Genomic DNA, 72,089 nt, shown 5'->3' with positions numbered 1-72,089 from the left:
GCTTCTCTTCACTAGCTTCCTGTGAAATCAAGAATATAATTTAAAATTCTCTTGATGACTTACAAAGCTCTACATGACCAGGCTCCATCATATCTTAGAGATCTTATAGAACCATATAATCCTATCAGAGCACTTCGCTCTCAGTACGCTGGTCTGCTTGTGGTTCCTAGAGTTTACACAAGTAGAATGGGAGGCAGAGCTTCAGTTTTCAGGCTCCTCTCCTGTGGAACCAACCAGCTCCCAGTTTGTGTTTGAGGGGCAGAAACCCTCTCTAGCTTTAAGATTAAACTCAAAACGTTCCTTTTTGATAAAGCCTATAGTTAGGGCTGGCTCGGGTAGACCTGAACCAACCCTTAGTTATGCTGTTATAGGCCGATGCTGCTGGGGGACCTCATTACATGCTGATCTTCTTTTCTTTCCTCCTACTCTTTAACTGACTCATACCTCACCATCTTTTTCTCTCCCATAGTTTTTCCTTATTATCTGTTGTCTCGCCATTCAGTTCCCTCGCTCGCGTAGTTTCTCTTCTTTCTTTTGCAGATGTCCCGCCATGGAGCTGCATGTCTCTGCCCTGCGCTTGTCGTCTCCACCAACATGCTGTCCTTTTCTCTCTCTGCTCTCCTCTCACCCCAAGCGGTCAAGCCTGAGCCTGGTTCTGTCAGAGGTTTCTTCCTGTTAAAAGGGAGTTTTTCCTTCCCTCTGTTGGAGGTTTTTCTCCCTTAAAGAAGAGTTTTTTTCCCTCCTAGCTTATGTGGGAATTGTTGGGTTTCTCTGTATAATATTGTAAAGTCTTGCTGTAAGGACTTTAATGTGTTAAGTGCCATGAAATAACCTGTGTTGTGATTTGGCACTATATAAATAAAATTGAATTGAATTGAAAATAGATGTCTCCGGCCACAGAGTTGCATGTCTCTGCTCTGATTGCCGGCCCTACCAACAGTTCATGTTTTGGATCTCTATGCTGTCCTTTTCTCTCTCTGATCTCCCCTCACCCCAACCGGTCGAGGCAGATGCCCGCCCACCTCTGAGCCTGGTTCTGTCGGAGGTTTCTTCCTATTAAAAGGGAGTTTTTCCCTTCCCTCTATTAGAGGTTTTTCTCCCTTAAAGAGGAGTTTTCCCCTCCTGGCTTATGTGGGAATTGTTGAATTGTTGGGTTTCTCTGTATAATCTCTAAGTAATAATTTCTGCTGTAAGGACTTTAACGTGTTAAGTGCCGTGAAATAACCTGTGTTGTGATTTGGTGCTATTTCAATAAAATTGAATTGAATTGAACTTCATTAAATGCACATAGTCTTGGCTATTTTTATACGTGAAACAAAGAGACCAAACTGGGAACAAAGTGTTTTGTTTAAAATCTTAAAATCCCCTATTGAAAACCTTATTCAGAAAAAAAGCATTAGATTAGACTTGGTTGCGTGTGTGTTAACTGTGACTGTGACTGGCTGTGAGGATTGCCATGCACCAAGTTGTCATCGTTCAAACTTTGTTTGGCAGTTTAATATGATAAGATCCTCTTCTAATGTGTCCCAGATGGAGGAAATAATCATTTGCATCCATTATCAGGATGACAAGAAGAGGCTGGGTCAGCTTGAGAAAATTCAATCTCTTTCTCTCTCCTCACCCTCTTCTCTTGTTTCTATTTGACTGGTGTCATTTCTTGACCACAAAACGTGTTCATAACTTGAACTTTTAAAACCATTAATTAAGACTTATCTGTCACATTTAGAGTTGATTTCTCAAGGAAAAAAAACATCCATATATTCATATTTCAAAGAGGAGAAGGTCAGGAAGCACAACGTCAAGAGACCAGTCACCTTTGGAAGTCTAGACTTTGCATCACCGCATACATTTTTTATTAATTTATTCATCTATTCATGAATCAGCTTAGCTTAGCTTGTCTCCAAAGTACAAATGACTATCTAAAGTACACACCGGGCCCCTGATGTATAATTGCATTTCCTTGTTGTACCAATAGTTAGCTGGCTGTCACTCATCATCATGGCTGCTAATGGTTCCAGATTGTTTGCAGATCAGAGAAGCTGACAGGGAACTTTTGCCCTTAATGAAGTCACTTCTAAGAAGATTGTTGAAATTAGAATAAACAGCCAAGTACCCATGACAAAATAGAGGAAATAATTGCTTTAATCAGGCATGGGGAGAATATTGAGGCATCGATGGGTCTGCTGGGCACTGAAGACTGTTGTCTGTTTGAGTGGACAAAGCATTGACAGTTGCTAAAGGCTCCTGACATAATCAGCACAGTAACTTACTGCATTTTTCTGAAATGTTAGTTTTTAGTGCTGAGCACCACTGGTTCAATAAAAGTCATTATTTTACTTAGCCAAAAATGTACTTTGTCTGAGAGATTTCAGATTCAGATTCAGAAAAGCATGCTACAAAATTAAGGCTTATGTGATGTCCACTTTTGATTGGCAGAAAATTTAATTATATTTTGAGGAGAAATAATATTAGTTTTTATTCCTCTGACAGCTTTACTTTTCAGAAAATCATACACTGTACAACACAACACATTTGAAGCTGCTTCCCTACTTGTTTGGCTTGCGATCTTAAAGTGCTATGTAGTTTGAGCCCCTTGTCTGTTATTTCAGATGTCTGAGTTGTCAGAAGTTGTTCCACCTAAAACTCTTTAGCACTTAAAACTGAGATTTTTTTGTTAAAAACACATGTATGCAGCAGAACTTTGTTTTTTAAACCTTCCTGTGCCATTCAGCATCTCACAAACCATAAGATTTATCTTTTGATCCTTTGAAAGGTTAAAAAACACTGTACACTACCAACATGTATACAGTAGAGTAGTTTAAACTAGTCTAATATAACCAGCTAGAACAGCCAGATGCTAATTACAAACACATCTGTCTTAACAATCTAATTACATTAACAATAAGAGAGTGAAAGGGGCCAATTTTATGGTCCCTACTCTTTTAAGTGAGATATGAAAGGCAGGGCGTTTTTTATGTTGTTGTATTGGTTGAGTAGTACTCTGAATAGTTCTTTCACCACATAGCATTCACTCAAAACCTTGTGCAATCAATGATTAATACTGGACCTTGAGGTGTGCAATGAGAGCAATGATTGTGCAGCTTTAAAAAAATCAATACTTTTCCTCATCGCCTCCATACATCACGATATTTCCAAACACTGTGGAGTGTAAAGGATCATAGCAGCAATGCTTAGACTTTTTTTTTAATCTTCAGCAGCTGGCAGCACTTTACATTACTCCTACAGCCAAACCTGAGCTCGATCCACTAGCTTGTTGGAAACTTTGAATTGGAATGGATTCCCTTCCCTTCATCTGTCTCGATTATTTATTGTTCTGACAATGGTGTCAGTGCTTTTGCATTGGGTGATTGGTTTTCTTTTTGGGTGCAGATTTAGAATTTAATTCAAGGCAGGAGTTGCCCCTGGACAAAGATCTGTCTCGATGACGTCTGTGAACAGCCGCCGGGACAAAGTCAGTTAACATGCATTTACTACAGCAATTCACTATATCTGGCTTGCATTTCCACCAAAAATGATTCACAATTTTCACAGTGTCATTAGATTTGTAGTCATTTGTCATCATTGTATCTGTTCCAGCTAACAAAACAACACGTGTGTCAACTAAGCATGCTTTTGAGGCACAATTTCCTGGCATTTCTTTAAGTGTGTGACAGGTAACTGATAGAGAAAGAGAATATAATGCAGCGCTGATTATGAAAGCACTCACTGAAAAGAAAAGAAAAGAAAAGAAAAGAAAAGAAAACAAAGTCCAACCGAACCGAAGCAACAGCTTTATGTGTATTATGACTAATTATGTCACTCAGGGGGAGCATGAGTGGTAGCAAATGGTTGCTGCGGAATAGAAGATATGCAGTAATATGGCAAGAAGAAAAAACTGTGTTGGAATCCAATTGAATGGCACAAAAGTACTGTAAATAGTGACACCGTGTCATGCAGGTGGGATAGATGACAATTTTAGCAGCTCTACAGAGAGAAGGAAATTATCGAGAGACAATATAACAGCAGATATCCCCCCTGCCACCTGAGAATTGAGGTTATTCTTGGTAGTGACAGCCAATCACGTCACCGTCTACTACCAGAAATTTACCAAGATTTGTGTGCGCTGGCCAATCGGCGCTCATATCGCAACCAAGAATTACACCAGCAACTACCAAGAATTGAACAATTAGTGTCACCAAATGAGTTTGAGGGCGTGCCTGGTGAAATTGTGGTTCCTTGCAGCGACACTTGACATCATAAAGACCGAGTATTATTCCTTCACTTCTTACATTTCAAAAGTAAGTAAATCCAATATTACTAATGCCAGTACAAATAAATCGGCATATATATATACATCAACTTTTTTTTTTCATGAAAAGCCGGGATCTTGTGTGGTAACAATTAACTAGCTACCTGTCCTGTCACGTTATAACTACAGGGTTACGACATTATAGCTAGTGATTTAGAAGGACTTTCTTCTAATTTTATGTTGATATAAATTGAAATTAACGTTAATTTATTGGACAAACTAACCTGCAGATTAATGACATTACCAATTTAACTCATTAAATGGACTATACAGGTCCAGTGCAGTACGGTAAAAGTAATGGTAATTAAAACTGCAAGCAGTGATATGCGGGCCCTCGCATGCTGCACGTCGGGGAACCAGCGGGTCGGGGATACCAGCTCCCCGAGGTGTAGCATGCGAGGGTCTGCATATTCCCGCTTGCAGTTTAAAAAAAATTCTTGATCTCATTCCTTATTCTTCTTCTTTTTTTTTGTTTTTTATTGCTTTTTTGGCAGCTTTAACATCTTCAAAAACTTATGAAAGTTGGTGCCTGACGCATGTGCAAAGTTCCGTGAGGTTTGGACCATCGTTTGACCTTAAACATCAACTTCTTGTTTCACGGCGAAACATCAAACTTAGCCGCATTGCCCTGGCTATACTATATACAATATACAGTATACTATATACTATATACAAAAATTAACCCAATTACTTCTCAATGAGGCAACTGCTCTAACCACTGTCATGTCGTCCGAAATCTGAATTTTTTTTTTTTAAAGCATTAAAATCTATTGATAGGATTTTTATTTTGTATTAGAGTTTTTGTATTGTTGTTGATCTTCAGTTTGGTGTCAGGTGGCAAGTACAACACAAACCTGAACCCTGAAACAATGAGCATACTGAACTGTGTGGCTTACCCTTAGATTTGCCTGAGAGGGACTCAGCTTAGGGGGAGACTAAGCCCCTGTCAACCATGTGGCTTACCCTTAAAGGGATTTGCCTTAGAGGGCCTTGCCCTCCATGAACCATGTGTAATACCTGAGGAGGGCTCAAACCCATGTCTTCATGAGGTCGTTTCCAGCTCGGGTATTCACCCAGCGCCAAGTTCACTCAGAGCTTTCCAGAGACTCAACCGACAGTTTGGTTAACTCAACAGGTAAAAGGTAAAAGATTCTACTTCACCAAGGTTGCTATTAATGGTTCAAATTCCGCCTTGGCCTGTTGATGGTGATTCAACTTTTAGTGAAGTTGAAACGTTTGGAGAAATTTAAAAAGTTTTACGTACACTACACATTACAGGAAGATATTTAATATCATTGCAGACCCCCTTGAAGACACAAATATCTACTATCCAAAGAATGTCTGCAGCAATTTTGGTCGCATTTGAATGAATATTTGTGGATGGTGGAGTTATAGGTTGTAGTAAGCCAAAGATTTGTCATAATGCAGACCATTACCTGGGAAGATTGGTGGTGTAGTGGTTAGTGCTGTTGCCTCTCAGCTAGAAAGTCTGGAGTTCAAATCTACCTTTTGTCATAACTTTAAACAAAAAGTGACCTAAAAGTCATTTTTGGGTCACTTTTTGGCCGCCACGGGCACACCAATCGATGAAAACTAATTATTTTGATAACTTGTAATTGTTAAAAGTGCACAGACTAAATTTCAAGTCCGTCTGATTAAATCTGTAGGAGTTTGTTAAAGTAGAACATTGTGTGAATCGCTAAAAATGGCGACTAAATTCAAAATGGCCACCACGCCACAGGCACACCAATCAACAAAAACAAATTCTTTTAACAATTTTTCATCTTCCAGGTGTTAAAAATAGGACAGAGAAAATTTCAGGTCGGTGCATCAAAATCTGTCGGAGGAGTTCGTTAAAATACAACACGTGCAAATAGCCAAAAAAGGTGACTAAATTAAAAATGGCAGACTTCCTGTTTAGTTGAGGTCATGCTGCCAAGAGACTTTTTTGTACATCTCGGTGTTATAAACATCCAAACATTTTGGTGCATATAGTGAAACTAGGTACCAGGGCTGCAGTTTAGTGAGCCGTTTGGCCACATCCACTCGCAAAACACATCAGATGTATCATCTCACCGCACCGGATGTATGTGCCACGTTTCATGAGGTTTCAAGCATCCTATGACCTCAAACATCTACTTCCTGTGTCACGGCGAGACATAAAACTTTGCCGCATCGCCATGGCGACGACTTTTGACAAAGTCGAACGAAATTCTCAATATATAAACCACGTTTAGGCTATTCTGACCCGACTTTAGGTTCATGTGATCAACCAGCTCGACGTAGCATGTATGAAAAGTGTCATTTCCAGTTGCCACCAGGGGGCGCTATGACTATGAGCGAATATCACCATACAGGTGTCTTCAGGGCATCATACATGTAATGTTTTGAGACGGTCAATCAAAGTACATAAGATTTACAGTCATTTGTAGTTTTATGGCGAGACGCTCAAAATGGCCACCACATCATGGGCACTCCCATCGATGAACATTAATTCTTTTAACAGCTTTTAATCCCAAACATGTTAAGAGTGCACAGAACAAATTTCAAGTCGGTCTGACAAAATTCCTAGGAGGAGTTTTTTAAAGTACAACATGTGCGAATCGCCAAAAATGCCAACTAAATTCAAAATGGCAGGCTTCCTGTTGAATTGATGCAATGGTGCAAGGTAACTTTTTTGTACGTTTAGGTGTGATACACAGGTCCACCGAATTTCGTGCATGTACATAAATGTAGCCACCGGGGCATCTGTGTAGGGGGCGCAGGCGCGAGCCATTTGCCCACACCCACTCGCGACTCCACTAAAATACAAAATGTTTCGCCGGGAAAGACGTGATTGCCAACTTTCATGAGTTTTTGAGTATGATAAAGCCTCCAAATGGTCAATTTATTTTTGAGGAGAAAAATAATTAAAACTGCAAGCAGTGGTATGCGGGCCCTCGCACGCTGCACGCCGGGGAGCCGGCAGCCCCGAACCATTGCACAGCGTGCAAGGGACCGCATATCCCCACTTAAAGTTGCAATTTTTGTCTCTTTTCCTGTCTCCAGCAGGGGACGTTACAACTATGCGCGAATATTACCATACAGGTGTCATCAAGGCGGGACTGTTATCAAATATGTAATGTTTGAGGAAGATCGGAATATGTACATAAGATTTACAGCAACTTGTAGTTTAATGGCGAGACGCTCAAAATGGCCGCCATGTCACAGGCCCAATGATCAATGAAAACAAATTCCTTTGATAACTTTTGATCTCCCAGGTGTTAAGATAGGACAGAGAAAACTTCAGGTCTATACGTCAAAATCTGTAGGAGTTTGTTAAAATACAACAGGTGCGATTCACCAAAAATGGCAAATAAATTCAAAATGAAGGACTTCCTGTTGAGTTGAGGTCATGCTGCCAAGAGACTTTTTTGTACATCTTGGATGTGATACACATATCCAACAAATGTTGTACATATAGGTGAAACTAGTTGCCAGGGCATCATTTTAGGGGGCGCTAGTGAGCCATTTAGCCACGCCCACTCGCAAAACACATCAGATGTATTGTCTCACCACACTGGATGTATGTGCCATGAGGTTTCAAGCATCCTTTGGCCTTAAACACCAACTTCCTGTGTCATGGCGAAACATCAGACTTTGCCGCATCGCCACAGCAACGCCCTTTGACAAAGTTGAAAGATTTTCTAAATATATCATCAACCACATGTTAAGGCTATTCTGCCCCGAACTGAGGTTCATGTGATCAACCAGCTCGACATAGCATGTATGAAAAGTGTCATTTCCAGTTGCCACCAGGGGGCGCTATGACTATGAGCAAATATGACTGTTATCAAAGATGTAATGTTTGAGGAAGACTGGAATATGTATGTAAAAGTTACAGTCACTTGTTGTTTCAATACGAGACGCTGAAAATGGCTGCCACCCCACGAGCAGACCCATCGAAGAAAACAAATTATTTTGATAACTTTTCATCCCAAACATGTTAAGAGTGAACTGACTCAATTTCAAGATGATCCGACAAAATCTCTAGGAGGAGTTCAATAAAGTACATGTGCGAATTGCCAAAAATGGCAACTAAATTCAAAATGGCAGACTTCCTGTTGAGTTGACATAATGGTGCAATGTAACTTTTATAGAGCCTCCAAAAAGGTAATTCATTTGCAAGAACAAGGACCGAAAAGAAAAATAATACCTTGGATAACAATAGGGCTTTTGCACCATCCATGCTCTGGCCCTAAAAAGTCATTTTATTTGACTTTATCCCATCATGCTTACATTTATTGTCAAATAATGAATAAATTAATTAATAGCTCTGTGTAAACTAAAAATACTCTGTAAAAGAACGTGAAGATCTGCTGCAGTCCAGGTACCCCTGCCACTATCCTTTACTTGAATTACGAATCCCATTCATTACCATTATGATATGGTAGTGTTTTAATGGACCCAGACACGGTAGGATAGATGTTTTTACGAACCAGGGAGTCTTTATTATCTCCCAACAACTGACACAGAGTAGGCAGAGATAAACAATGTTCAAGTCCATATGGGGCCGGAGCCCAATGTTCAGCAGGGAGACTAGTCTCCCCTCCTCACTTCTCTCCTCCTGAGCCAGAAACAGGCTTTGTCGCAGATGCTGCTGGCAGGCAGGCAGGCAGGCAGGCAGGCAGGCAGGCAGACAGGCACTTAGCGGGGCGTGGCTTCGCTGGGGAATCCCGAGGCTTCTCCACAGCAAGCGGAAGGCTGACGTAGCTGGGTAGGCGTAGCTTTGCTGGGGAATGAGTCTTCTCCACAGTGAGCGGCAGGCTGACGTGGCTTGGTGGGAATCCCGAGGTTCTCCACCAGTGCAGCAGATTGGCAGGATTGACTGTGTGACGTCCGCAACTCCACAGGATGGCCAAACCTTGGTCTCCGAGGAACGAACTGGAAGGTTTCTTCCTGCAGGTGATACCTGTAGCTCGACACTGGACGGAAAGGCAGGGTCGACTGTGTGACGCTCGAAGCTCGACACAGGATTGCCAAGATTGCATCAGATAATCTCCGAGGAACGATCTGTAATCTTCTTTGTTCTGGTGAACGGCAGGTAGGCAGGAAACAAAAACGGGAGTCAGAACTGGAAACTCTCAATGATGAGACAGACGGACATACTACCATGCAGGTGGACGGACGGACTGATGACGAGCAGACGGGAGACCGGGGTATTTGTATCCAGCTGGAGGTGATTAGGGACATGAGGCACAGCTGTGCTGACGGAGAATGGTGAGTCAGAGGGCGGAGCTCAGAGGAGGGTACTGCCAGGAACACAAAACAAAACACCAGCACGTGGCAAACAATAACAAACAGACAGGTAAATGACACACACATGAGCAGAGGTGATTTGGGACAAAAATAGAGGGAAACACACTACGATCAGACAGGAATCCTCACAATTACTAGCCCTTACTATCTTGATCTACTGACACCATATACTTCCCCTTACTAACTTGTTTGATTTTAAAGATCATCTTTGTCCTGCGTTTGAACATAAAATATATAATATTGATTGACATGTATTTACAGTACATATGTACTGTATATGTAATGGTTATGCTTGTGATGGCCCATATCATTCTTTTTTAAAACTTTACCTCTGACTCATTATGACTCTGGGATGTAATCTGTAAGACCCAGGTCATCTTAACTTTAGTAGTACTTTGACTTTTTTTGGTTGATAGTTTGGTTGAACTGTTTGATTATTGAACATGTTTTGCTGTTGGTTGCTGATATGTAGTTCTCTAAAGGTTTATTACACCAGACCAACTAAATACACAACCATGTTGCTCAAACTGAAATGATAAAAAACTGCCATTACAATCTGACATTTTGAGCCTTCTGGAAAAATATAAATAGACACAGCACAATATAAAATTAACATTTCAAGGTGATCATAATTAAACATAACTAATAATAATATTATGATATAATTTTCATCTTCCTCAGCTGTCTTACTTTATCTGTTTCTCAACTTTTTTTAAACATTTTCATTAATTTTTTTCATCCAGATGGAACCTCGCTTATGAGACGTGCTTATGGCAGTCTTAACATCACTGACACCATTGAAGCGACAAAAGTGAGGAGTATTAACAAAGGGAAGCCGTGGATGCCACTGCTGTCCCTGGAGGGATTGCTAGACAAGGCTAGAAAAGCTTTGATTCAGCAGAATGGAGATCCAACAAACAGGAAACACCTTCTGGGTTTCTCTGAAATCCAGGTTGGTATGTTTTGGGGGCAAACATTCAAGTGGGTGGCTGAAAATGCCCTGGGATATGCGACCATGCCCACAACAAACAGTGCTTCAAGGAGTATATTGAGCTCTTTCCTTCTGGAAGAATTGCTGTGGCCATGAAGGAAGAGCAAAACTCCTCAGCATTGCTGTCACCTGTCAGCACAGTACTACCACCGTTCAGGCCGCCACCTCTCAGCACACTGCTACCACCAAGCACACTGCTCCCACTCAGCAGAGTTCCACCGCCTCTTTTTGCTCCTTATTGGTTGGGAAGTTGCCAAACCAGAAAAGCCTGACCAAGACTAAAAAGGCTTGTTTCCCCCCTGAAAGTCAAACCTTGTAAGCAAATATTTATTTGTACAATACCATTTTTATCAAGATCATGCCACAGACATAGTTATGTTGGTGTTTGTAATAGTGTTACAAGTTTTAATTTTTTACTTCCGTTTTATTTCTCGTGTGGTAGCACCTTGGGTCTGTGAGAAATGACATTTCATGCAGCTGTGTACTCTGTGTATGAAAGTCAATAAACAAACTTAAATTTAAACTTGAGATTGCATTGCCTATTTCTTTTTTCTTGTTTTTGTTTTTTGTTTTAGCATGAGTTTGTCTTCCAGCAGGCTGGATACATACTTTGCCTGAAGTGGATCAGACGTGGATATCGAAGGCCCTGTTCAAGTGAACAGCACAGGGGCACCATGAGATGGAATTCACCAGGGTGGACAAATTGTTGTGATATTCTCCACAGGGGCCACTCAAAACAACTGGTCCACCTTGTTTTGAGCAGTACTTTGGCCATCCCCTGCTGCTCTGGATTCCAAGAAAATTGTTCCTCCAATGACGACAACAGTAACAGACTATACTATTCATATGTCATAGATCCCCTATGACATCTGAATAGTATAGTCTGTTGCTGTTGTAGTCATTTTTGTTTCGATTTTGAGTTTGGTTCATTTTAAGAGGACCATATGCACCCTTAGAGATTTCTATATGTTGATACTTAAGTGAAATAAACATTTGCTATGGTTGCTGTGGCATTTCAGAGAACCTATTGCAGAATATAGTTACATATTTACACACAGTTTTAATGTTTAATTATAGATAAGGAAAACTACACTTCCGAAAAGCTTGAAATTAAGCAATCTTCTGCCAAAGAAGCTGTTCTGAAGTGTTGATTTTTATATATATCAGCTATATATATATATATATATATATGGTTATGCGTATATGCATATATATATATATATATATATGCATATACGCATAACCAGATTTTCTAACAACATGAACATCATTTTAATAACTCCACTTTGATTAAAATGTCAAACACAGCCACATAATTTCAAGCTCCCAAGTGTTTCAATGTTATTTTTAGCTCAGGTAATGGATAATAGTTCAATCAGTTACAATGCTCCCCTCTCTAAACTGCCAATTACCATACTGCATTTTCGAACTGCCTGCACTATAATTACATCCTTGAAAGGCGGGAAATGTGTTAAAGGTGAATGCAGTTAAACGAGCGAAACAACAAGCAAAATAATGTCACCCAGCAGCTGTCGGTGCTCCTGTCGAATTTCTGCTCTGTCCCAACTGAGGCAAGGTCTGAATATTTCATAACCGATCATTTGAGGGGTTGCAGGAGCTCCCAGTCTAACTACATATTCAGTGAACTGCGACTCACATTTTAATCCCAGTGAAACGGGATGAAAGGCAGCACCGTGGATGAGATGTGAACCGCTTCTATTCACCTGGAGGACTAGCCAGAAATACCACTGCTGTTTTTGAGGGTCAGATATTCTGAAACAAGATACATTGTTCAGTAATGGATTCAAGACATCACTACAAAAATATATTTAATTGTATAGTGGCCAACATTATTCCAGAGAATCTAAAACTTAAGCTGGGACCAAAGTTGCATTTGCAGAAAGGTTTACAGTGGAACAGAAGTAACATTTTTACAGAATGAAAGATGAATCAATTACTTAATAATATATAGTATTGGACATAATTCTTTATGTGTATTTTAATGTTGTAACTGTTGAAGGTGGAGCTAATTCTAATTACTCCAAATTAGGGGTGGGCGATATATATCCAGTATACTCTATGTATTGCGGCTTATTCTACGTGGGATGTAATAAATGACTATATCGCGAACATCGAGTACAAATTAGGCTGCCGCTGGCATGAGATGCGCCTTGCCTTTACACTTTTCTTACTCCATCCGGCTTGTGTGCCTCTGTCCCTCTCACACACACATCAGTGTTTCCTACACACACAGCCAACTAAATACTAACGAGGACTGACAATTAAAAGTAACCATTAACGAGCTGATAGTTATGGGTTAGTTCATGAATTCAATCTGAAACGATCAGAGCGTCATCTGAACTGTCATTCAGAAATTCAGTTTCAGTGTCATATAACTCAGAGCAGTGGCAGATCAATCATATAATTACGGGGCTGCTGGTAAACTGCTGCACAGTAAAAACTGTCAAAGAAAAAGTCCTGTTTGAAATAATGCTGCTGCAGTTTGCGACTGTTACTTTATATACAGTACATGTTGTGGTGTTTTTTCTCTTGTCATTGACATTAAGTATTGAATCAATAGGCAGAATTTACAAAGGATGGATTAAAAAAATAGTTGAATCTTGTCTCATCTTTATGTTATGCCTTTATTTTTTGTACCAAATTCTGTAGAGTAGTATGGACAAGAATATTAATACGTTTCTATACCAATAAGTAGTATTGCTAACAGTGGCTGTTTGTTAATACTGGGCGCTGCACCCACCAACGTCGAGAGCAAAAAAAATTCTACTTTAACACGTAAAACATAAATTAATTATATAATAATAGTTCACTCGTAAAATGCACTCAGCAGTCTGTTAGAGCCTGTGAGCACTGAATAAAAACTGTTTACAAATTGTATTTAGTTCATTTCTGTTTAAACACATCTACTTCCTGGTGCATGGCGGCAGTCAAATGAAAGTGAATGCAAGTCCTTTAACTTTTGGCAACCACAGGGCCTGAAGCTGCTCTTCAATTGATTGTTTCAGATTTTCCACAGGGCGTGCATCTCTGGCGGACCTGTGGTCTATTTTCTTTGACACCTAACTGACCTGGTCCTTTCACACCAGTCGTAGTATTCCAAATCAAACAGAGAGTCTTTGGAGTCTGATGCAAAGTAGGTTTATTAAAAATCAAGGGTCTCAACAAACCGAGTGAGAGCAACTTAATTGAAACTATTGAGCACTGCCTTATACCTTGTCAGCCTTTGTTCCAGTATGGTTTTCCCAGAAAGTCACCTCACATATCATTCCTAGTCCGAGTCACTGTCATTAAAATGCATGCTAACCCCCTCATTTGCTGCTGCCTTTGTGCTGACAGTGGGTCTCATCAGGTGAGAACACCTCCTGACATGCCATTGCAGAGTCCTGACTGACACATGACTCGCACTTTGTGCTGTGAACCACCTGAAACCAATATTTCTTCCAACTAAGCATTAAAAGTAAATACAATTAAAGTTATTACTCCAACTGACTAAGCATTACTATTGCATGCAATCAAACTTAAGTAAAAAGATATAGGTAAGCAAAAAAATCTTCCACACCCTCCCTCTGTAATTTGGCAGCGAATCGGTATTGTTTTATTTTATTTTTTTAATCTAATGTGATTGGACAACTCTTGATGCCGTCTTTCAGGTTCAACTGACCACCACCATTATGAAATTACACGGTTACTCCTGCTTCTTTGCTATCTGACCGGCAGTGGAATGGTAACTTCAGGTGGAACTGCGGCAAATTGGGTTATTTCTAGGGATGAGATGAGTATTCGGCTGAAACAACTATCCGGTACCGATAATGTACTTTCGACGAGTACGAGTATCATCCCAATTAATGTTTTAATATCCATGTTGATGAAGGCTTCTAACAGACACAAGCACACATCGGGGCATCTACACACAGAGTCCCGCCTCCTTGCTTACGGACTGCTGCAGCTTAAGACACACTGGCCATGCTGTCAATGGAAAAGTAGCTCGTGACTGAGATGACTGACTTCAACCGGCAACTCAATGAGAAATGTGCAGGCCAGAAGGAGAGGAGGGCAAAATTTATGTTCAAGTTGTGCCACTGGCCAGTGTTTAGGCAACATTAGTGTGTTGTGTTGTTTTGGGATTTTATGTTTTAAATTAACTTCAGTTTGTTTGACCAATTGATGACATATTTAGAGTCACTAAAAAGGCTAATACAGATACTATACTGTGTATAAATACAGTGAGTTAGTAAACAATTGCTATTATCATAGCATAAGAAGTTTACTTGCGGCATTGATATTATGGAAAAAGACGTTGGGGTGTTTTCTGACTATGATCTATCTTTGGATAGTCTGAAATGACAGTGTATTTATGCACTGAGGAAAATTAGCCAATAGTTTTTTACAATCCAGCTGCACATGCCGTTTAATACCGATCATATCCGTATCTGTCATCGATTAGTCAGCCTTGTTGTGATGGCTACACTGACAACAACTAAACTAAGGACAGCTGTAATACAAGGGATGCAAAGGATTATTGTTAGTAAAAGGCATAACAATGATATCGACAGTTGTGCTGTCTCTATATATAAACTTCTTCTTGTGCGTATAAATAAATTAAAACGTGTGAACGAATTAATTAAAATGTGGGAATGAAATGCTAATTCGTGTGCATGATTTAGTAATTCGTGACCACAATTTAGTATTTCATGGCCTCGATTTAGTATTTCGTGGGCACGATTTAATTTTTTTTTCTCTCTATGGCCACTCCTGGGCTGTTAGAATTTTTTTTTTGTTAAATTTAACTTCACCCTTTTTGCATGCAAGTTTAAAATTGATCCAATAGAAACCACCAATGAGTATAAAAACAAGAATGTTTGAATGCAGACATATTGCAGGTACTACCAGAATCATCATACCGGTATGGTTTTAATGCATTAAAGGGTTAAATTAAGCATTTACAAGTATTTTAGAGAATATTTCAAAATATTGTGATATATATATATATATATATATATATATATATATATATATATATATATATATATATTATGTATGTATGTATGTATGTATGTATGTATTTATATATATATTGCAGTATTATTTTTAGGCCATATCACCCAGTCCTACTCCAAATACTGAAAGTCCACACTGAAGTTTAATCTACATCAAGTTCAGATAACATCGCCACCTTAACATGGTAGAGGGGTTTGAGTGGCTCAGTGATCCTGGGAGCTATGTTGTCCGGGGCATCAGCCCCTGGTAGGGTCTCCCAAGGCAAACTGGTCTCAGGTGAGAGCCAAGACTAAGGCCGGTTCAAAAAGAACCCATATCTCAATTCAATTCAATTCAATTCAATTCAATTCAATTCAATTCAATTCAATTTTATTTATATAGCGCCAAATCACAACATAGGTTATTTCATGGCACTTAACACATTAACATCCTTACAGCAAGACGTTACAATATTATACAGAGAAACCCAACAATTCCCACATAAGCTAGGAGGGAAAAAATTCTTCTTTAAGGGAGAAAAACCTCCAACAGAGAGAAGGAAAAACTCCCTCTTAACAAGAAAAAACCTCCGACAGAACCAGGCTCAGAGGTGGGCGGCCATCTGCCTCAACCAGTTGGGGTGAGAGGAGAGCATAGAGAGAAAAGGACAGCATAGAGATAGAAGAGAAGAACTGTTGGTGGAGACGACAAGCGCAGGGCCAAGACATGCAGCTCCATGACGGGACATCTGCAAAAGAAAGAAGAGAAACTACGCGAGCGAGGGAACTGAATGGAGACAACAGACAATAAGAAGAAACTATGGAAGAGGAAAAAGATGGTGAGGTATGAGTCCGTTAAAGAGTAGGAGGAAAGAAAAGAAGCTCAGCATGTAACGAGGTCCCCCAGCAGCCTCGGCCTATAAGAGCATAACTAAGGGTTGGTTCAGGTCTACCCGAGCCAGCCCTAACTATGAACTTTATCAAAAGGAACATTTTGAGTCTAATCTTAAAACTAGAGAGTGTTTCTGCCCCTCGAACACACATGTCGCATGGGGGTTGGGAACAGTGTCCATGGACTGGCAGCAGTACAACAGGTGCTGCACCGGACCGTGTTGGTGAAAAAGGAGCTGAGCCAGAAGGCGAAACTTTCAGTTTACCAGGCGATCTACGTTCCGACCTTCACCTATGGTCACGAGCTCTGGGTCGTGACCGAAAGAACGAGGTCGCAGCTACAAGCAGCCGAAATAAGTTTCCTCTGTCGGGTGGCCGGGCTCAGCCTTAGGGATAGGGTAAGGAGCTCGGACATCAGGAGGGAACTTGGAGTTGAGTTGCTACTCCTTCGCGTCGAAAGGAGTCAGCTGAGGTGGTTCGGGCATCTGATTAGGATGCCTGCTGGGCACCTCCCTCTGGAGGTTTTCCGGGCACACCCAACTGGCAGGAGACCCCGGGAACGTACTGGAGGGATTATATCTCCCGGATGGCCTGGGAACGCCTCGGGATCCCCCAGGATGAGCTGGAAGATGTTGCGGGGGAGAGGGAAGTCTAGGTCAGCTTGCTTGGCCTGCTGCCACCGCGACCCGACCCCGGATAAGCGGAAGATTATGGATGGATGGATGAATAACATTATCTTAACCGAAGGCTTAACATACAACTTATTTGTTTAGCATATTTTATAATTATTCATCTGAATCTGCTAAGTAATTCGTAACTAAAGTTATTAAAGCAAATTAAAGTGAAACAGTGCTTTTCAGCCTGGCTTTAATTCACTCTTTAAGTGTCTGTAACCTCTTACAAGCTACCTAATAAGTAGGTTTCTTTTTTTGCTTAGAGATATTAATTACAATCGTTGGTCATGTGATTCTCTCATCAGATTTGCCCATGCATTGCGGGTCAGCCTGTGAACATGAGAAGGAACAGTAATAAGTCACTGTTAATGCTGCATTATTGTTGAAAATGCTTGAGGAGCATCCATTCTGGTGCACGTCCAGAGATCTTACACCCACTTGATTCCAAAGTGTAATAACCCTCATCAAACAGAAAACTTTTTTTAATACTAGCTCTCTCTTTGTTTTTGAGTCTTTTATTTGAGGGTGTCCCAGAAAATGAAAAGGTGACAAACTCAAACACGCAGCTTAATAAGTTCTGTATACTGCCACATCACAGTTTGCATCTAAGCTTTTTTATACGAGACATTGTTCAGGTTTTAGCCTAGTATGTTTTAGCCCTTTAATTACTAATTATGTACTAAACAAAGCAAAGCCTTGAAAGGCTGACTTTAAATTAAAACGAAGCAATTGCATTTTATTTGATGGTGTTATCCAGATGTAACTTACTTGACTCGAAGATTTCACACCATGTTTAAATTGCTCTTCAATGTTCCCACTTGACATTGTGCCTCCCAGGTTACTTCAAGAAGACATTACCGTTCTTGGACCATCTCTGCTGGCTATCATGTACAACAGACTATCTTCTTGAATCCTTCAAAAGAAACCACTTCTACAATGAGCATGCCAACAATCTATACGTCTATTTTAGAAAAATTGTTCTGCCATCCGTAATCCTCTGACTTGTGGGGTGCTTCAGGTCAATTCTTCAACCCATTTTGTTTTGTTTCTTGTCATTGCTATACAATTGGCAGACTTAGAGTACTAACTGGATGTCTCAAAATGTTGTTCAATTAAATCACAATATAACTGAAGTTAACGGTTGAAGAAGAAACAGTAGGGCACCAGTTTTTAGCAAATGTTACTCAGCCTGAGGTAAATAGTGCATTTTTCGTGGAGTATTTACAGCGGTGATTTTAACACATCACAATTTCAAAAGATATTGTATGTGGGACAGACTAAAACATACTACAGTGTGTGTTTATGGTAATGTAGCAACATGTCACTGAATGTGACAGTGTAGATCACTGTTGAATTTGTAATATTATGGACAACAGTGGATGTCTGTGGCATAGAGGGATAAGAAGCGGAATGTTCATTGTTGGTTGTTTTTTTTCATGGGATTTGTTCACGACAAGTAAAATATATATCAGAATATCAGCACGTGTGTTTTTAGCACAGTTTGTATTAAATAAGCTACATTGTGAAAAACAAATATTTAAAAAACACATACATTCTCTTGGGCCCACTTCCAAAAGAAGGTAGCAGAAATGAACATAAACAGCTGCAGATAATGTTGTGCTTCGGAGAAAGTGTTTTTTAACTGATTTGGGTATTTGTCCACATTTAGGAAACAGCCAAACACAGAGGACATTTCACTTCAGGCTAGCACGTTCACCGAGCTCTTCTCAGATCAAACCTTGAGGGTCCTCCACAGCCTTTTCACCGACATACACCAACCCACCTGGTTACAGTATGTTTCTGGAACAAAGCATTTGGCTCAACCTCTTATCTTCTAATCAATGTGAAGAGACCACTCAACATAATTGATATAGGACGTGATGTTTTGTGTGATTTTTTTCCAAACTCAAGCACACACACAAACACATACACCAACTGGAGCACATAGCTAGGTGGAAACTGAAGTGTAGGGAGTACTTGTAGAGGATAAGTTTCCATTTGCATATGAATAACAGCGAATAATGAATTTGTCCTACTTGTTATTGTTCAAAGTGAGGCAGCACGTGTTTACTCTTGACTGAAGTTACACTGAACAGTGTGGTGCTCCCTGGCATTGTTTGAGATCTATGACCATTGTACTATTACTTTACTGGACCATGCTTTATTATTCCTGATTAAATTCATTGTAAATCATTTGGGCCTTCTGCTAAGAACCATAACCTTAATATGTCAGGAGTTCAGTTTTGTCCTCCGTTTTGCCCCCGATCACCTCTCCTCCTGTGTCCCCTGTCTTTGTCTGTGGCCACGCCACTCACCTCCCGTGGCCACGCCCCTCACCAGTCCCAGCAGATGCAGCCACTCACCCCTGATCACCACCTGCAGGTGTACTGCATCTCCCTGATCACCTCCCCGGACTATAAGTAACCTGCCCCTGCACAACTCTGGTTGTCGGTGCATTTTTGTTTAGCCACCCGTCCGTCCTCTGTCTGCTCTCCGTCCGTCTTCCGTCTGCTCCCCGTCAGCTCTCCGTCAGCTCTCCGTCGTTCCTGTTCCTGTTCCCGTTCCTCCGGCCTCTGTGTCTCCTGCGGATATCCCCGTCAAAATCATCAGTCGGTGGAGTTGCCCTCCCAGCTTGGAAGATTGTTGACGCCGTCCCTTCCGCTGGTCTGCCGGCTGCCCTGTTACCCGTGTCCCCCTGGAGCTGTCGGTCGAGTTGCCCTCCCGACTGGACGTAAGTGGACACGCTCGGTGCCACATTTTGGTTTGTAGTTTTTTGTTTGTTTTTTCGCTGGACAATAAAGACTGTATTTTTGGAACTTGAAAACCTTGAGTCTGTGAGCTTGCATTTGGGTCCTGGAAAAACACCCCACCACATAACATAATATATAACATTTCAAACAACTTTGGTGACTCGACTGGTTTTACTCACAGTAGGATGACTGTGTTTTCTACCTTTGTATAGACCTTGTGATAATAATTTTGTATGTCATTTAGAGCAGCCATTAAGATGAGAAATAGGAAAGAAACAAGCTGTAAACATAAAGCCACATTTGTAACCAACAGTTGTTCACTGGAAAGCAAAACATCAGTGCTTTGGGACCGGAGTGAAAATGTCCTACAGTAAATGAAACTGCTTTTACACAGAAAAAGAGCAGAACTCCCCACCGGAGCTTATTTTATTCGCTCATCTGAGTGAGTCAAATATAAATTTCTCCTCTCCTCTACAAAATTATGGGTGACATGTTTAGTCTTTATAAAAATGGTCATTGGGAAAAGAATTTTCATTGCTCACAACCAAGTGCTTTCTTTTTAGCCACATTACGTTCAGTCAAGACCTCAGTGTGGCTCAGTGACTGTTATGCACATCCATTTTCATTCTGTTGAGGGTTTTGTGGATATTCAGTAACAGTAAATGGTAAGTTTCTGATGGAAACTTGAGTGATGCCCAAAACCACAATACCAATGTGATTACGCTCACAACAATGTAACAAAACATGAAATTGTCGGTTATGTCGATGTTTTGCAGGGACCTTAGTCTGCCTACAAGAACAAGTAGGCAGACTAGTGTTGCAATGGCATTTGTTTTTCATAGGATGACAACTATCTCTGAAGATATCACAGTATATGGTATTTCACAATTACTATTATTTTCAGTTACAATGACCCTAAAAGAAATTAAACCAGAGATTGAACACTTTGTTATAGTTAATAATCTGAAAAATATTTTAAATTCAAGTGTAAAAACTTTTTTTTTTTTACATAAATAAAATGCCTTAATGCCAGAATTTACTTCTTTAAGTTGGTGGAGGTGGAGTTCTTTTGAACAATTTTGTATCCAACTGAAACTAATAATTATTTTCTTCACGGATTAATCTGTAGATTTTTTTTCTTCATTAATTGACTGATTATTTGATTCACTATAGTGCCCTAAACACTTATCAAAATAGTTGCCAATTTACTGTTGGTGTGTGACAGCTTAGTCTATGGATCCTGTCTGTAACTCCCTCACAAACACACTTATCAGCCCCTTGAGTGTGAGAATGATCGGACCGGAAGCAAAGATGTAGAAAATAATTTTAGGGATACCCAAAGTAATCCATCACTGCTGGTTTTGATTACTTTTTGGAGATAGAGACTGGTTATATGATATGTCTCGCAGCATTTTCTTTGCTGCATATACTGCAGGGGAGAATCTCTGTTAGTTACATTCTTTAAAATACTGGTAATAGGCTGTTGAACATGGTAGGAAAATTGATAGCAGCTCTAACCCTACTTTGAAATTCTCCTTCAAGATCTCACACAAGCTTTCATCCTTTTATGTGTGTGCAACTAAATGCACCAGTGAATGCATTGAAAATAAGACTGTCAAAGTGTGTGCTATCCCTGTTTGTACACTTCACCGCATCTCACATCTCTCTGTGTTGGCAGTCTTCACCCTGTCTGCGCCGTGAACAACTTAAGCATATGACACCTTAAATTCTGAGGAAAATTCTGTGTCTAAATGGCAACTACTAACACATGAACTTTCTGAAATATTTTTTTAGTGCAGATTTCAAAAAAGTGTCCTTGAGCAAGTGCTGATTGAAATGTAAAAGTATGCTGTTTGGCGTTGAAGCAGAAAGGGGGGGAAAGAAAGAATAAGTACAGAAGGAAGGACTGAAGTTGAATTTAGTTTCTAGACATATTTGCTCTACAAAAAAGGAGAAAGGATATATGTACAAGTAGACAAAGCATTAGTTTACCCAAGAACCAGACGGATTTCTTAAATCTCTTCTGGATAACAAGGAGCTCTATTGATCCCTGGAGCAGGTGGACTGATTTGAATCTTGTTCAACTACATCTTGGACCTGTTTGGATGCTACTGTGGACCTCCCTGCCTATGTTTGGTCATTAAGATAAGTGTCCTTTAAAGACACTCCCCAGTCTTCTCCCTGTTCTTCATTTTCATGTTCTGACATTACCCCTTCATCCCCAATGTACTGTACATCCTTCATCTTCCTGGACATGAGAGCCTACACACACAGTAATACAACTAAGCTGATTGGGAAAAATTATATGTAAATTAGTCCCTGAACAATAAGTTAATTCGGTGGTCAACAGAAATTGAAATCATGAAGATTTTTAATGACTGCTTTAATATTTAGTCATATATAAAATTTTTAAAAAGCCAAACATAAGTTTGTTCATTGTAAACTAAATATCTTGGACATGGATGTCACCTTTGGTCATGGTAAAATACAATACATATTTTTCATATTTTCTAATTTATAAAAAAACAAAATGTTTTAATGGACGAAGCACTTTGGAAAAAATAAAATGAATTGATGAGCATAATAAGCCAGTAAAAATGTTATCATAGCAGCTTAAAAACAGCATTTAAGGTCAGTAAATTTGGTGACCTGGCTTTGCCCTCTACAACAGTGAAAATGGTTGGAGGGTTGGATGATATTGAAATATTTTATAACTTAAATTGTGAAGGACTCTCATTAGCAAATGGAGAACAGTTACACAGAGCTGCACTACTTTGATTTCAAGCAACTACTTTGTTTCCATCACTGGTTGGTAAACTGTGACCTCTGGCCTGGAATTGTTTGTGTTGTGTGTTGATCACATTTTGAAACAAATTGACTGCATGGCTAAAGTTTCTCACCAGACTGACTTCTGAGACACAAAAGCCAGTGCATCCAAAGATCAAGTACCTTTGGTTCGACATTGAGACATAAAGTAAAATTAACCGATATATGCCACTACTCTGCTCCTCCCTCCACTAACACACACACACACAATGAGCAAATGTTACCTCTGTCGCATTCAGTTCAGGCAATCCAAACTGATGCTGTAATGAACCGCTGTTTGTTTGGCTACAGGCAGTCTCAGATAAGACATAATGCTGTCACCTGGATTTCACAGACGCAGCCCCGTTGGGCAGTGAATAACCATTTGAATTTCACACCATCCCACGTTTGATTAAAGGCAAGTTTAAAACAATTTCACTTTCATCCCTGTTGTAAAATTTCATTATCCAGGGTTTATTCCATCTTTTATTATTGTAGTAAAACTTTTATTTACCCAGACAAGCCGCTGAACATTATATTTTTTCTGTGGGGTACTTTACTATTGTCCACATCTAAAACTATTTCAGTCTAGTATCACGACAATGCATGTAATACACCTGAGGAGGCACTAAAGGATATCGCGTCAGTGTCACATTTTGTCTCACCTAGGCAAGTACACGCATGTATGACCAAGGTTGGATGAGGAGGTCAGGATTGAAGTTCAAAAAGTGATAAATAATGCATAGGGAGGAGGAAGACAGGACTTATACTCAGGAGACTAGTGTTGGAGTCCGAGAGAAAAATGTAGCATGTTTAACTTGTGTAACGTATATGAACTTGCATAATGTGCGTAATGTTACTGAGGTAACATGACTTATTTCAGCCCAAACCATGATCTTTTCCTCAACCTAACTACATGAATTTTGGTGACTAAACCTAAGGCACCTTACTCTTCTTGCCTGACACAGCATCCTCTAGTGAACTGACAAGTGCATTACACACTTTGAAGTGATAATGGGTTGATTATTTTGTGCTGTTTCTGCTTTGGTGGAGAAGTATGGGCAAAGTGCTCTACCTAAAAGCATATAAATTACAATTTGTTCAGTTAAAAGCTGTTTAAAAGTTGTTTAACTTGTTTAACATTCAGTCTTTCAGCAGCACATAGTATTTTGCATGAAATTCTATACAATGTTTCTAATTTCCTGCAAAATAGAGCATTAAAAAAAACAAACCATGAAAAGTGTTTTTTATTGTCTCTCATAACAACAACTGACCGTGAATTTATTAATTTCAGATGTTCTGACGGAGCCGACACACAACTAGAGCAGTGGGGTTTCAGCAGAAAGACACGTCACTCCTGGTCTCATGTAACAGTTTAGTGTCCTTCAGAGCACAATGATGTGCAATGAAGCAACAAAGTGCTTTATTAGATGTGCCCCTGACAGATCTGGTCTGATGTAGACTTCCAGTACAAGAGGTGTTTGGCTGCAACTCAAGAGGGAGGGTCCATATACCCTGATGGTGAAATAAAACAGCAGTGCTGAGTAATTTTACAGAATGAAAGACAATACAGTCAATGCTGGCAATCACCTAAATGACCCTTCTCGCCTTTCCTCCAAATACTCACTGGTACTGTATTTAAAACAATCAAAATGGTTTTAACCAGCTCAGATTTGGCAGTTCCAGTGGGAATGTCATGTCACAGAAAAAAAAAAAAACCATCTAGTCAACTTGAAAGACGAGTTTGAAGTTTTTTTATCTACTCGTGCAGGAAAACAGTAAAGTTATTTTGTATTTAATTGAAAAGGATATTAATAAACTGAATATAAAAACTCATTAAAACAGATATTTGGAAGAAAAAATAAGTCATTTGTTACAGGGCCGCATGTTCTTGATGAACCCAGGAAAGGGAGGCTGGATAGCAACATTTCAACTTGGGAGTCCCCAAAGCTCCTTGATCTAAACCAGTCTAAAAAGGACATTTCTTTGATAAACTTTTATTTCCTGGGTGCAGCCATGTATTACTGAGCCAGCAGAAGAAACCAATTTTTGTATTTTATATATTTACAATTGTTTGTTTTATACTGGAGCCTTATATTCTATATGTCGGCACTACTGTAATGCTACCTGTCATTACTTCCATTGCATTACTGCATTTAGGATATCAGATTAATTGTTATGCTTTGAAAAGGTCAACTCGTGTGTTACACACTGTAAAAAGCTGTATTTAATGAGATTGAAAGTTATTAGTATTCTGTTGTTTATCGACAGAGCCAGCATTTGGGTAAATTTGAATCAGGCATATCTTCTTGATTAATTAATGGAGAGTCTGGACCTTGTAATTTAAAAAATTAGAAAACAGTCAAAAGTTCTCACAATTACACCACTGAATGTGACTTCAAATTGCTTTTGTCTGAACAAAAGTCCAAAATCCAAAGATATTTAGCATACTATCACATATAAGGCTACAACTACTGACTATTTTCATTATCAATTAATCATCTGATATTTAACTGATTAATTATTTATTATTTAGAAAATATGTTTAAAAAAAAAACCTGTAAAATCTCCATGACAGTTTTCTGGGGAATTGTTGCAGTTTTCTGTCTTATTTTGTACAACCAACATTTCAAATGCTGAATTCAGTTTATTATCACAAAAAAACAATGAAATTCTCTCTTTGAAGATATGAAAATGAGTCTTTTTTTTTTTAACTTAGTGCTGGTTTATCTGTTCATACATGCAACCAATCATTTCAACTCTGATGACATAAGATACAGAAGTCCTCACAAATAAAATACACCTATATTTAAATGAAAAGAGACCAAAGACAACACAAAAATATATACCTCTTTTAAATTTAATACCAGCAACATGTTTCAAAAAAGTTGGGACAGGGTCATGTTTACCACTGCTATGGAGCCATGCTGTTATAATACGTGCATAATGTGGTTTGGCACTGTCTCAATGTCAGCATATTTTGCTTCAAAACTGGTACATATATATCGTTCAGCATTAATGGTTCCTTCCTAGATGTAGAAGCGTAGACAGAGCATCCATGATTTCCAAAAAATAATGAAAAATTTTAACCACAGGAAAGTTTTCCACTTTGCCTCCGTCCATCTTAAATAAGTTGGGGCCCAAAGAATGTCGTGGCGCTTCTGGATCATGTTTATATTAGGTTTCTTCTTTGCATGGTAGAGTTTTAATCAAGCAATATTACACAAGATATTACAGATCATTATTGGCGGTCAGCAAGTAAGCATCGGTCGTGACTACAGCAGCACACCCTCGAGTGTGATATTGCGATTATACAACAAGTTACCAATTAAATAAATTAAGTAATCAAAATGTATTCATATTGTAATTATAATTAATAGGTTCATTGTTTCAGCTATGGATCGGAGCAATAAAATTCACAATATGAATTATTCTCAATGACGAGCTCAGTCAAGATAAATAAGAAATACTAATTAAGTGTTTTAATAGTCTAACTAAAAAGTAATAAGACTAAATCCTTCATATTCCGATAATTCTACTCTTATCACAGATGAATTAACCAGTGCTGGTTTGTATTTCAACCTAAAATATGACAGGGATAAGAAGCCTCGCCTTATTTTCATGTTTCTAATTTTGAGTGGGCAAAACAGGCAGGAAAAAGGCAGCAAACCAGCCTTTGATTTGTATTCAAATGAGAAGTATACAGGGGAAATTGGATTTCTCTTTCATTTCAGAGAATGAATTTCCTGGTGGCAGATCGTATTGTATCATCTTGAGGCGTTAATATCCAGCTCTGAGCACCACAAACTACTATTCATTACAAAGACTCGGAGGAACTTTTACACCTCCTCCTTGCCACAGAATGCAGCGAAAATTTCCATTTTTGTTCCAATGTTCAAACAATACCCCCAAGGCCATTTAAGACATTTTTACCCATTTTAATTTACACATGAAAGGCGATAACATATCAAAGGACTTCTACTTTAAATTCAAAAGAAAACTTGTCTCTGCCTTATGTCAACTAACCGGGCTAATTCTGTACCTCAAAGTAAGCCAGCAGGAGGAGGATCCTTTTGTAGGTGTAATTGAGTTCAGTATGTTTATACACTGATTAAAAATTCAACAACATACACAACAATTCTAATCAGACTATACTAGCTAAGGGGAAAAAAAAAACAAAAAAACATCCACAGCTGAATCCAGAGAGGAGCCACTCCGACAGCAGCAAGCTTTTTCTAAGCAAAAGCCTTTAATACCTAATTCCGATTTAGTCTTTAAGGTCAGTACATACATGTCGCAAACCTCCAGGGAACCACAAGGCATCCATGCTTCTACTATGTTGCTTACCCAAGTTCATACACAATAAACAGAATTTGATTAAACCGCAATTCTCAAAATTGATACCACAGCGTCCTGTGCAGCCACAACATTTTTTCACTTTCATTTTGTGTGTTCTGATAACATTTTACAAAGTAAAAAAAAGCATTTACTAACAGCTCTTTTTATATACAGCGGGTAAAATAGGTATTGAACACCTCACCATTTTTCTCAGTAAATATATTTCCAAAGGTGCTATTGGCATGACATTTTCACCAGATGTTGGTAACAATCCAAGTAATCCATACATACAAAGAAACCAAAACAAATAAATTCAGAAATTAAGTTATGTGTAATAAAGTGAAATGACACAGGGAAAAAGTATTGAACACATGAAGAAAGGGAGGTGCAAAAAGGCATGAAAAGCCTTACTGATATTTATTCAATTCAATTCAATTCAACTTTATTTATATAGCGCCAAATCACAACATAGGTTATTTCATGGCACTTAACGCATTAAAATCTTTACAGCAAGACGTTACAATATTATACAGAGAAACCCAACAATTCAACAATTCCGACATAAGCTGGGAGGGAAAAAAAACTCCTCTTTAAGGGAGAAAAACCTCCAACAGAGAGAAGGAAAAACTCCCTCTTAACAAGAAGAAACCTCCGACAGAACCAGGCTCAGAGGTGGGCGGCCATCTGCCTCAACCAGTTGGGGTGAGAGGAGAGCATAGAGAGAAAAGGACAGCATAGAGATAGAAGAGAAGAACTGTTGGTGGAGATGACAAGCGCAGGGCCGAGACATGCAGCTCCATGACGGGACATCTGAAAAAGAAAAAAAAGAAACTACGCGAGCGAGAGAACTGAATGGAGACAACAGACAATAAGAAAAAGCTATGGGAGAGAAAAAGATGGTGAGGTATGAGTCAGTTAAAGAGTAGGAGGAAAGAAAAGAAGCCCAGCATGTAACGAGGTCCCTCAGCAGCCTCGGCCTATAACAGCATAACTAAGGTTTGTACAAAAGCCTTTGTTGGTAATGACAGCTTCAAGACGCCTCCTGTATGGAGAAACCAGTCGTATGCATTGCTCAGTGTGATTTTGGCCCATTCTTCCACACAAACAGTCTTCCAATCTTTAAGGTTCCGTGGGCCTCTTCTATGAACTCTGATCTTCAGTTCTTTCCATAGATTTTCAAATTGGATTCAAGTCAGGTGATTGGCTCGGCCATTCTAGCAGCCTTATTTTCTTTCTCTGAAACCAATTGAGAGTTTCCTTGGCTGTGTGTGATCATTGTCTTGCTGAAATGTCCACCCTCATTTCATCTTCATCATCCTGGTAGATGGCAGCAGATTTTTATCAAGAATGTCTCAGTAAATGTTTCCATTCATCCTTCCTTCAATTATGTGAAGTTTGCCAGTACTGTATACTCAAAAGCAGCCCCACACCATGATGTTCCCACCTCCAAACGTCACTGTTGGGATGGTGTTTTTAGGGTGATGTGCAGTGTTGTCCTCCAAACATGGTGTGTATTATGGCATCCAAAGAGTTCAATTTTGCGCTCATCTGACCAGACTATATTCTCCCAGTATTTCACAAGCTTGTCCAAATGTTGTGCAGCAAACTTTAAACGAGCTCTTGGACAACTCTTCTGATAATTATTTTCACTCCTCTGTCAGAACTCTTGTGAGAAGCACCTGGTTGTGGCCAGTTTATGGTGGTTCCAACCAATGCCATCAGTATGTTTTGCAACAATAAGGTTGCGAAGGTCTTGCAAGAGCTCTTTGCTTTTATCCATCATGAGATGTTTCTTGTGTGACACCTTGGTAATGAGACACCTTTTTATAGGCCATCATTTGGGACTGAACCAGCTGATATTAATTTGCACTGGCAAGGGGCCGGATTGCTTTCTATTTACTGATAGAATTCAGCTCATCTTTCATGCCTTTTTGCACCTCCCTTTCTTCATGTGTTCAATACTTTTTCCCTGTGTCATTTCCCATTATTACACAACTTAATTTCTGAACTTATTTGTTTTGGTTTCTTTGTATGTATGGATTACTTGGGTTGTTACCAAAATCTGGTGAAAGTGTCATGTCAATAGCACCTTTGGAAATATATTTACTGAGAAAAATGGTGAGGTGTTCAATACTTATTTTATCTGCTGTAAATATATGATGTCAACCATATCTAAACACACAGGCGTGTGTTGACTAAACTCTTAAAAAAAATTTCCTGAAGAAAAAAAACCCCTTAGGACCTAAAAAAAAGGTTTAAAAGTAACTACACTATAACCTTCATTCAATATGTACGGATCCCATTCTCTATCTTCACCCACTCAACAGCACCTCCAACTTGCCGCTCCATGATATGAAAGGTCCACCCTTGTTGACAGAATTGGTTCCTTGGCTATGTGATGTTTGAAAGCCAGGCTCTGTTTTTGAGATTGTCAATGGTGGGGTTTTTAAATAATACACAACTTACTTAAATCAATGTCAGACACTCCTTAATTCAATTTAAAGACATGCATAAAACCTATTAAACCAAATCCAGACTTTCTGCCAGTTTCCTGTGAGTGTCCTCTCTCAAAGGAATGTAAACAGGACACATATATGCTTACCCACTGCCTTTGGTCCTGCTCAGAATTGAAAGCTTGATTTGATGACTTGTCAAAGAAAGTTATCAGGCACTGTTCTTATTGTTACTGCTTTTTTTGTTCATTTTTCTGAATACAAAGGCAATCTAAAGATTCAATCAGAAGAGAAACAAAAAATCTAAACCTGGTGAATTCTGCATTTGATAGCAAATGACATGACAGCTTGCTGATGCTAGCTGCTGTAGTAACGCAGTGGTTTTTGATTTTTATTTTGCTTGCAAGTTTTCCAGATACACAGTAGTCACAAAGATATGCCTTTTACTTTAATAATTGCTTCATGTATTAGATATAAAAATGTTGTGAAAAACACACATATCACAACTTCCCAGAGTGACCTCCTTAAACTGTGTAGTTTACTTCACCAAAAGTCTAAAACATATTTCATCAATATCTCAAATATGAGATACTGGATTCAAACTGTATAACAACTGAAACGATTGGGGGATTATCAAAATAGGTGTCCTTTCAACTGATCAATCCGCTAATAGTCGCAGCTCTAAAGCAATGTAAAGGTTTGTCACTGGGAATAAAGCTGAAAGAAACTGATGCATCTCAACCCTCAGCACAGTGTGACAGGATCTGACCTGGTAAAAAAAAATACTAATTATAAAACAAACAAACAAACAAACAAAATTAGACTGTACACTGACAACAATTAAGTATTAGGCTTCACTCACAGGTTTTAGCTGTTGGACATTACTATCCATCACTGTGCAACTGTGCAATCATCTTGGTTTGGCCTGTTTGAGGTTGTTAGGTGTTGGGAGTGTCCCAGATAGTTTCTTTTTTATTTTGATAACGTTTATTAAACATTGACATAAGGTGATAAAATAGAAGTAAATCAAATCACATGCTCAAATGAGAGGAGGATTCGTGAAGGTAGTTGTTCAGTGCTTAATATCTTTAAAGTGACAAGTTTGATTCCACCAGTAAGTGTTCACAAATTGACAGCCCTCCTGTCCTAGTGTCTTTTAGCATGATGCTCAAGTGCTTCCTGAATCTGCTGTTTTTGGACCATGATGAAACAAGACTGTTGTGTTTGCCCGAAATTAAACATTGCAGTAATAATAACATAATATTTTCTTTTTTTAGTGTCCCATGATTGAGTAGGTTTAAAGTATTTTAATGTTCAGGTTTTTACATTTTGGCTGCCACCAAATACCCAATAAGGAATGTGGATTTTCAGAAACAATGGCATTTCTACCTAAAAAAAAACAGTTGCTGAAAGTTTTAATCATCTACATGCAAGGTGGTTGACAGTGTTTTGTGGATTAGTAACAGAGACACAATTTCTGGACAGCTTTTAATTTTTCTTAAATGTGATTTTTAACACTGTGGGTACCAGAAATTCTGGTCACCCTCGCTGCCTTATGCTGGCAGAGGCCAAACAAAACTGCAATTTTCTAAATAGACAGATTGCACTAGAGATTACAGACAAAATATGAATATATATTTGTTATATGGGTTAACAGACCCTTGAAGCGTAAAGAGCATGACTTGTGATACAGAAACAGCTGCTCAAGTGATGAAGTAGTGACCAGTATAAATTTCCTCAAATATGTGACAAATTGTTCCTAAATTGCCACTTTTTTTTATCATCAGCATTGTGGACTCTTTGCCATGAGGGTTTGTTTTTTTTGCTATCAGTGTGACAAGCAAACAAACATACACAGTTACTGCTGAAATTTGGTACAGTCATCTAAAAATGTGATTTTAGATCTCTGATAAATCCAAAATGTTTTATGTCCACATCTGTATCAAGTGTTGAGGTCTCTTTAGGGGTCCATTAATTCAAATTTCCCCTCCATTGCATGCGAACGGGTTTGGCACTTGAGAAACAGCATCCAAATAATTTTGTCTCTCCACACAGATCTCGAGTTGACACTTTCTGAATCTAAGCCTGCTGTACAGCATGTGCATAACACAATGGCAAGAATCCTTCTTGGTTCTCTGCGTGAGAATCTTCATCATAATATCCCAAAATAAAACACAGATACTGCATGGCAAATGAAAAGCAGTCGATCTGCATACAGTTTGAGCATGTGATCCTCCAATAGTGAGCGATGCATGTGGTGTGGGAAAAGGTTGAGTATCAGGATCACCACCAACACATATTTGTAATGTGTATGTTGTTGTAATTGTGACATTTCTTAATTTATTACAAGTTCTGCAGAAGTTCTGATGTTCTGGGAGCTGTCCACAAATCTCCTGAACAGCAATTTGACATGTTCTTAAATTGCTTATACCCATAATGAAGCTTCTAAAATCTGCAACTTTTCTGCAGGACAGGTTTTTACAGCATAGGGAGATCATTCTGAGGCAAGAAAGAGTGTTTGAGTCCCTACAGTCAAATGCACAGTTTGGGTCTCACACTAGAAATGTTCAATGGCCTGTAGCAGAAGGTTATGGTTGATCTTGCCAGCTTGCAGGTATAAATATGTGTTTAGGTTAGGTTAGGTTAGGTTAGGTAGTTACTTTATTAATCCCAGAGGGGACTTTTTTTTTTTCGCTACAGCAGCATACAGAAGCAATAAGATAATATTTGTTAAAGTTTGTTAAGGATGGGTTACTGAATATTTGCATGTGTGTTTAGCAAACTGTCCTGCAATAAATAAAGGAAGAATTTTTTTTTTTTTACATGGAGAGCTGACCAAAGTAGTCTCAAATAACGTATTTTTCATGTACAAGAAAAACTTACAGCTAGAGGCTTTCTTAAACTGTTCTACGTCTTAAATTCCCCACAGCTGGACAGACCTGCACTTCCTCCTGGGTGAGAGGCTGGATGAAGAGGCTACTTGATGGCATTGTCTCTATCGGGCCCCATGCTGAAGGGCTCCAGGCGCTCGTTCTCCGGCAGCATGTTGTTGAGGCGCTCTATCAGCGGTACCGTCTGGTCGATGCCCATCTGGATTCGTCTCAGAATCATAGACATCTCGTTGACCTTCTGGATCTGCTTGGCGTACTTGGCGTAGCGTTTCTGGCGCTCCTGCATTACACTGAACAAGTTTTCCACAGACAAGTCCATCTAGACAGAAACGAACAGCAGAGCAGGGAGGAAAAAGAGAGACAGTTCACGGCTTTTAATGACACTTTGAATCATCTCAAAACAAAATAGCTTATATGAACAAAATGCACATCAAACCATAACCCAATTTTTTTTTTTATGTAATCAAGTTTGAAACCTTTTGAAAAAAAACATATAGTATCCAGTGATCATTAGAAATACAAAACAAATAAATATTTAATCATGTAATGAAACATGTCACAATAACTTGAAGATCATGAATTAACCCAAATTCAGGCATTCTCTGCAATATTTGTGGGAGAATTCATTTGCAAACAGTTTCTGTATTTTTCCACAAAAAAAGGTTCTCAATAGAATAAAACTTGCTTTATCAACAAAAACAAATCCTCATTTACCGTCAGCAAGGGTCTTCATCCTCTCACCTCATCATCAAAATAAACCAAATGCCATTGACCGGAAAAACTGAAACAATTGGAAATGATGGGGATAATGGTAAATGTGGTATTATCATGGAAAGTAGGTGTGTGTGTGTGTGTGTGTGTGTGTGTATGAGATAATTCTTAAAATAACATCTGTACAGAAGTAAAGCCTTGACAGTGTAAATATCTAACAAATCAATAGTGACAGCTATTGTCCTGCATTTCTTTCCTCTGTATCTCTCTGTATCAGGTCTGCTTAACTGATTTACATACGGTGGCCAACCGATATGATGTTGGTTTACATGAGAAATCATGTAAAATGGAGGTTGAAAATGGAGATCACAAATCGTCTGTGAAGCATTTTGATAGGCCCTCCTGCATAATTAAAACAACTGGAGACATTGTGAAAACTAATATCTGAGTCTAATAACATTTTATTAAATCTGAATCAGATTTAACAGGATGTGAATCTTTCTGTGACTTCCTGTACAGACTGAAGGCTGCTGGAAATGGTCCCAACTTTTCTGCAGCTTTTTGTCTCCGCACCCTGCTGCTGCCACTTGCTCTCGTCTGCTTTCCGGGCCAGGCACACTTCATCTCAAAAGAGGAGCCTAATCTCTTCATCTGACTGCCCAAATGAACTTGTTCTTTTGTTAGGGCTTTGTGTTTTACATCCATGCACTCACACACTCCAGACTTCTCATTCAGACATTGCTTCCACAACTGACTTGCTCATAGACATATCCCATTTGTATTTTGTAAATATAATTATAACATTTTGAGTTTTGTCTAAGAACTAAGCATGCTCTTCCACCTGGGAACAAAACTGTGCTTGTGCTATTGTTTTTTTTATTGACTAAATGTGCTAATAAAACCCTTGAAATCAAATACACAGTTTATATTGTTGTTTTGGGACTTACCCATGACACACCATGTATGCTAAATGTCTCTTACTGTCATTGCCTTACCTCTTTGATCCGCTTGACGAGGGCAGTCTGGTCGAAAGCCACAGCCTCTGCACACAGGTGTAAGTGGCCCTGGTATCGGACGCAGAGCTGCAGAATCTGAGCAGCGTCCAGCTTTTCCAGACACATGCTGCTAGGTGATGTCTGGCCACTTAGCACTCCTGTGGAGAGAAAAGAGCAAATGATTTACATGGACATATTGGAAAGTAAGTCAAAAGTAATATTTGACAAGGGTTGTATTTACTGTAATTAGCGATGCACAGGATCTGACAGACCTATTTGGCTCATTATCCACCTTCTAACGAAGTGTTAATGGGTTGCGATGATAATCAGCTTCACGACACATAATTTTAAAAAGGACCAGTGGGAACTGGTTGGAAATAAAATGAAACTCTTCACATGTGAAAATGTGCGCTTTTAAGTCTGTTGGACATGGAACTATTTACTCTTTTAGACAAGTGTAACCAACCAGCTTTCTCTAGGATTGGTGTTTTTAAAAAAGACAACACTAAAATCCGTGACAGCAAATGGGAGAATTGAAAGTTACCTTTCAAAAGCGGCTGAAAGGTAGGTATCTCTTGAAGCTTGATGACATCAGGGTCGTTTTGGATATTTCGCACTGACTGGGTCCCCTGGGCCACAACCACAATATCATCCATCCTAGCCTTTTGTTTTGCTGGAGATGGCACCACCGCAATGGTAACAATGCAATTAAAATCAACATGTGGTACTTCGTTCACCTAATGCTGGCAATGAATTACAGGACGTCCTATACCTTGCTGTATTACGCTCTGTAGTCATTTTGATTTAATTTGATTGCAGGATCTATACTTGTAACAGAGTATTTTTACATTGTGGTAAATGCTACTTTTACTAGAAGTGATAACTTCTTCTACCGCTACATTTGGGAAAATGTGTTTATTTTGTTGTTGTTTTTTACACGTATACCGACTGTAACACATAATGCCAGCTTTGCCTTGGTTTACTTTTGTAAATCTGATTAAAATACACATCCAACAGCCACCATGGGAAGGTCTTACCCGATGAGCTGTAATTGGAGTGTTTGTGCTCCGAAACTCCACTCTGCTCCGCTCCCATGCTGCAAAGGTTGGTACAGACACTGCAGCAAAACAACCTGGTTACCTGACACTAAATCATTTGCAAAGACTTCATATGGTTTTCCAACATACTCGAACTGACAACCATGTCCGCAGGGGAGGAGCTCGCTCGATGTCAGCCAGGAGCAGGTGTGAATTGACTGCGATCAAGTGAGCCGTCATCTGTCAAAACACGGTCATGGGATTTTTAGGTGCGCGACTATCTGTGGTATTACGGTACAGGATCCCGGAAAGGGGGGGTGGGGGGAGTCGAAAAAAACACTCGATTTCGCCAAATGGATCTCATGTAATTTACCTATAACAAGTAAAAACAGCATAATATTGCACATGTTATGGAATTTTATTTTATTTGATGAAAACCATAAAAACCTAAAAGTTGTACAGTAGACAACTTTACACTCTGATTTCACATCATAAGACTTGTCATTGTGTTAAATATTACAGAAAATAAATCCTCAATAGGTAACAAGACACTTTCAGTGGATTCCTTTTCTGGATAATCCCTACCATATCCCTGTTTAATATCAAGTGATCGTACTGTAGGTGTACTGAGAAATTAAAAGGCAAAGTTCACTCTTTTCAAACTGTGACTGTCAGAACGTCCAAAATTAAATATTAATTAACAAAAATCCTTAATAGGTAACCTAGTCTGGGTGATCCTGTACGGGAATCCACTCATAGTTAGTTTCTCGTCAACTATTAAGGAATTTTGTATTAATATTTAATATTAGACATTGAGTTATGTGAAAAGAGTGAACTTTCCCTTTAAATTACTTAAGTAGCTGTACAGTAAAATCACTTCATAATAAACAGGTTCATAGTCGGTGTCATCCCAAACAGGAATCCACTCAGGTTCTTGTCAACTTTTAACAATATTTTGTTGTTGTAATATTTAGGATGTGAGCAATCTGACTGGAGTTGAGCGTTTGAAACACTATACAAGTTTTTGTCGTTTATGATTAATTTCATGAAATTGTTTTATTCCTTGTTATATGCCTTTGAATGTGATCCATTTGGCAAACTCGGGTCTTTCTCCGTCCTTTTTGGCGAACTCGGGGAATTCTACGTCCATTTTTTTCTGCTCTGGGCTGGGATTTTAGGTCGCGCACCTAAAATCCCAGCCCGGAGCAGTGGCGGCTGCCTTGACCGTGTTTAACAGATGACGGCTCACTTGACCGCAGTGCGAATTACTAATTTACTTGCTGACGAGGTAGGCAGACGCTCCTAATTTAACGAAGTTAATAGAGTCGTTAGCAGACTATCTCGGGGCACTGGCCCTTGTGTTCACAAGGATACACTTCCGTAAATAATGATCACGTGGTCTGTATTTTGGTTGCTTCAGATCCAATCGTGCCCCCTGCTGATCCTATGATCCCACATAAGCAAGACATGTCGTCAGTAATATATTTGTAATATTTTTTTCATTATTATTACTTATAAGTAAGAAAAGCAGAATATCTTTAAATTTAATGAACAAATCTAAGTGAGTAGTAAAAGCAAGTTATTTATATCCAACTTTATTGGCTTGGAAGAACAAATAAGAACCACATTCAAAAACATGAGCCGATTTCTGTAAATTCACGGCCGCTGTATTTTACATTGTATGTGCTTTACTCTTACACTTTGACTGCGTCTTGTTATCGACCACGTTTGCCACAATGTTTGCATGTAGGCAAATTAAAACACACAACCTTTTCATGAACTACCTAGCCAATCTAATCAAGCCCTAAGTAGTGTAACCTAAGATTGAAACTTTTACCTCAGAAAAACAATTTAGTGAATAATACAAATCAAGTTACTAAAACTTCTTAAGTAAAACTGCCTGAAGTAGAACATAGATGGAGGTCATAACTTGATATTTAAGAGAGTTTCTCTGCCTGGACAACTTGTCAAAAGATAAAACCACGTAGAACTGGGCCATGGCCAATCAACATTAAGAAAAAAGGAAACAAATTGTGGCTTCATGCAGATGATTTCAGGCCACGCAAATCCTGCCTCCTGTCCATTTCTGGATCTTTGTCCGTCTGTTTCCCACTGTCTTCCTCAACCAGAGGGTAAGGACGGAGGTCCAGGGTCAGAATGCGGCTGAACATGTATTCATCAAACTGTGAAGAAGAGAACGCCGTAGTGAGTGCATTGTTATTTAATAAAGAAATTAAAACTTCCTCTCCAACTTGCATGATGCTATAAAGGTTTGTTACATCTGAATAGACTCCCAGCAATGCGTCAGCCTTGGAGAAAAACTCCTCCTTCAGGGAGATGACAATGATCTGCATGTTCTCCCTGGACTCCTCTCTGATGAAACTGGTCACCTGGATAAATCAGAACACCCACACAAGGTGTGCACAATAATATATCATAGCATTTGATATGACATATAGCATTTGTGGATATTACAGCTGTAACTTATTATCATCATGTACATTATTAGGGAGGGCATTTTTTTTAATTGATCAGAACCGTGTCCCGTAACTCAGGCACCTTAAAAATGATATAAAGCAGAGAAAAGAAATACAACATTTTTATAGAGAGCATGACCAAAGGTCCATGATGTGAACACAACAATGAAATCGTCATATTTTAAGCTTATTTTTCTTCACCTTTCAAGTTATGTTGCATATTTACATTTCTAGCTGTTGTGGAAAAAATGATCAATCATCTGGAAGTGTGTGTTTGTCCACCTGGATAATGCAAGCCTAGTATTAACTCTTTTCACACACGTTTTAAATGTCTACCAACTCCTGAGGAACATACAGCATCTTGCACTTGAGCTGCTAAATGCTCCACTACGTTCAGGGTGAGTTTTTTCACACAAACCAAGCTGCCTGCAGTGGCTGAAAATAATGTTATATCAGTGGTGAGAGTGGAGCACAACAGTAAAGTAATAAGTCAGACATAAACAATGAGCTTAAACTCGTTATAAAGCTTTGTAAAACAGACCAGAGCTTCATTTTCAGGATTTAATTCTCTGCAGGTTCATCACGAGGCAGGACCTTCTCAGATTGTCACATTTTCCATTGACATTTGCCACTGTTATAAATGTATTGATTATAGCTGCTGTATGGAGGTCCACAGGAGTAATAGAAATAGGAATCGAGCATTTGGTGTATGTATCTGCAAATGAATTTATTAATCTACAGCGTTTCCCCTACTGTTGTCTTGCGATGACGGGATGCCCCGCCCTCTACGAAAGAAACAAAATGTAAACGTACACAAAGAACTGCAGTTACGTCCAGTGACTACTACTTATTTTTCTTAGTTCCTGTGCACCCGTTTCATTTCAGCTCAGTCAGATTCGCTAATTTTTCTGTCACTGAAAGTCACGCTAATTCGTCTGTTTCTCTGCTCTGCAGCGTGTCTGTGCTTCATGAAGGGCAGGGCTGTGCCTCACAGACAGGCAGTGCAGCAGAGTAAAGGCTGCACCAGGTAAATGTTACACAAGTTGATGAAAGCTGCACTCGTTACATAGCTGGAAAAAAAAAAAAGAAGCAAAATAAATGCCTAAAGTTAAGCTATCAATTGACAAACCTTAACCTGAAACTGCTGAAAACCAGAACATTTTTGAAATGCTATTTCTGTGTGTTCTGTGGTCCTCCATACTGTGCTTTAAAGAATGGATTCACATAATATATCCATATATCAAAATAGCTGACTATTCCTTTTCTATTGATTGACAACTAAGTTAGCAACAATAACTATTTCAGCACAGCTGTAGATTTTAACAGCGAGACCCGGATGCAGCTGGAGTCTTACCTTGCCGATGTTAGTGTTGTCCAGGGCTGCGTCCACCTCATCCAAGATGAAGAAGGGAGCAGGGCGAAAGCTGGGAGGAATAACACAAACGGCAAGTACACAAACAGCACGGACACAGTAAGCCAGCAAAGTCAGAGCTACAGTCATTATAATTGTTGCGACTGGTTTTACATACGTGGGAAAAGTGCTTTGGGTAAATGAGAAAGCCTTCTATTTAAGAAGGAATAGTCGTTTCAGCACACGGGAAAATACAGAAAGAGGTTCTTTTCAGGGGTGATACTTTTATCCCACTTTTGTAACCTCTTTACCGCTAATTTGATGTCTTGTCATCTAATGGAAACTATTCTACTTTAGGATTTCATTGTGAGTCTAATGTTACCTGTGTATGGCGAATACCAAGGCTAGGGCAGCGATGGCCTTTTCTCCACCAGACAGATTGTCCATGGACATGAAGCGTTTCCCTGGAGCCACGCAGTTGTAGTTGATGCCACCCAAGTATGGCTCGTCGGGATTCTCTGCACTCAGAATGGCCTGGGACGCATTTAGCAGATTCATTTAATGTCTTTTCTTTGATTTTGTCATTTAAGGTATCTTGTACTTTGTTTATAACAACTGATGAAATGCTCAGGTAATGAGAATTATGTTCAGTATACTGTTTAGTATATATTCAGCTTAACATAAAATGCCCTTCATGATAGAACTGGAGTGGGTTAGAAACCTCTATAGTCGAGTAGAGTGTAGATATACATCCACTTTAAACAAACAGTTTAATATACAGTAAATAATCCTCCAAGAATATACAAACTTGACAAATATATACAAAATGGATTGGTTGTAAGTCAGGTTGTAGTCAGATAAATCTCATGTAAAAATACATCTAACAACAAACACTCTGGTGAGGGAAAGAAAAGTGATTCAAATGTAGATAAATACAATAAAAACAGATAAAGTTTAGTGTATGTTTCTATGTGTGTTCTGTTGCCTCACCTGGGCACTGCTGTTTCTGCATATTCTTTTATAAATTTCATCGATTACGACAGACACATGCTCGAAACACTGACTGAAGAGGTGGAAGCGCTGGGCTTTGACTTGCATGAACTCCTGACTGCACTTCCTGGCTGCTTTAGTGCTGGCATCAAAGGCTGCATGAGAGAGAGGAGGTCAGTGCAGGTACTGCACAAATCATACATTTTAAAAAAACACAGAAATCCCATATGGTAATAAAAGATAAAAATCTCAATGAAAAGAGATGACCACTGAGTAAAACCCCGTATTTGTACTCAGTAATAGAAAATGGATACACATCTTATGAATGCAATGTTAAATATAGAAATTAAGTGGTTTTGTGTTTCAAAGCACTGTTCAGAGATTTTAGTACATAAATTCCACCAAGAGTTTTGTATTAAAACAGAAATCTCAATAAATTAAATTAAATACCTTCCATCACTTCCAGTAACTTGTCTTTCACCTCCCTCATTTTCTCCAGAGCTTTCAGGTTGGGGGCAGCGGTGTGATGTAGCACTGCCTCTATAGAGGAGACCGACTCCTTCCGCTTCTCCAGGTAGGCCTGCACCTCCTCCTCAGCCTGCAGACTCTGTCAACACATTTTCAATTAATGCTCTGTGGTACCTGCTGTTCATATAAGAACAATGTTGAGGTTCCATGTCTCACCCTGAGCTCTGCCTCAAGTTCAGAGTAATCAATGACCAGCTGTGCCTCTCTATTGAAGATGTTCGCAGTGGCTGAGGTGCTCTCAGAATCTGTGTCCAGCTACACAGACCAGACAAATCAACAATCAGATAAGACTTTATTACTTTTCAAAAAAGGTCAATTTTTTGCAGGACTAGTGATTAAGAAAAGACTGCACATCTGTGTCATACCTGAACCTCACTGATTTCATTCAGTTCCCCTGACAGCAGCGTGATAGGCAGGTTCTGGATCTTGCAGGCCAGCAGTAAGTTGTGTCTAGCTAAGCGTTTCTGCTCCAGGGCAGTCTCTGCGGACATCACCTCCTGCTGTAGCTTGACCAACTCTCTAAGAGAAATCCAAACAGAAAAAGAAGGCCATGTTAAAATTTGGTATATGTTGTCTTGTTAGATTTTTTTTTTCATTTTAGTCTTAATCTAGACCCTCTCTAAAAAACATTCTTACTGCATAGCATATCAGAAAAAAAGCAACTCATTATATTTAAAACATACCGAATTGCATTAAAGATGTTTCCATATGTGCAATTGATGGAAACAAACTTTCAAATAATGCATTACAAACATTAGTATCAAAGATTCAGATATTATTTATTTTAATTCTTGTATTAATAGACCTACAGTGCATCTGTAAAGTATTCACAGCGCTTCTCTTTTTCCACATTTTGTTATATTACAGCCTTATTCCAAAATGGATTAAATTCATTTTTTTCCCTCAAAATTCTCCACACAATACCCCATAATGACAACGTGAAATACATTTTTTTGAAATTTTTGCAAATCTATTAAAAATCAAAAACAAAAAAATCACATGTACATAAGTATTCACAGCCTTTGCCATTACACTCAAAATTGAGCTCAGGTGCATCCTGTTTCCACTGATCATCCTTGAGATGTTTCTACAACTTGATTGGAGTCCACCTGTGGTAAATTCAGTTGATGGGACATGATTTGGAAAGACACACACCGTCTATATAAGGTCCCACAGTTGACAGTGCATGTCAGAGCACAAACCAAGCCATGAAGCCCAAAGAATTGTCTGTAGACCTCCGAGACAGGATTGTATCGAGGCACAGATCTGGGGAAGGGTACAGAACAATTTCTGCAGCATTGAAGGTCCCAATGAGCACAGTGGCCTCCATCATCCGTAAATGGAAGAAGTTTGGAACCACCAGGACCCTTCCTAGAGTTGGCCACCCGGCCAAACTGAGCGATCGGGGGAGAAGGGCCTTAGTCAGGGAGGTGACCAAGAACCCGATGGTCACTCTGACAGAGCGCCAACGTTGCTCTGTGAAGAGAGGAGAACCTTCCAGAAGGACAACCATCTCTGCAGCACTCCACCAAGCAGGCCTGTATGGTAGAGTGGCCAGACGGAAGCCACTCCTCAGTAAAAGGCACATGACAGCCCACCTGGAGTTTACCAAAAGGCACCTGAAGGACTCTCAGACCATGAGAAACTAAATTCTCTGGTCTGATGAAACAAAGATGGAACTCTTTGGCCTGAATGCCAAGCGTCATGTTTGGAGGAAACCAGGCACCGCTCATCACCTGGCCAATACCATCTCTACGGTGAAGCATGGTGGTGGCAGCATCATGCTGTGGGGATGATTTTCAGCAGCAGGAACTGGGAGACTAGTCAGGATGGAGGGAAAGATGAATGCAGCAATGTACAGAGACCTCTTTGATGAAAACCTTCTCCAGAGCGCTCTGGACCTCAGACTGGGGCGAAGGTTCATCTTCCAACAGAACAACGACCTGGAGCACACAACCAAGATAACAAAGGAGTGGCTTCGGGACAACTCTGTGAATGTCTTTGAGAGGCCCAGCCAGAGCCCAGACTTGAACCCGATTGAACATCTCTGGAGAGATCTGAAAATGGCTGTGCACCAACGCTCCCCATCCAACCTGATGGAGCTTGAGAGGTCCTGCAAAGAAGAATGGGAGAAACTGCCCAAGAATAGGTGTGCCAAGCTTATAGCATCATACTCAAAAAGACTTGAGGCTGTAATTTCTGCCAAAGGTGCTTCAACAAAGTATTGAGCAAAGGCTGTGAATACTTATGTACGTGTTATATTTTCATTCTTTATTTTTAATAGCTTTGCAAAAATTTTAAACAAACTATTTTCACTTTGTCATTATGGGATATTGCGTGTAGAATTTTGAGGGAAAAAAATGAATTTAATCCATTTTGGAATAAATATAAATATAATAACAAAATGTGGAATAAGTCAAGCGCTGTGAATACTTTCCAGATGCACTGTATCTGTTAATTTGGAGTCTGGACCAATGATGATCATTTCAGATGTTTCTTAATTCAGCTGTAGATTTGATGCCATCCAGTTTTTGTTTAGTGGAAGTTGTTTAAGTGATTGGTGTCAAAGGAGAGATATAATTCTGTATCACCGGCATGGAAATGGTAGTTGATGTTGATATTGTATTTTTTAATAATATGACAGAACGCTAGCGTATAGAAAGACAATAGCAAGGGTCCAAGAACAAAACCGTGTGGAAATATGTATTGTAGTCGTGCCAGTGCTGATTTAAAATTCCCAATTTCCACATAGAAGGACCTCCCCGACAAAAAAGACTCAAACCAATTCAAAACCAAACCTGAAATACCCACCCAATTTTTACGACGTTCAATTAAATTCTATGATCAACTGTGTCAAAAGCTGCAGACTGATCCAACAAGAATTGAATACTCTGTTGTCCACAGCCAGCTGCTGAAAGAAGATCATGTAAAACCCTAAGCAGTGCAGTTTCTGTACTATCCCCTGACCTAAATGCTGAAATATTTGAAAGAGACCATTGCCATTCATAAAATCCATTCATAAAATGGCAGGGGATGGACTGAATGTGCAACTTATAACATTGAAGAAGACTCGGGTTGGATCCATCTATTTTAATGAGGTTATTGTAATATTCTTATCTTGCCATCTTCACTGCTTGCTTACAAGTTTTCAATAAAACTTAACTTGTTCAAGTATGCAAGCTAACTGTACCGCCTCCATTTTTGCTGAACGCTGTGACAGGACTTCTTTAAAGATTTGATGTCATTGTTTAGCCGGGGCTGGTGTGTAGTTTTGGATTTCCTGGGTTTTAAAGGGATCACATTCTCCAGAGTATTTTCACAGATTGAATTGAAAGTGGGTGTAACGTCATTGATAGTTGATGATGTCAGTGGAGGCAAAAGCATTGCAGAATCTAGCAGCTGACGTGAAATTCAAATTGCAGGAATAAGACAGGTCTGTAGTATTGATGACTGTATCACAGACATAGGTGTTAAAAAGTTTTACAGTCCACACAAAGTGCCAACTTAATGCAGAATAACACTGCAAGTCTCACCCGACTTAATATTACTATCTCCGAAACTAACTAGTTTACAGAATTCTATCCTAATACTATGCATTCTATGCTCATACACAAAAGTAAGAAACCACCTAGAACAAAGCCTTCGGCCTGGAACACACTGCCTGCGTTACCTGTTGCTGTGTGGCGTCATCTAACCCTCGCATGTACGGTGTGTCATTCATGCAATAAAACCAACACCTATTTTTCACACGTGCTAAAATATACAGGTAAACTATTTGTAATCACATTTATACAGTATAATCACAGCAAACAACCAATGCATGTTTTAATTGTATCATAGCAAGAGTCTGAGGCTAATGTCATTGGTGCCTATATGAATAATTACTGTGTGCAGAGCAATGGCGCAAACCTGATTATTGAATCCCCAATTAAGAGGAAAAAAAGCGCATCACATAAGGCTTAAAATGTCAATTTATGACCTAAGTACGAGAGGGGCTCTAACAGATGTGCACCACACTGATGCATGCACATTCAGGCCTTTAGAGGCAGTAGTACGAGTGGCGGCAGTAATAATTGCACAAACGACAGGAAAAGTGGCAGAAAGAGGGAGTTTTACCTGTTCATCTCCTGAAGACTTTTAGTTTTCTGGTCCAGCTCAGCTTTGACAGCAGACAACTGGCCTTTGTTAGAGAGCAGCTGATTCTTCAGCTCCAGCAGCTTTTTCTGACCTTCCTCCAACACCACCAACAGCTTCTCCTCATCCTGAAGGGGAACAGAAACATTGTGCAGAAAAAGCATGCACTGGCCAAAAAGACCACAAAAGGCCATGTGTTTGTTTTTAACCAGGGTGTTTCCAGCAACAACCAATGTGTCCTCTAAAACCCCTAATTGCAGACTCTAAAAGACATTGATATTTAGGGGGAAGATGGGTAATCCTTTTGCCATATATGGTAGTTTAAAAGTAGTGAACTACTTTATGTCAGCATTATCAGTGAAAGCCTGAGAAAATTACCTTTCTATGGTCAGCCATGCTTCTGTCCTCCTTACTGATGGTATCCTTCATTTTGTAAAGCTTCTTCCTCTGCTGCTCCAGTTGGTCCTGGTCATAGTCAAGTTTTGCATTCAGGCGAGCACACTGATTTTCAAACTCTAGCCTGCAGGGAGAGATGTATGAAGGTGTTTATGTTGCAAAACAAACCAGAACTTTCATACAGTATGTATCTGGTATCTGGTGAGATATTTCACTGTATTACACACAGTTGGTGATTACACTTAAAATCATTCAAACTTCCTCACAAAAAAACACGATATTAAAAAGCCATAACACTTCGTTGTTTATCACGGAGTTATTTATCACAAAAAAAAATCATCATAGATTTAGCTGGTTAAATTTAGATACAGAAAACACTAGCGTGTGATTGTTGTACCGTTTCTTGTCAAGCTCTGTCTGCTGTTCCAGGTGCTCCTGCTCGTACTCTCGGATGCTGTCCACACCAATCTCAGCACAGAACTCAGAGAATACCACATCCTCCATCTAATTACACAGATCAGCCATACTGTTAAATGAATACCTACAGTACAGAATAACCAGCCACAAGAAATGCATTGTTCTTTAAAAATTAATTTACTTAATGTTTATTTGTATGGATATGTATATAGTATGAACAGCACACCACTTCATTTATAGCCTAAGCTATTGTGCTATGGCCACAATAGATGGGCCCTTAAAATCCATAAAACTAAACAAAAAACATGATGGACAGTACAAAACACAAACTCAACAATATATACATACACAATATACAATATATATTACATGCAGAACACGATAGTGTAGTTAAATGTAGCAGCGCGCTGCTCCTTCAGGAAAAATCACAAGTACTTGTACTTGTACTTGTACACAAGTATTTACCTGTGTTACCATGAGTCGATATATCCTTGTATATCTAATGTGCTTTGAAGTTCAAGTGATTTTGAAACACTTCGGGCTCTGGCTGACGCACACATACAGAAAAACACAACAAAGCCATGGTGGCTGATTGAAGCTTTTTTGTTTTAGAACTTCTGTATGCCAGTGGTTCTCATTTTGGGCACAGACACTTGAAAATGAAATTAATCCAACTCATAACAATGTAATTAGGATTTTCTTTTGCCGACAGGATAATACAGAAAATTCAGAGACTGAGAAATTGCTACGAAACTGAATTCACTCGTAACCCCTGCACAAGGGCAAAAAGGGTAGTCCAGGTCAGCACAGGTTCTGAAAGCTCTGCAGACAGCAGTACCTGGTCAATCTGATCTCTAATTGTTGTCATCTCTGCATTCTTTGCCTCCGCACCCTCCTCCTGCATCTGAATCTGAGAATCCCAGTTTGCCAATTCGCTCTCCATACGAGAAATGTCCTGGAAACAATCAGCAAGACAGATGAGACATCGGAAGCACTGAAAAAAAAGTACTTGTCACTTTACCTGTGTTACCATGAGTCGATATATCCTTGTATATCTAATGTGCTTTGTGGTTCAAGTGATTTTGAAAAACTTCGGGCTCTGGCTGACGTACACATACAGAAAAATCATGACAAAGGCTACAGTCTCAATTATGATATTACATTTCAGAGTTCTGTGGCCCTACCGCTTGACATTTAGGGATGTTTCTCTTCTGAAGATTTTCCAACTCCACTTTGGAGTATTTGAGGCGGGTCTGAACACCCTGAGCCTGCGCAATAATCTGCTTTAGGTCCGCCTCCTTCCTCTTTAGCCTCATCAAATCCTGTCACAAAACCATAACAAAACTTGTGTCTTGTACTTAACAAAGTATTCTGCCAAAAATATATAGTGTGTTTGACAGAATATATTGTACATTAAAAACAATTTAAAAAAAAAAGAGGAATTTCTGAAACTTGGGCAGAATTTTGCAGAATCGAATAATAATAATAATAATAAATAATTACTTTATTTAGATGAAATCAAGACTTTTAAGTTTAATTTGACAATTTGTGTGTTTACTCACACGCAACTCAGTGGTCAGCTGATCCTTGCGTTCTTTCAGCCGCCTCATGTCTTTCTCATCCCAGATGCGAGATTTGGTCCGCAGGTCACTGGAGCCTCCAGAGATCACACCTGATTTTGCAAATAGTGTCCCATCCAGAGCTACTGTCTACAGGAAACATAACCAATTAACGTGTCTGCTGTCATTTTAACAACTTCAAGCAATTGAAAAAACAATTACCTGAACTTCTCTCTCTAACTCAGTGAACATCAGTGACAGCTAAGTTTACCTTCATACGCTCCTGTCTGTCAAAGGCCACACTCTTGGCTTCTTTGATGGTTTCACACACCAGGGCATTGCCACAGACAAACTGCACGACTTTCCTCAGCTGGGCAGAACCTGTGGCAGCATTGACCTGTACAACATCAACCACCATCTTGGCACCAGGCACCTCCCTCAGTCGCTCATTCAGAGGACTCACCTGTGCACGCAGTAATGTTAGTCATGAGTGACTCACATCTACTAATGTGATTGACCAATAAATAAACCTATTCTTCACATTGTGAACAGCCTTTTTTGAAGTTTTCCATTTCAACCATCCAAAAAACAGTTTGCTTTGGAAACTGTTTCCACTTACATTCAAGTAGTCAGTGGGTAGGAACGTCTCAGGTTCAGCGCGCTGCTCCTTCAGGAAAAATATACAGTCACGAGCTACTTTCTCTGTAGCGACCACAATTGCATTTATGTAGCGGCCAAACACCTTGGTGACAGCAAGCTGGTATTTCTTATGGATTGGGCTGCACAGGTCAGACAGTCGGCCATACTGGGAAAGGACAAAAATGGGTTCAGAATACCTTTCACAGTGAGAAACAGATGCTTGATATGAACAAATAATTTGCTTGTTCATAAGAATATTCCTTGAACTGTGTCTCTAAATACGCAAATCTACTTTATGAGCAGCACAAAAATAGCCATTAAATTGTGCTCTACAAGTATATTAAGCCCAAATAAAGGACTTAACACTGAAAGAGTTTTGAATGATGGGTCACTATGTACCAAAGTGATTTGTAGTTATATTGTTGTTATTCTTTAAGAGAAAATATCAATATATTTGTAGTAATTTATTTACAGTGAAGTAAATCTTTTAGGACCTGCAGAATATGATCTGTGCTCATTACGGGTGTCTGTTCCTTACCACAGTTTCAGGGTAAAGTCTGCGCAGTTTTTCAAGCAGCTCTTTGCGCTGCAACTGGCGTTTGCTCTCCTGGCTGTCCAGACGGGCGTTTCCCAGCTCCTCCATCACCTGGCCCAGCTCCTGGTTCAGCTCCTCACTACGCTGGAGGCCCCGCTGCAGCTCTGCACTCAGGTCCTCCTCCTGCTGCCAGCACTCCTCCAGGGATGAACTGGGTAATACAGAGCTCTTACAATTAGGTACGCTCAATTCTATGTTACTACATTCTAATTTTAAAGTACATATCTGTCACAGATAAACAAGCACAATGTTTGAATGAATGCCTTCTGAGAAAGACCTAAACAAAGGTAGCATTTATTTCATTTGGCTTTAGTGGTAAGTATAACTGTACAACCTTTTGGTGTAGGGCGTACAAATTACATACTTGCAGGTCTTGGTGTACGCATCTAGCCTCTCAGCTCTGCATGTCAAATCTTCCAGCTGAGTTTGGCTGTTCCTGATGGCAACCTACAATAGATGATGTTCCATGCGTGGTATGATTAACAACATACAGTGCATCCGGAAATGATCCACCGCGCTTCACTTTTTCCACATTTTGTTATTACAGCCTTATTCCAAAATGGATTAAATATTTTTTTTCCCTCAAAATTCTACACACAATAGCCCATAATGACAAAGTGAAAAAAGTTTGTTTAAATTTTTTGCAAATCTATTAAAAATAAAGAACGAAAATATAAGACGTATTCACAGCCTTTGCTCAATACTTTGTTGAAGCACCTTTGGCAGCAATTACAGCCTCAAGTCTTTTTGAGTATGATGCTACAAGCTTAGCGCACCTATTTTTGGGCAGTTTCTCCCATTCTTCTTTGCAGGACCTCTCAAGCTCCATCAGATTGGATGGGGAGCGTTGGTGCACAGCCATTTTCAGATCTCTCCAGCGATGTCCAATCGGGTTCAAGTCTGGGCTCTGTCTGGGCCACTCAAGGACATTCACAAAGTTGTCCCAAAGCTACTCCTTTGGCTGTGTGCTTAGGGTCATTGTCCTGTTGGAAGATGAACCTTCGCCTAAGTCTGAGGTCCAGAGCGCTCTGGAGCAGGTCTTCGTCAAGGATATCTCTGTACATTGCTGCATTTATCTTTTCCTCGATCCTGACTAGTTTCCCAGTTCCTGCTGCTGAAAAACATCCCCACAGCATGATGCTGCCACCACCATGCTTCACCGTAGAGATGGTATTGGCCAGGTGAGGAGCGGTGCCTGGTTTCCTCCAGACATGACGCTTGGCATTCAGGCCAAAGAGTTCCATCTTTGTTTCATCAGACCAGAGAATTTAGTTTCTCATGGTCTGAGAGTCCTTCAGGTGCCTTTTGTCAAACTCCAGGTGGGCTGTCATGTGCCTTTTACTGAGGAGTGGCTTCTGTCCGTCCACTCTACCATACAGGCCTGCTTGGTGGAGTGCTGCAGAGATGGTTGTCCTTCTGGAAGGTTCTCCTCTCTTCACAGAGCAACACTGGATCTCTGTCAGAGTGACCATCGGGTTCTTGGTCACCTCCCTGACTAAGGCCCTTCTCCCCCGATCGCTCAGTTTGGCCGGGTGGCCAACTCTATGAAGAGTCCTGGTGGTTCCAAACTTCTTCCATTTACGGATGATGGAGGCCACTGTGCTCATTGGGACCTTCAATGCTGCAGAAATTGTTCTGTACCCTTCCCCAGATCTGTGCCTCGATACAATCCTGTCTCGGAGCTCTACAGACAATTCCTTGGGCTTCATGGCTTGTTTTGTGCACTGTCAACTGTGGGACCTTATATAGACAAGTGTGCGCCTTTCCAAATCATGGGGTATTGTGTTGTGTGTAGAATTTTGAGGAAAAAAATAAATTGTATCCATTTTGGAATAAGGCTAACAAAATGTGGAAAAAGTGAAGCGGTGTGAATACTTTCCGGATGCACTATTAATCTGACCCTGTAGTGTGAAATGTAGATAATATTTAACATTCAAGACATTTCATTTGCAATTTGCTCAGTTACAGATATACAAGGGCTTTGGAATTCTTATGCGGATCTATCAGTCAAGTATGCACACAATAACAAAAGAAAAATAATAAAATATACACATAATAAAAGTAGAAAAAGCATAACACCCTCTATTGTAATATCTACAATATGTTAGTTTTACACTTGGCATAGACTTTAATTATGATTGCCATATTTTTAGACATTTCGAAAAAAAATAGAGAGCTAAAGGTTACAAATATCAACGCGTAATCTGGCTCTTGCATGTGAAAAATGTTCAGTCTCTCATATGTTTTGTTGTTGCACATTAATTGTTTTTGTACCAAGGGATTTGTGGGGAAAGATGAGGTCAAAGAGAGAAAAAAATATAGTGGGTCAGTGTCATTTCAGCCAGAATGTCAATAATTAGATACATGCATTTTCAACAGCTGTTTAATCTGTCCTCATGAACGTCAAGGGACGTGTAGTGTCAACAGAAATGCATCAAAGAAATTACCTCCACTTCCTTCTTTCTGCGCTGGTCGAAAGCCATCTTTTCACAATCTGCTCTCACCTCCCAGTGAAGCTTTTCTGCCTGCTGCCTGAGGCCAGCCCCCTGTTTCCTGGCCACCTCCTTCAGCTCTTTGTATTGCACCAACTATAATAGAAATATATGCAAAAAACATGATGAGGATGTTATGACTGCAGCATTACTAATGAATATTACTTTACTGATTACTTGTCCTTGGTGTTTTTTCAAGGTATCTGTAGGGCTAAGCATTTTGATTTGAATTGAATTTTGATACAAAAATTAAAAAATAAAACACATTTTTATTTAAACATGCAAGTTAGTTTTCAACCTTTGTGAATAGTATAAGTCTCATCACCTGATCCTCGTCTAGCTCTATGTCTCGCCCCTGGGCAGCTCCCTGTTCCTGGACCTGCTTCTCATAGTTCCTCCAGGTCCTCTTAAGTTCTGAGACCCCCTGCCGATTTTCTGCGAGCTCATCCTCTTTAATAGCCAACAGCTTCTTACTCTTTTTCAGGGCATCACGGATGTCATCAGCCCTTTTCATGTGATGAGAGGCATTCACTTTAGCTTTGACGTACTGGGACTGAGACTGGGACAGGATATGCTCCTGGGCGCTGTGCGACAAAGTTAAAGGAGTCCAGTTACTTTTGGTTAATAACAGGTTTAGTGACACCTGCAATATGTATGAATATTATATGGTGATTTGACTTGAACTAAAAAGATGCCATCATTTGAGGCTTGGCTGTTAAACTGAAACAAATGAAAACCTTTTTACTCCTCTATTAGCTACACTTTAAAATACTTTCGTCACAGTTGTATTCTTACCACGAGGGTGGATCAAATACTTTAGAGACTGCTCCCGTTTGCACGTGAACGGTGTGCAGCACCATGATGTGCACATAGAACAGAGTATTCCAAGTTTTGTCACTTCAATCAACATCAGCCCCTGACTTGCACTATTCCTCCATACTCCCAAAACTTAAGCAGAGAACGCACATCAAAGTTTGTGTCGAATTTTTGGAGAACAGAAAGAAGTGGCAGCCAGTCAAATCCTAAATTCTCAATGTGTTGAGATGTTGGAGATCCCAATTGTCAACGCGCCACAGTTCAACTGGTTTGCAACAAATTTTTCTCAAACACCTCAGAGCATCACAGTTGAATTCAGTCTGACCCATTGGGATAAAATGTACACCACAGCAAAAGTCAAAGAAAACCCACCTGGTTGTGCTCCTGACCTGATGTACACATTTGTGGTCTTTAACAATGATGGGAATGTCACTCAAAACACCTCTCCCGACTCACTGCTTCATTGGTGTAGATGCTCTGAAGCATTTTATTACTTTCCATTTCCCAAGTTTGACACAAAATTTGCTCATGTCAACAGAGAAATCGCAGATGCTCAATCAAGCAATGAAACTTGGAATACTTACACATTAAAGTTATAGCTTTACCCTGCTTCTTGCGCATCACAGTGCGACGCACACAAAAGGATCACTCTAAATTTTTTGATCCACCCGCAAACACACCCTAAAATTTCATCCCACACACCGGACTTCCTTCTCGATGTGCTGCTGCTCTCTCATGAGGCGGCCATGTTCCTTCTTGTGGGTTTTGACCGTCTGTTCCCAGTTCACCAGTTTATTGTTTTTAGCAGCTACAGCGTGCTGTCTCTCCCTCATGGTGTCACTGAAAGCACTGATGCCCTTCTCGTTATGGTAGAGCTCAGTGAGACTGAGCTGCATACGGTTTTGTTGAAGGTCTTCTACCAATTCCTGGTATCTCTGTGCCTGGAAATAGGATGGTGTTGGGTGGAGTCACCAGATGTACAGGAAAGAGACAATTAATTATCTAAATTACAGTCCAGTTAATGCAGTCTATGATGACAAACATGTGCAGCATGTCTTGGTCCAGAAATTAAAAGGACCAAAAGGGCAAAAGAAGAAGCAGGTCTCTGCAAAATGAGTTAAACATTTTTGTTTTTGAGGGCATATTTAAATCCCTGATTGAGGAAGCAGCAACAGTGCCATTAGTGATAGTACCATTTGAATCCACCTGCTGTCAGCCAGACACTTAATTTCTCTGTAGGTTGGTATAAATGTTGCTGGCAAGAAAAATAATTGCATGTGTCTGGTGACCTGAGGGATGGTTATGTACAAGCGTCTATGACAGAGTCCAAACATTATAGTTGTGATTAATGCTGCGCTCCAAATGGCATACTTCTCTTAATACACTCACATGTCGCACTCTTACATGTTAGTCCACTTACTTATGTAGCACTTGAATTTCATCAACGTCCAGTTGACTTACACTGTTCTTCACTTACCGGAAAAAACCATAACATTTGAATGCATCACTGTCAACATATCTGCTGGATTTTGTGTTTGTTGTGGTTTTGTGCTCTCTGTTTAATGCACACAATAAACATACTAATGGCTTCTATCCAACAGCAGTATGGTGGTACTTAGCTAAAAATAAACACATTAGTGTTTGCTGCTTCCTCTGCCGCAGTCTGAAAATACTTTTGGTCACTGGTACCTTACTTACTACTACTACTACTACTACTACTACTACTACTTAACCATAATGGCAAGAATTTTGTGTGAAAAGTGTCCATCATTTCGCACTTAATTTATGGACCATTTTGAGGACACCATACAGGTACTTATAGTGCGCTGATATTTCCATACTTTACAGAGTAAATTCACCTATGCACTCATAATAGTCAATGTTAGTACAATTGTACGATTTGGAACACAGAATAAAAAAAAATGTGTATGCTTCTTTACCTCTCTTCTTTCCTCGAACACCTGTTTCCTCTCAACAGTGGCAGATTTTTTCTTGTTGAAGTGAAACTGTGTGTCCTCTTTGGCCCTAAGCAGGGCCTCTTTCTTCTTGTCATATTCCGCAGCATATTGCCTGGACTGACTGATGCACTCCAACATCTTGGTCCTTTCCTTTGGATCCTTCAAAGCTATGGACTCCAATGCCCCCTAGTGAGGAGGAGCATGAGTGACATGTTTATAGGGCATTTTAACTACTGGCTTTTGTGCTTCTTTCAATAGTATCATGTTATGGCATTTATTAATGCTGTGACAGTTCACTGTCATTTTTTATGATTTCATTTTTTTTTTTTGACTCATTTAGCACAATTTCATTCATCATTTTATCTATGTTTATATCATTTTTGTAAAGCACGTGCCGGCACTAAGAACCTGTCATTATATGCTAAATACAAAGTATGTTGTATATATTTTCCAATCTATTGTATGGAATTACAGTGGGGTTTTTTTGTGTATTAGTTCACCTCCATCAATATCCACAGCATGAAAAATGTCTGACGAAAAAATATTAACTACAACAAAGGTTTTGTTGTCTCAGCTCTACAAATGTTGTTCAAGAAATGTGCCATTTTATCAGGTTGTTCAAGTTTAACAATACTGATGTACTTTCAGTGCAGTCGCCTGGCATTTTACCTGGAACACCAGACAGTTTTGAGCTTTGGTCACAATGCCAATCTTCTCAAGCTCCTCAATGTATCTGGCAAAAGTAACATGTAAGCCGTTGATGCGATACTCAGAGGAGTCCCCTGAAAAATACAATGAAATGAAGTTAAGACAGATCTGAACCAAATCTGTATTTATACTAAAAGTGACATGGGTATATCATACTTCAAAGCTGTTATGCATCTACTATTCCTTCACAGTGATCAGTGGAGTTGCAGAGAACTGGGACACTCTATAGTAGGGCTGTCACGATCATTAAATATTCATTAAAGATTAAATGTCATACAAATAATTGTGATTATGTAATCATTGTGACAGGCCTACTCTATAGATGTTATTGGTTAATGTTCTAATTGTTATTTTGCAATGTTTTAAACAGGACAAACAAAATAGAATGTATCTCTATTGTATTAAGATGAAGCAATTCATAAACCTGAACTATAGGCATTCAAAATTTCAAACTTTACTTGTCCCTTAAAATGCTAAGTAGAATGAAAAATAGGAGCAAGTTTATCCTTAAAAAATTAAATAGAAAACAACAGTTTACTTTTCAAAAGACAATTTAATTACCAGGTGATACAAACGTAAAATTGCAACTTAGTAATGACCACATTGTCAGTAACTTTCTGAAAAATGCAAGTCAAATTTAGATAATCTTCTGGACATTTTCAGGCTTGGGAAAGGACAGCAATTATTTGGTGGTGAAATTGGTACAAAGCTTGTTAATTTACCATTAAATTAATCATAAATCAAATATCTAGTCAGATTTTCATCGATTCTTTTATTGGAGGAATTGTAGTTGCAATAACTGACAAAAAAATGAATAGTAGTTCACACAGTAAAATCTAATATGGTAAAAAAAAAATCAATACTAACCAGTAATGATCCGACAGAAGATGGTCTCTTGGTCCTGGTCGTCGCAGTACCGCATGGCAACGCGGGCGCTGTCAGACACGGGCTGACTGACGTGAGCTCCATGTATGAGGTCTCTCAGGTGCTTCACCCGGAGAGAGGCGGCCCGCTCCCCCATGACAAAGCTCAGGGCGTCCATCACATTGGACTTGCCTAGTGCGGGTTTACAGCTCTAAATTACTCATCTAATTAAAATCATGTAACAGCTTAGCTGTTAGCCACATTTAGCAAAGACACATCAAGCTAGCTAATCATTTAAGGCCACGCAAAATATACGTTTCACAGAATGATGTTCTCTGTCTTTAAATAAATATTCTTTGGTTTAATATTGTTAAACGGAGACTCACATTTATCGGCGCTGCAAAACTTTTTTCTGATAAATGACACGGTGCCCTAAGCAGCTACTAGCTGACATGTTGTCGACGTAGCTAGCAGTTCAGACTTCTAAGGTTAGATCGATAGAAAATTAGCAAAGTGGACTACAGAAAGTTTACTTACCTGAGCCATTTGTACCAATTACACAATTAAATCGCATGAACGGACCGATAACTTGCTTCCCTCGCCATGACTTAAAGTTTTCTAAATCTATTTGTTTCAGATAACCCATCTTAATGTGACCTACTAAGCTGAACAACCACAAGAGTCAGAGGGGAAGTCCATTCAGGAGAATACTGAGGCGGGAATCTGTTTGGAACATTCAAATCCAATTCAGAAGTGGTTTCCAACCAGGTCGTTGATGTGCCAAACTAAACCATGTCCTCAAAAATGAGTTCATAGGCTTAAACATTTATTATATTTATTTAACCAAAAAAAAAGAAAATGTAATTCCTTTTTATTTTATAGTTTAAATTCAGGATGTTTTTCATGCCTAATCTAAATCCAAACAAATGGAAATCATACATTTCGAATCTGATATAAAATAATTGTCAGAGGTTTCTAGACTAGTAAAATGGTGAAAGTCTGAGGCCTGATCAGCTAAAAAAAAAAACGGTTTTTTAAATGCTGATTTCCATTCAATAATTGAATTATTCACAAATATAAACACATTATTTCTCTATTATTATTTAATTAATAGAGTATTGTGAAAATATACATCCCATGTTTGCCAATTATTTCATGCTGATCACAATATATAATAATTATTATTATTATTCATGACACATTTCTCTCCTTTTGCATAATAAAAGAGGTTTTAAAGAATAAAAAGTATTGATAGGTTTGAATATGGGTGACCCTGGTCTGGTATTAACTAAATCTGTGCAGACCTGTGCTTTGTGAAAAAAAAATAGATCCGAATTTCAAAGGTTGACAATTTGCATTTTTACTGGGATATCAAAAATATTCCACTAAACAGAGGAAGACAAAAGACAAAAGCAGGAGGCAATTTAAGAAAGATGTTTGAGTAAGGACAGGTTCATGTTCCATGCATGGTTTTATCCATACAGCCAAGAGAGTTGACATTACAAATGTTGTAATATCTGGCAGCTTTATTTTTTTTCCCTTGGAGACTGGAGAAGTGCCAAAAATATTTTGTCAGGGTTTTTAATTAATCAATTTAGAGCAGTGTCATTTATTTCTTTGTTGAACCAAGAATATATGTTTGGGAGAAGCAAGTCGTCTAGTGCCATAAACACAACAACAACAGTCTGAACAGAGGAGGTTGGTTGATCCCAGAACACAAGCAATAATTAAAACTGCAAGCAGTGAGTATGGGCCCTCGCACTTCGGCGCGCCGCCTCCCCGAACCCGTCCCCCCCGAACCCGTCCTCCCCAACCCGTCCTCCCCGACGTGCAGTGCGCGAGGGACCGCTTAAAGTTGCAATTTTTTGTGTCGTTTCCTGTCTCCAGCAGGGGGCGCTGGCGAGCCGTTTGGCCACGCCGACTTGCAAAACACATCAGATGTATCGTCTCACCACGCCGGACGTATGTCACACGTTTCGTGAGGTTTCAAGCATCCCTTTACCTTAAACATCAACTTCCTGTGTCACGGTGAGACATCCAACTTTGACGCATCGTCACGGTGACGCCCATTGACAAAGTCGAACGAATGTCTCAATATATCATCAACTACATGTTTAGGTTATTGTGACCCGACTTTAGATTCATGGGATCAACCAGCTCGACGAAATGTTTCGCCGGGAGACATGTGTGTTTCTACTTTCATGAGTTTTTGAATATGATAAAGCCTCCAAAAAGGCAAATCACTTTACATAAGGATAAAAATGTTGAACGTCCAAGAAAATTTTTTTGAAATACAATAGGGCTTTCGCACCGATTCTCGGTGCTCGGGCCCTAATAACCATGACATCTAACCCTCACCCTTCTGTCACAGGACAGAGGATTGCTTCCAATGTCAGTCTATCTAATGTAAAACTGCATCACAGTTCCACGGCTTAAACTAAGTGTTTAAAAAGAAGTTTCTCAGTCAGCAGTATGGCAAATGGGAAAAGTTACATGGCAAAAGTGTTTTCAAGTCACTTTGTGTGGACAATTTCACAGGAAACACAGTGTTTCAAAAACAGCCTTGTCTCAGTGAGAGAAGCTCAAATACAGCATAAAACTGTGTTACAGTGCCACGGCTTAAACTAAGTGTTTACAAACAAATTTCTTCATCAGTACTATGGCAAATGGGATAAACTACATGGCCAAAGTGGTTTCAAGTCACTTTGTGTCTGCAATTTCACAAAAAACAGTCTTTCAAATCTCACTTTCTCAGCCTAATGTGAAACTGCATCACAGCGCCATGGCTTAAACTAAGTGTTCACAAACAACCTAATGTAAAACTGCATCACAGCAGAGAAAGTGAGATTTGAAATACTGTTTTCAGTGAAATTGAGGTGAGGGTTAGTGTTAGGGTTAGGGTTAGGGGTTAGGATTAGGGTTAGACGGTTAGGGTTAGAAGGTTAGGGTTAGGAGGTTAGGGTTAGTGTTAGGGTTAGAGTTAGGGTTAGAGTTAGGGTTAGAGGGTTAGGGTTAGGGGTAGGGGTAGGGTTAAGGGTTAGGGTTAAGGCTTAAGGGTTTAGGTTTAGGGTTAGGGGGTTAGGGTTCGAGGGTTAGGGTTAGGAGGTTAGGGTTAGGGGCTGGGGTAAGGGTTAAGGCTTGATGGTTTAGGGTTATGGTTAAGGCTTAAGGGTTTAGGGTTAGGGGGTTAGCAGTTTAGGGTTAGAAGGTTAGGGATAAGAGGTTAGAGGGTTAGGGTAAGGTTAGGGTTAGAGTTACGGGTTAGGGGTTTGGGTTAAGGTTAGGTGGTTAGAGTTAGAGGGTTAGGGTTACGGTTAAGGTTAGGGTTAAGGCTTAAGGGTTTAGGGTTAGGGTTAGAGTCAGAGGTAGGGGCTGGGGTTTGGGATTAGGGTTAAAAGTTTAGGTTTAGGGTTAGGGTTAGGGTTAAAAGTTTAGGTTTAGGGTTAGGGTTAGGGTTAGATAAAACTGTCTTTAAAACATTGTGTTTTCTGAGAAATTGTGAACACAAAGTGACTTGAAACCACTTTGGCCATGTTGTTTATCCCATTTGCCATAGTAGTGATGAAGAAATTTGTTCGTAAACACTTTGTTTAAGCCGTGGCACTGTAATGCAGTTTTATGCTGTTTTTGAGCTTCTCTCGCTGAGATAAAGCTGTTTTTGAAACATTGTGTTTCCTGTGAAATTGTCCACACAAAGTGACTTGAAACCACTTTGCCAATGTAGTTTTTCCCAATTGCCATAGTTCTGAGTAGGAAACTTATTTGTAAACACTGAGTTGAAGCCATGGCGCTTTGATGCATTAGGCTGAGAAAGTGAGATTTGAATCACTGTTTTCAGTGAAATTGTGGTTAGGGTTAGTGTTAGGGTTAGTGTTAGGGTTAGGGGTTAGGGGTTAGAGTTAGGATTAGTGGTTAGAGTTAGAGTTAGGGGGTTAGGGGTAGGGTTAGGGGTAGAGTTAGAGTTAGGGTTAAAGGGTTTGGGTTAGGGGTATGAGCTGGGGTTTGGGTTTAGGGTTAGGGTTGGGGGGTTAGGGTTAGGTTAGGGTTAGATAAAACTGTCTTTGAAACATTGTGTTTTCTGAGAAATTAGGGTTAGGGTTAGGGTTAGGGTTAGAGTTTGAGTTAGGGGGTTAGGGTTAGGTTTAAGGGGTTAGTTTTAGGGTTAGGGTTAGGGTTCGGGTAAGGTTATAGGGTTAGAGTTGGGAGTTAGGGGTTAGGGTTAAGTTTAGGTGGTTAGAGTTAGAGGGTTAGGGTTAGGGTTAGGGTTTGATAAAGCTGCTTTTGAAACATTGTGTTTTCTGAGAAATTGTGAACACAAAGTGACTTAAAACCACTTTGGCCATGTAGTGTAACCCATTTGCCATAGTTCTGTGCAGGAAACTTGTTCGTAAACAATTAGTTTAAGCCGTGGCTCAGTGATGCAGTTTTACATTAGGCTGAGAAAGTGAGATTTGAAATACTGTTTTCTGTGAAATTGCAGACACAAAGTGACTTGAAACGACTTTGGCCATGTAGTTTATCCCATTTGCCATAGTACTGATGAAAAAAGTTCTATGTAAACACTTAGTTTAAACCGTGGCGCAGTGATGCAGTTTTACATTAGGCTGAGAAAGTGATATTTGAAATACTGTTTTCTGTGAAATTGCAGACACAAAGAGACTTGAAACCACTTTGGCCATGTAGTTTATCCCATTTGCCATAGTTCTGAGTAGGAAACGTGTTCGTAAACACTTAGTTTAAGCAGTGGCTCAGTAATGCAGTTTTACATTAGGCTGAGAAATTGATATTTGAAATACTGTTTTCTGTGAAATTGCAGACACAAAGTGACTTAAAACCACTTTGGCCATGTATTGTAACCCATTTGCCATAGTTCTGTGCAGGAAACTTGTTCGTAAACACTTAGTTTAAGCCGTGGCACAGTGATGCAGTTTTACATTAGGCTGAGAAAGTGAGACTTGAAATGCTGTTTTCTGTGTAATTGCAGACACAAAGTGAAGCCACATTGGCCATGAGCTTCTCTCGCTGAGATAAGGCTGTTTTTGAAACATTGTGTTTCCTGTGAAATTGTCCACACAAAGTGACTTGAAACCACTTTGTCCATGTAGTTTATCCCATTTGCCATAGTACTGATGAAGACATTTGTTCGTAAACACTGAGTTTAAGCCGTGGCACTGTAATGCAGTTTTATGCTGTTTTTGAGCTTCTCTCGCTGAGATAAAGCTGTTTTTGAAACATTGTGTTTCCTGTGAAATTGTCCACACAAAGTGACTTGAAACCACTTTGCCAATGTAGTTTATCCCATTTGCCAAAGTTCTGAGTATGAAACTTGTTTGTAAACACTTAGTTTAAGCCGTGGCGCTGTGATGCAGTTTTACATTAGGCTGAGAAAGTGAGACTTGAAATGCTGTTTTCTGTGTAATTGCAGACACAAAGTGAAGCCACATTGGCCATGAGCTTCTCTCGCTGAGATAAGGCTGTTTTTGAAACATTGTGTTTCCTGTGAAATTGTCCACACAAAGTGACTTGAAACCACTTTGTCCATGTAGTTCATCCCATTTGCCATAGTACTGATGAAGAAATTTGTTCGTAAACACTTAGTTTAAGCCGTGGCACTGTAATGCAGTTTTATGCTGTTTTTGAGCTTTTCTCGCTGACATAAAGCTGTTTTTGAAACATTGTGTTTCCTGTGAAATTGTCCACACAAAGTGACTTGAAACCACTTTGCCATTGTAGTGTATCCCATTTGCCAAAGTTCTGAGTATGAAACTTGTTTGTAAACACTTAGTTTAAGCCGTGGCGCTGTGATGCAGTTTTACATTAGGCTGAGAAAGTGAGTCTTGAAATGCTGTTTTCTGTGTAATTGCAGACACAAAGTGAAGCCACATTGGCCATGTAGTGTATCCCATTTGCTGATGAAAAAATTTGTTCGTAAACACTTAGTTTAAGCCGTGGCACTGTATTGCAGTTTTATGCTGTTTTTGAGCTTCTCTCGCTGAGATAAGGCTGTTTTTGAAACATTGTGTTTCCTGTGAAATTGTCCACACAAAGTGACTTGAAACCACTTTGTCCATGTAGTTTATCCCATTTGCCATAGTACTGATGAAGAAATTTGTTCGTAAACACTTATTTTTAAGCCGTGGCACTGTAATGCAGTTTTATGCTGTTTTTGAGCTTCTCTCGCTGAGATAAGGCTGTTTTTGAAACATTGTGTTTCCTGTGAAATTGTCCACACAAAGTGACTTGAAACCACTTTGCCAATGTAGTGTATCCCATTTGCCAAAGTTCTGAGTATGAAACTTGTTTGTAAACACTTAGTTTAAGCCGTGGCGCTGTGATGCAGTTTTACATTAGGCTGAGAAAGTGAGACTTGAAATGCTGTTTTCTATGTAATTGCAGACACAAAGTGAAGCCACATTGGCCATGTAGTGTATCCCATTTGCTGATGAAGAAATTTGTTCGTAAACACTTCGTTTAAGCCGTGGCACTGTAATGCAGTTTTATGCTGTTTTTGAGCTTCTCTCGCTGAGATAAGGCTGTTTTTGAAACATTGTGATTCCTGTGAAATTGTCTACACAAAGTGACTTGAAACCACTTTGTCCATGTAGTTTATCCCATTTGCCATAGTACTGATGAAGAAATTTGTTCGTAAACACTTAGTTTAAGCCGTGGCACTGTTATGCAGTTTTATGCTGTTTTTGAGCTTCTCTCGCTGAGATAAGGCTGTTTTTGAAACATTGTGTTTCCTGTGAAATTGTCCACACAAAGTGACTTGAAACCACTTTGCCAATGTAGTGTATCCCATTTGCCAAAGTTCTGAGTATGAAACTTGTTTGTAAACACTTAGTTTAAGCCGTGGCGCTGTGATGCAGTTTTACATTAGGCTGAGAAAGTGAGACTTGAAATGCTGTTTTCTGTGTAATTGCAGACACAAAGTGCAGCTACATTGGCCATGTAGTGTATCCCATTCGCTGATGAAGAAATTTATTCGTAAACACTTAGTTTAAGCCGTGGCACTGTAATGCAGTTTTTTGCTGTTTTTGAGCTTCTCTCGCTGAGATAAAGCTGTTTTTGAAACATTGTGTTTCCTGTGAAATTGTCCACACAAAGTGACTTGAAACCACTTTGCCAATGTAGTGTATCCCATTTGCCAAAGTTCTGAGTATGAAATTTGTTCGTAAACACTTAGTTTAAGCCGTGGCACTGTAATGCAGTTTTATGCTGTTTTTGAGCTTCTCTCGCTGAGATAAAGCTGTTTTTGAAACATTGTGTTTCCTGTGAAATTGTCCACACAAAGTGACTTGAAACCACTTTGCCAATGTAGTGTATCCCATTTGCCAAAGTTCTGAGTATGAAACTTGTTTGTAAACACTTAGTTTAAGCCGTGGCGCTGTGATGCAGTTTTACATTAGGCTTAGAAAGTGAGACTTGAAATGCTGTTTTCTGTGTAATTGCAGACACAAAGTGAAGCCACATTGGCCATGTAGTGTATCCCATTTGCTGATGAAGAAATTTGTTCGTAAACACTTAGTTTAAGCCGTGGCACTGTAATGAAGTTTTATGCTGTTTTTGAGCTTCTCTCGCTGAGATAAGGCTGTTTTTGAAACATTGTGTTTCCTGTGAAATTGTCTACGCAAAGTGACTTGAAACCACTTTGTCCATGTAGTTTATCCCATTTGCTATAGTACTGATGAAGAAATTTGTTCGTAAACACTTAGTTTAAGCCGTGGCACTGTAATGCAGTTTTATGCTGTTTTTGAGCTTCTCTCGCTGAGATAAAGCTGTTTTTGAAACATTGTGTTTCCTGTGAAATTGTCCACACAAAGTGACTTGAAACCACTTTGCCAATGTAGTGTATCCCATTTGCCAAAGTTCTGAGTATGAAACTTGTTTGTAAACACTTAGTTTAAGCCGTGGCGCTGTGATGCAGTTTTACATTAGGCTTAGAAAGTGAGACTTGAAATGCTGTTTTCTGTGTAATTGCAGACACAAAGTGAAGCCACATTGGCCATGTAGTGTTTCCCATTTGCTGATGAAGAAATTTGTTCGTAAACACTTAGTTTAAGCCGTGGCACTGTAATGAAGTTTTATGCTGTTTTTGAGCTTCTCTCGCTGAGATAAGGCTGTTTTTGAAACATTGTGTTTCCTGTGAAATTGTCTACGCAAAGTGACTTGAAACCACTTTGTCCATGTAGTTTATCCCATTTGCTATAGTACTGATGAAGAAATTTGTTCGTAAACACTTAGTTTAAGCCGTGGCACTGTAATGCAGTTTTATGCTGTTTTTGAGCTTCTCTCGCTGAGATAAGGCTGTTTTTGAAACATTGTGTTTCCTGTGAAATTGTCCACACAAAGTGACTTGAAACCACTTGGCCAATGTAGTGTATCCCATTAGCCAATGTTCTGAGTATGAAACTTGTTTGTAAACACTTAGTTTAAGCCGTGGCGCTGTGATGCAGTTTTACATTAGGATGAGAAAGTGAGACTTGAAATGCTGTTTTCTGTGTAATTGCAGACACAAAGTGAAGCCACATTGGCCATGTAGTGTATCCCATTTGCTGATGAAGAAATTTGTTCGTAAACACTTAGTTTAAGCCGTGGCACTGTAATGCAGTTTTATGCTGTTTTTGAGCTTCTCTCGCTGAGATAAGGCTGTTTTTGAAACATTGTGTTTCCTGTGAAATTGTCCCCACAAAGTGACTTGAAACCACTTTGCCAATGTAGTGTATCCCATTTGCCATAGTACTGATGAAGAAATTTGTTCGTAAACACTTAGTTTAAGCCGTGGCACTGTAATGCAGTTTTATGCTGTTTTTGAGCTTCTCTCGCTGAGATGAAGCTGTTTTTGAAACATTGTGTTTCCTGTGAAATTGTCCACACAAAGTGACTTGTAACCACTTTGCAAATGTAGTGTATCCCATTTGCCAAAGTTCTGAGTATGAAACTTGTTTGTAAACACTTAGTTTAAGCCGTGGCGCTGTGATGCAGTTTTACATTAGGATGAGAAAGTGAGACTTGAAATGCTGTTTTCTGTGTAATTGCAGACACAAAGTGAAGCCACATTGGTCATGTAGTGTATCCCATTTGCTGATGAAGAAATTTGTTCGTAAACACTTAGTTTAAGCCGTGGCACTGTAATGCAGTTTTATGCTGTTTTTGAGCTTCTCTCGCTGAGATAAGGCTGTTTTTGAAACATTGTGTTTCCTGTGAAATTGTCCCCACAAAGTGACTTGAAACCACTTTGCCAATGTAGTGTATCCCATTTGCCATAGTACTGATGAAGAAATTTGTTCGTAAACACTTAGTTTAAGCCGTGGCACTGTAATGCAGTTTTATGCTGTTTTTGAGCTTCTCTCGCTGAGATAAGGCTGTTTTTGAAACATTGTGTTTCCTGTGAAATTGTCCCCACAAAGTGACTTGAAACCACTTTGCCAATGTAGTGTATCCCATTTGCCAAAGTTCTGAGTATGAAACTTCTTTGTAAACACTTAGTTTAAGCCGTGGCGCTGTGATGCAGTTTTACATTAGGCTGAGAAAGTGAGACTTGAAATGCTGTTTTCTGTGTAATTGCAGACACAAAGTGAAGCCACATTGGCCAAGTAGTGTATCCCATTTGCTGATGAAGAAATTTGTTCTTAAACACTTAGTTTAATCCATGGCACTGTGATGCAGTTTTTTGCAGTTTTTGAGCTTTCTTCATCAGTACTATGGCAAATGGGATAAACTACATGGACAAAGTGGTTTCAAGTCACTTTGTGGCGACAATTTCACAGGAAACACAATGTTTCAAAAACAGCCTTATCTCAGCGAGAGAAGCTCAAAAACAGCAAAAAAACTGCATTACAGTGCCACGGCTTAAACTAAGTGTTTACGAACAAATTTCTTCATCAGCAAATGGGATACACTACATGGCCAATGTGGCTTCACTTTGTGTCTGCAATTACACAGAAAACAGCATTTCAAGTCTCACTTTCTCAGCCGAATGTAAAACTGCATCACAGCGCCACGGCTTAAACTACGTGTTTACAAACAAGTTTCATACTCAGAACTTTGGCAAATGGGATACACTACATTGGCAAAGTGGTTTCACGTCACTTTGTGTGGACAATTTCACAGGAAACACAATGTTTCAAAAACAGCCTTTTCTCAGCGAGAGAAGCTCAAAAACAGCATAAAACTGCATTACAGTGACACGGCTTAAACTAAGTGTTTACGAACAAATTTCTTGATCAGTACTATGGCAAATGGGATAAACTACATGGACAAAGTGTTTTCAAGTCACTTTGTGTGGACAATTTCACAGGAAACACAATGTTTCAAAAACAGCCTTATCTCAGCGAGAGAAGCTCAAAAACAGCATAAAACTGCATTACAGTGCCACGGCTTGAACAAAGTGTTTACGAACAAATTTCTTCATCAGTACTATGGCAAATGGGATAAACTACATGGACAAAGTGGTTTCAAGTCACTTTGTGTGGACAATTTCACAGGAAACACAATGTTTCAAAAACAGCCTTATCTCAGCGAGAGAAGCTCAAAAACAGCATAAAACTGCTTTACAGTGCCACGGCTTAAACTAAGTGTTTACGAACAAATTTCTTCATCACTACTATGGCAAATGGGAAAAACAACATGGACAAAGTGGTTTCAAGTCACTTTGTGTGGACAATTTCACAGGAAACACAATGTTTCAAAAACAGCCTTATCTCAGCGAGAGAAGCTCAAAAACAGCATAAAACTGCTTTACAGTGCCACGGCTTAAACAAAGTGTTTACGAACAAATTTCTTCATCACTACTATGGCAAATGGGATAAACAACATGGACAAAGTGGTTTCAAGTCACTTTGTGTGGACAATTTCACAGGAAACACAATGTTTCAAAAACAGCCTTATCTCAGCGAGAGAAGCTCAAAAACAGCATAAAACTGCTTTACAGCTTAAACTAAGTGTTTACGAACAAATTTCTTCATCACTACTATGGCAAATGGGATAAACAACATGGACAAAGTGGTTTCAAGTCACTTTGTGTGGACAATTTCACAGGAAACACAATGTTTCAAAAACAGCCTTATCTCAGCGAGAGAAGCTCAAAAACAGCATAAAACTGCTTTACAGTGCCACGGCTTAAACTAAGTGTTTACGAACAAATTTCTTCATCAGCAAATGGGATACACTACATGGCCAATGTGGCTTCACTTTGTGTCTGCAATTACACAGAAAACAGCATTTCAAGACTCACTTTCTCATCCTAATGTAAAACTGCATCACAGCGCCACGGCTTAAACTAAGTGTTTACAAACAAGTTTCATACTCAGAACTTTGGCAAATGGGATGCACTACATGGGCAAAGTGGTTTCAAGTCACTTTGTGTGGACAATTTCACAGGAAACACAATGTTTCAAAAACAGCCTTATCTCAGCGAGAGAAGCTCAAAAACAGCATAAAACTGCTTTACAGCTTAAACTAAGTGTATACGAACAAATTTCTTCATCACTACTATGGCAAATGGGATAAACAACATGGACAAAGTGGCTTCAAGTCACTTTGTGTGACAATTTCACAGTAAACACAATGTTTCAAAAACAGCCTTATCTCAGCGAGAGAAGCTCAAAAACAGCATAAAACTGCTTTACAGTGCCACGGCTTAAACTAAGTGTTTACGAACAAATTTCTTCATCACTACTATGGCAAATGGGATAAACAACATGGACAAAGTGGTTTCAAGTCACTTTGTGTGGACAATTTCACAGGAAACACAATGTTTCAAAAACAGCCTTATCTCAGCGAGAGAAGCTCAAAAACAGCATAAAACTGCTTTACAGTGCCACGGCTTAAACTAAGTGTTTACGAACAAATTTCTTCATCAGCAAATGGGATACACTACATGGCCAATGTGGCTTCACTTTGTGTCTGCAATTACACAGAAAACAGCATTTCAAGACTCACTTTCTCATCCTAATGTAAAACTGCATCACAGCGCCGCGGCTTAAACTAAGTGTTTACAAACAAGTTTCATACTCAGAACTTTGGCAAATGGGATACACTACATGGGCAAAGTGGTTTCAAGTCACTTTGTGTGGACAATTTCACAGGAAACACAATGTTTCAAAAACAGCCTTATCTCAGCGAGAGAAGCTCAAAAACAGCATAAAACTGCTTTACAGTGCCACGGCTTAAACTAAGTGTTTACCAACAAATTTCTTCATCACTACTATGGCAAATGGGATAAACAACATGGACAAAGTGGTTTCAAGTCACTTCGTGTGGACAATTTCACAGGAAACACAATGTTTCAAAAACAGCCTTATCTCAGCAAGAGAAGCTCAAAAACAGCATAAAACTGCTTTACGGCTTAAACTAAGTGTTTACGAACAAATTTCTTCATCAGCAAATGGGATACACTACATGGCCAATGTGGCTTCACTTTGTGTCTGCAATTACACAGAAAACAGCATTTCAAGACTCACTTTCTCATCCTAATGTAAAACTGCATCACAGAGCCGTGGCTTAAACTAAGTGTTTACAAACAAGTTTCATACTCAGAACTTTGGCAAATGGGATACACTACATGGGCAAAGTGGTTTCAAGTCACTTTGTGTGGACAATTTCACAGGAAACACAATGTTTCAAAAACAGCCTTATCTCAGCGAGAGAAGCTCAAAAACAGCATAAAACTGCTTTACAGCTTAAACTAAGTGTTTACGAACAAATTTCTTCATCACTACTATGGCAAATGGGATAAACAACATGGACAAAGTGGTTTCAAGTCACTTTGTGTGGACAATTTCACAGGAAACACAATGTTTCAAAAACAGCCTTATCTCAGCGAGAGAAGCTCAAAAACAGCATAAAACTGCTTTACAGTGCCACGGCTTAAACTAAGTGTTTACGAACAAATTTCTTCATCACTACTATGGCAAATGGGATAAACAACATGGACAAAGTGGTTTCAAGTCACTTTGTGTGGACAATTTCACAGGAAACACAATGTTTCAAAACAGCCTTATCTCAGCGAGAGAAGCTCAAAAACAGCATAAAACTGCTTTACAGTGCCACGGCTTAAACTAAGTGTTTACGAACAAATTTCTTCATCAGCAAATGGGATACACTACATGGCCAATGTGGCTTCACTTTGTGTCTGCAATTACACAGAAAACAGCATTTCAAGACTCACTTTCTCATCCTAATGTAAAACTGCATCACAGCGCCGCGGCTTAAACTAAGTGTTTACAAACAAGTTTCATACTCAGAACTTTGGCAAATGGGATACACTACATGGGCAGAGTGGTTTCAAGTCACTTTGTGTGGACAATTTCACAGGAAACACAATGTTTCAAAAACAGCCTTATCTCAGCGAGAGAAGCTCAAAAACAGCATAAAACTGCTTTACAGTGCCACGGCTTAAACTAAGTGTTTACCAACAAATTTCTTCATCACTACTATGGCAAATGGGATAAACAACATGGACAAAGTGGTTTCAAGTCACTTCGTGTGGACAATTTCACAGGAAACACAATGTTTCAAAAACAGCCTTATCTCAGCAAGAGAAGCTCAAAAACAGCATAAAACTGCTTTACGGCTTAAACTAAGTGTTTACGAACTAATTTCTTCATCAGCAAATGGGATACACTACATGGCCAATGTGGCTTCACTTTGTGTCTGCAATTACACAGAAAACAGCATTTCAAGACTCACTTTCTCATCCTAATGTAAAACTGCATCACAGAGCCGTGGCTTAAACTAAGTGTTTACAAACAAGTTTCATACTCAGAACTTTGGCAAATGGGATACACTACATGGGCAAAGTGGTTTCAAGTCACTTTGTGTGGACAATTTCACAGGAAACACAATGTTTCAAAAACAGCCTTATCTCAGCGAGAGAAGCTCAAAAACAGCATAAAACTGCTTTACAGCTTAAACTAAGTGTTTACGAACAAATTTCTTCATCACTACTATGGCAAATGGGATAAACAACATGGACAAAGTGGTTTCAAGTCACTTTGTGTGGACAATTTCACAGGAAACACAATGTTTCAAAAACAGCCTTATCTCAGCGAGAGAAGCTCAAAAACAGCATAAAACTGCTTTACAGTGCCACGGCTTAAACTAAGTGTTTACGAACAAATTTCTTCATCACTACTATGGCAAATGGGATAAACAACATGGACAAAGTGGTTTCAAGTCACTTTGTGTGGACAATTTCACAGGAAACACAATGTTTCAAAAACAGCCTTATCTCAGCGAGAGAAGCTCAAAAACAGCATAAAACTGCTTTACAGTGCCACGGCTTAAACTAAGTGTTTACGAACAAATTTCTTCATCAGCAAATGGGATACACTACATGGCCAATGTGGCTTCACTTTGTGTCTGCAATTACACAGAAAACAGCATTTCAAGACTCACTTTCTCATCCTAATGTAAAACTGCATCACAGCGCCGCGGCTTAAACTAAGTGTTTACAAACAAGTTTCATACTCAGAACTTTGGCAAATGGGATACACTACATGGGCAGAGTGGTTTCAAGTCACTTTGTGTGGACAATTTCACAGGAAACACAATGTTTCAAAAACAGCCTTATCTCAGCGAGAGAAGCTCAAAAACAGCATAAAACTGCTTTACAGTGCCACGGCTTAAACTAAGTGTTTACCAACAAATTTCTTCATCACTACTATGGCAAATGGGATAAACAACATGGGACAAAGTGGTTTCAAGTCACTTCGTGTGGACAATTTCACAGGAAACACAATGTTTCAAAAACAGCCTTATCTCAGCAAGAGAAGCTCAAAAACAGCATAAAACTGCTTTACGGCTTAAACTAAGTGTTTACGAACAAATTTCTTCATCAGCAAATGGGATACACTACATGGCCAATGTGGCTTCACTTTGTGTCTGCAATTACACAGAAAACAGCATTTCAAGACTCACTTTCTCATCCTAATGTAAAACTGCATCACAGAGCCGTGGCTTAAACTAAGTGTTTACAAACAAGTTTCATACTCAGAACTTTGGCAAATGGGATACACTACATGGGCAAAGTGGTTTCAAGTCACTTTGTGTGGACAATTTCACAGGAAACACAATGTTTCAAAAACAGCCTTATCTCAGCGAGAGAAGCTCAAAAACAGCATAAAACTGCTTTACAGTGCCACGGCTTAAACTAAGTGTTTACGAACAAATTTCTTCATCACTACTATGGCAAATGGGATAAACAACATGGACAAAGTGGTTTCAAGTCACTTTGTGTGGACAATTTCACAGGAAACACAATGTTTCAAAAACAGCCTTATCTCAGCGAGAGAAGCTCAAAAACAGCATAAAACTGCTTTACAGTGCCACGGCTTAAACTAAGTGTTTACGAACAAATTTCTTCATCAGCAAATGGGATACACTACATGGCCAATGTGGCTTCACTTTGTGTCTGCAATTACACAGAAAACAGCATTTCAAGACTCACTTTCTCATCCTAATGTAAAACTGCATCACAGCGCCGCGGCTTAAACTAAGTGTTTACAAACAAGTTTCATACTCAGAACTTTGGCAAATGGGATACACTACATGGGCAGAGTGGTTTCAAGTCACTTTGTGTGGACAATTTCACAGGAAACACAATGTTTCAAAAACAGCCTTATCTCAGCGAGAGAAGCTCAAAAACAGCATAAAACTGCTTTACAGTGCCACGGCTTAAACTAAGTGTTTACCAACAAATTTCTTCATCACTACTATGGCAAATGGGATAAACAACATGGACAAAGTGGTTTCAAGTCACTTCGTGTGGACAATTTCACAGGAAACACAATGTTTCAAAAACAGCCTTATCTCAGCAAGAGAAGCTCAAAAACAGCATAAAACTGCTTTACGGCTTAAACTAAGTGTTTACGAACAAATTTCTTCATCAGCAAATGGGATACACTACATGGCCAATGTGGCTTCACTTTGTGTCTGCAATTACACAGAAAACAGCATTTCAAGACTCACTTTCTCATCCTAATGTAAAACTGCATCACAGAGCCGTGGCTTAAACTAAGTGTTTACAAACAAGTTTCATACTCAGAACTTTGGCAAATGGGATACACTACATGGGCAAAGTGGTTTCAAGTCACTTTGTGTGGACAATTTCACAGGAAACACAATGTTTCAAAAACAGCCTTATCTCAGCGAGAGAAGCTCAAAAACAGCATAAAACTGCTTTACAGCTTAAACTAAGTGTTTACGAACAAATTTCTTCATCACTACTATGGCAAATGGGATAAACAACATGGACAAAGTGGTTTCAAGTCACTTTGTGTGGACAATTTCACAGGAAACACAATGTTTCAAAAACAGCCTTATCTCAGCGAGAGAAGCTCAAAAACAGCATAAAACTGCTTTACAGTGCCACGGCTTAAACTAAGTGTTTACGAACAAATTTCTTCATCACTACTATGGCAAATGGGATAAACAACATGGACAAAGTGGTTTCAAGTCACTTTGTGTGGACAATTTCACAGGAAACACAATGTTTCAAAAACAGCCTTATCTCAGCGAGAGAAGCTCAAAAACAGCATAAAACTGCTTTACAGTGCCACGGCTTAAACTAAGTGTTTACGAACAAATTTCTTCATCAGCAAATGGGATACACTACATGGCCAATGTGGCTTCACTTTGTGTCTGCAATTACACAGAAAACAGCATTTCAAGACTCACTTTCTCATCCTAATGTAAAACTGCATCACAGCGCCACGGCTTAAACTAAGTGTTTACAAACAAGTTTCATACTCAGTACTTTGGCAAATGGGATGCACTACATGGGCAAAGTGGTTTCAAGTCACTTTGTGTGGACAATTTCACAGGAAACACAATGTTTCAATAACAGCCTTATCTCAGCGAGAGAAGCTCAAAAACAGCATAAAACTGCTTTACAGTGCCACGGCTTAAACTAAGTGTTTACGAACAAATTTCTTCATCAGCAAATGGGATACACTACATGGGCAGAGTGGTTTCAAGTCACTTTGTGTGGACAATTTCACAGGAAACACAATGTTTCAAAAA

At 39.3% G+C, this 72,089-nt stretch overlaps 2 protein-coding genes across 2 annotated transcripts; both read right to left on the bottom strand.

Moving 5' to 3' along the window:
- Positions 1–30,880: 30,880 nt before the first annotated feature.
- Positions 30,881–35,363, bottom strand: LOC138206224 (BLOC-1-related complex subunit 5-like). The gene is made up of 4 exons (XM_069162794.1): positions 35,141–35,363; positions 34,648–34,776; positions 34,104–34,261; positions 30,881–32,716 (listed from the first exon to the last, which is right to left on the bottom strand). The coding sequence occupies exons 1-4, from the start codon at positions 35,196–35,198 to the stop codon at positions 32,483–32,485; spliced, it is 579 nt and encodes a 192-aa protein (XP_069018895.1). The 5' UTR covers positions 35,199–35,363; the 3' UTR covers positions 30,881–32,482.
- A 1,816-nt stretch (positions 35,364–37,179) lies between these two features.
- Positions 37,180–55,710, bottom strand: smc1b (structural maintenance of chromosomes 1B). Its single transcript, XM_069162295.1, has 25 exons — positions 55,602–55,710; positions 55,068–55,256; positions 54,162–54,274; positions 53,475–53,678; positions 52,237–52,475; positions 51,044–51,302; positions 50,674–50,814; positions 48,591–48,673; positions 48,170–48,377; positions 47,612–47,797; positions 47,264–47,455; positions 46,996–47,142; positions 46,618–46,755; positions 46,272–46,388; positions 45,414–45,520; positions 44,999–45,140; positions 44,603–44,748; positions 40,852–41,005; positions 40,643–40,741; positions 40,409–40,565; positions 39,959–40,113; positions 39,351–39,502; positions 38,972–39,041; positions 37,420–37,530; positions 37,180–37,323 (listed from the first exon to the last, which is right to left on the bottom strand). The coding sequence occupies exons 1-25, from the start codon at positions 55,708–55,710 to the stop codon at positions 37,180–37,182; spliced, it is 3,762 nt and encodes a 1,253-aa protein (XP_069018396.1).
- Positions 55,711–72,089: the final 16,379 nt, after the last annotated feature.

Source organism: Embiotoca jacksoni, unplaced genomic scaffold, assembly GCF_022577435.1.
Source record: "Embiotoca jacksoni isolate LCO1_2020_lvr unplaced genomic scaffold, fEmbJac1.0.p SCAF_3, whole genome shotgun sequence".
In the NCBI taxonomy this organism is placed as follows: Eukaryota; Metazoa; Chordata; class Actinopteri; family Embiotocidae; genus Embiotoca; species Embiotoca jacksoni.
This window is presented reverse-complemented; position numbering and strand designations above follow the sequence as displayed.

Excerpts from the sequence above, each read along its gene's own strand:
- LOC138206224 (XM_069162794.1), bottom strand. The coding sequence starts at position 35,198 with ATGGGAGCGGAGCAGAGTGGAGTTTCGGAGCACAAACACTCCAATTAC. Across the intron at positions 34,262-34,647 it reads CTTTCAGCCGCTTTTGAAAG|GAGTGCTAAGTGGCCAGACA; the intron begins GTAACTTTCAAT and ends TTCTCTCCACAG. Across the intron at positions 32,717-34,103 it reads TCGTCAAGCGGATCAAAGAG|ATGGACTTGTCTGTGGAAAA; the intron begins GTAAGGCAATGA and ends GTTTCTGTCTAG.
- smc1b (XM_069162295.1), bottom strand. The coding sequence starts at position 55,710 with ATGGGTTATCTGAAACAAATAGATTTAGAAAACTTTAAGTCATGGCGA. Across the intron at positions 55,257-55,601 it reads AATTGGTACAAATGGCTCAG|GCAAGTCCAATGTGATGGAC; the intron begins GTAAGTAAACTT and ends AACCCGCACTAG. Across the intron at positions 45,521-46,271 it reads TTAGAGATCAGATTGACCAG|ATGGAGGATGTGGTATTCTC; the intron begins GTACTGCTGTCT and ends CTGTGTAATTAG.